The following is a 72,089-nucleotide window of genomic DNA, read 5'->3' as shown; positions in this document are numbered from 1 at the left end:
TCTAATTCCTGGGCTTTTGATCTCTTTCAAGTTTGTACAGGGTCTAGTCTTATTTGTCTACATATGGATAACCAATTTTCCTGGCACCATTTGTTTAAAAGCCTGTCACCTTTGTCAAGGATCAGATGACTATGAACTGTGTTGGATCTTTTTCTGTGTCTTCTCTTCTCTCCCATTGGTCTATGTATCTGGTTTTATGTCGGAGCCATGCAATGGTTATTTCAATAGCTTTGTAGTATAATTTAAAGTCAGGTATTGTGATGATGCCTCCAGCTTGCTTTATTGACTTAGAATTGTTTTGGCTATTCTGAATATTTTATTCTTCCAAATGGATTTCAGGACTGTTTTTTCTAGTTCTGAAAAAATGACATTTATTATTATTATTATTATTTTAAATATATATATGACAACAGAATGCTTTACAATTCATATTACATATATAGAGCACAGTTTTTCATATCTCTGGTTGTATACAAAGTATGTTCACACCAATTCATGGGTATTTTGATGGGAATTGCATCAAATTTGTATGTTGCTCATAAAACCAATTTCAAACATATACAATCATATTAGTTGTGATTTTAGTGTCCAAAAAGAGATCTACTAAACAATAATTACTGGGCTGGTTTGGTGACTTGTAGTCCTAACTACTCAGAAGGCCAAGCCAGGAGGACTGCTTGAGTCCAGGAGTTGGAGATCAGGTTAGGAAACATAGCAAAACCCCCATCTTAAAAATAATAATAATTACTGATGTCAAAACACATCTCAATCATTATGATAGTCACTAACTCTTCAGTGTTTTCCTTTAAACTCTAATATACAATTAGTGAATGTCAATTTAGGACTAATTGTGCTGTTTTATAGAGGAGAAAGTTGATTATAATGGTAAATGAAATCAGCTATCATGAACTGATTTGTGTTTATTTAATTACAATTATCATGCTGATGACTCTACATATTAAGTCTCCACCTATAGTCCCATAGGTGCTAATTTTAAAAACATGAGTTTTCATTAAAATAAGAAAATAAAACCCTCCATATGCATTTCAATAATTCAAATTGTATCATAATTTGACTATTAACACAAAGGAAAATCAATGCAACTAATTCAGATTTAAATTTAAGATTACACAGTGCAAAAGAGGGAATAGTCTTGGAAAGGAAAGTAGAAAAATGTAAGATCCCTCTTAGATGTAAGAAAAAATAAATTCAAAAATGTGATTTTTTTTTAAAGGTAGTGTTAACTTGAAGTGGAAAACAAAAAGCAAAAAACCTTTGAAGCAAAGTTAGTTGTGTTTACAAGGGCCTTTGGGTTTCTTTGATGTTTTAGTGCTTCTGGATTTTAAAATGTTGATTTGTGGAGGATGGGCACAGGGGAATTGAATCTAGGTGCTTAACCACTGGTCCACATCACCAGCCCTTTTTTACATTTTTTTTTTTATTTTGAGATAGGAAATCCATAATTACTAAAGGCCTTGCTAAATTGCTGAGGGTGACTTTGAACTCAAGATCCTCCTGCCTCAGCCTCCAGAGCCACTGGGATTACAGTGTGCATCATGAAGCCCAGCCTTAAATGTTGATTTTATAATCCTTTCTTTTTAGCTGATAAGAGAAATTATAAAATGCAGAATACTTGCAAACTACAAAATATAGGATATTTACAACTAAAGGTGCTTTGTTAAATGATCAGAGTTTAACTTTAGTTTCAAGCAGTGACTCTCAAACTGGGAGAGTGATACTATCTTATCAAGAGAAGTTTAGAAATGCCTGAGGGCATTTTATTGTTGTTTCACCATGACTGAGGAAACTACTAACATTTTTTGGCCAGGCCCATAGATAGTATATAACCTTCAGCTAGAAGGAAGAGTCCAAACCAAAGTACCAGTAGAGTTCTATCAAGAAACCCTGGTGCAAAGAAGTAATCTACCAAGGTCTCTTACTTAACTGCAAGGAAAACACAGTTGCAGTTAAGTAAGAGAACAGAGCAGGTGCCGGGTGCAGTGCTGCATGCCTGTAATCCCAGTGGCTCTGGAGGCTGAGGCAGGAGGATCCTGAGTTCAAAGCCAGCCTCAGCAAAAGTAAGGCCCTAAACAATTCAGTGAGACCCTATCTCTAAATAAAATACAAAATAGGGCTGGAGATGTGGCTCAGTGGTCTAGAGCCCTTGAGTTCAATCCCTGTTACCAAAGAAAAATAGACCACCCAGGTGACTTGTTTGTACCAGTAGGTCTACCTAAAATGAAAAGGGATTTTATGCAGTCAAATTGTTTTATTATCCATTTAAATATAATTCTTTATTTCTTTATGTTTGTCAAGAAGTAAATATATTTAAGATAAAAATGAAAAATAATAAAAGAATGACAAGTGTAGGAACCTAATGATGACTTACACTTTTTGATTACAGACTTGAGATTCATCTGAAATGACAATGCAATCCCTAGCTATTGCAACAGAAATCTTAACCTCTGAGTGAAAAAAAAGAGGGATGTTGAGATACCTTCAATCATCTTTTCTCACTTCTGCGTAAGTACCAAGAGAGGTTGGCCAAAAATATTTTAAAACCTAAAACACACTTTTAAACTTGGCTTTTCTTTAAAATAAGTGCAAATATATGATATGGCCTAGTGTTAATTTACAATCCCTACTTCCTTATGCTGCGACTGTCTTTAAATGTGCCCAGTTTGAACTGAGATGTGCCATAAGTCAGATATCAAAGACTTATTATGAAGAGTGTAGAATAACAGTTATATATTTATTTTGATTACAAGTTAAAAGGATGACATTTTGAATATATTGAATTATGTAAAATGTATTATTAAATGAAGCTCATCTGTCTTACTTTTTAAAATATGACTTCTAGAAAATTTGATTTACATGTAGAGTTAATATTATATTTCTATTGATGGTTCTAAGGGATCAGTGAGAAATAAGAGAAAGATCATGTTCAGATTCTCTATTTCATCATTTGGGTTTGATGTCATTCACTGATCCTCTTATGTATTCCAAACCATTTCAAATTTCATGTGGATTTGGGTAAGACTGAGCTTTCATACTAATCGCAGAGAACTTACTTTCCCATATATGTTTGATCAGTGTCCCCTACTGAGTATAGTCTTCATAATAGTGTTTATGATCCTGTTTCTAATTTTATACTGCATGCATCACTTAAAATGCTGAAGATTCAGGAGGGCTTGCTTTGCTTCAATGTAGGCTCTGGTAGACTATATGTTATCCCAAAAAACATATTTTCTCCCCCACTCTCCCTGTCTCCTCCAAGAGGTGCTTGTGATCTTCCAAGCACACTTTGGGAGGATGTTATCAGCCTTACTTTGTTTCAGTGAGAAGAGAACAGTTTCCAGAGTAGGCACTATCTAAAAATGGCTCCTTAGTGATGAAAGCATTTATTGCCAAGACTTTTGTTGCTTTGTCAATTGTCTATATTGGCTGTAACAGCCAGGATTTTGCTGTTTAATTATTTAAACCACATAAATGGGCAATCTTTCATATATTATCTCATTTTCTTCTTAAAAAATGAACTATACAATGTTAACTTTGACCTATATTTGTAGAGATGAAATATCTGAGACTCAGAAAAGTTAATGATTTGCCTATAGTCACACAATTAGACTTCTGACTCTTACTACAATCCTTTTGGCTATATTCTTTACTTCTGCTGTTGTTCTGGTAAAGAAGTAACTTATATTTCTGAAAACTAAATGGATCAAGCCAAACAGTGCAGGGCTGGGGATGTGGCTCAAGTGGTAGCGTGCTCGCCTGGCATGTGTGCGGCCCGGGTTCGATCCTCAGCACCACATACAAACAAAGATGTTGTGTCTGCTGAAAACTAAAAAATAAATATTAAAAAATAGCCAAACAGTGCACTGTGGAAATTGAGATGTATAGGCCACATGTCCCCAATATCTGTTCTGCATTTATTTCAACACACCAAATATTTGACCTCCATGAGAAGAACGTCAAGGTAAATTAGGCAGAACCAGAAACAGGAACTCATATACATGCCATATATTAGTGGCAATTTCAGATGTTTGAGTTTCTTTCATTGTACAGTTGAAAGTGGAATAATATTTGTCAGGGCTAGACAAACAGTAGATGCTGGCAGAAGACCTTGCCTTGTATATGACTCACTCCCATTAGTACAGTACACTTCAACATGACTTTTTAATTGTGGGGAATGCCTCAGCCCTACTGGTCATGCCCAGCCTAAAACTCCATCTTCCCTGGATCTAAGGACAAGATACTTGTTTAAATTCCACTTAAGTTATATGATCCCTTTACTTAAAGTCTAATATTTTCTGCATTTTTATTCTATTAAGTCTAAATCCTTATGCTTGATTTTCAAGGAATTTCATAATCTGACCTAAGCACACAAATATGTCATCCTTTATTGAATCCTTTCCTCTTAGCAAAATGAGGTGTCTTAACTGTCCTTTAAACATATTTCTTTCTGCTGAGTCTTTCTTATGCTGTTTAATTCACTTGCCTTTTATTCTCTTTTTAGAATCTGAATCCTATGTACTTATCCAGGTCTAACTCAAATCCCACGACTCATCTCTTACTTTTAACTCTTTAGTGTTTACAATTTGTACCAAAATACATTTTAGCATTTATTTTGTGGCAGGGTAGGGCCCTTGCCACCCTCCCACTACACTAACTCTTACCAAAGAGGAAACTGGTGTTACCAAGAAAGACCTGTTTATTTTTTAGGAGTTCCCACTCTTGAGATTATAATGAGGATCTAGAGTCACCTCCACCCTTGGAGATAGATCCAAGATTGGGGTCCTTAGGCACAGGTGTAAAGGTTGATCCATTGCCTAAACCTCTTACACTGGCACAGAAGATGATGTGTGTACACACACACACACACACACACACACACACACACACACGCCAAAACTCAGAAAGGAAGGAAGGGAGGGAGGGAGGGAGGGAGGGAGGGAGGGAGGGCAAGGAAAGAAGGAAGGAGACCCTTTGAAATCCATTGAGAAATGATATTGTCCTGGTCAACCTGAAAGAAAATGGATATTTGTTGTCATTTTCTGACTTATCATATTGTGACCAAGCATTGTGCTCTCATTTTTATTAATTTTTTACTAAGACCTTTACTAGGATTCACCTGGTTTATAACTTTCTACCTTTAAATATAACTGAATCTGCTGGGAGGTGGTGGCAGAGTCTGTAATCCCAGATATTTAGGAGGCTGAGGCTGGAGGATCGCAAGTTTGAGGTAAACTTGGGGAACTGAGCCAGACTCTGTTTCAAAATAAAAACTAAACTGGGCATGGTGGCACACACCTGTAATCCCAGTGGCTCAGAATGGTGAAACAGGAGAATTGGGAGTTCAAAGCCAAACTTAGCAACTTAACGAGGCCCTGAGTAACTCAGTGGGACCTATCCCTAAATAAAATACAAAAGAGGGCTGGGGATGTGGCTCAGTGGTTGAGTTCCCAAGAGTTCCATCTCTGATAGCAAAAAAATAATAATAATAATAATAATAATAATAATAAATGAATAAATAAAATAAAAAGGGCTGGGGATGTAGCTCAGCAGTAGAGCACCCTTGGATATTTGTACTAGGAAGTACAAAAAAAAACGAATTTTTCAATGCATATTACTTTTTGTCTAGTTTATTTCATTCAGAATCTCCCTGTTTTTGCTATTATCAATAGTTCTTTATTCTTGCTAAGTATGTTTCCAAAATTTATTATCTATTTTCCTATTGATATACATTGGGGATTTTTTTAAGGAAACCAGGTTATATTTATACAGTTGAAAATTATTAAGCAATGAAAATAAGAAGTACATTCACATTCAACAGCTTGGATAAATCTTATAAAAATACATATGGAGCTAAAAAAGCCACACACCAAAGAACACATGTGTATGATTACACTGAATAAAGTAACAAAACAGGCAAAACTAATCCTTGTTATTAGAAGTTAAAATAGTGCCTAACTCTGGGGAAGCGGAGGGAATAATTAGGGGAGCAATGAGAGAGGGCTCATGAAGGTGCATTTGATGTCCAATTTCTTGACCTGGGTTAGGGTTTAGTGGATATGTTTACTTTGTGATAATTCATTGTGCTATACGTGATTTTCTTTTGGCTGTTATATTTAATAAAAGAGAAGTTCTATTAACAGTAAAAAATCAATCTCTACATTCATGGAATAGTTAGTAATCAAATGCCTACTATATGGTTAATATGAGTATAAGGGTTCTGAGGCATGACATGTTCCCACAGTCAAACATTGGGGATTTTTTGACTATTACAAATAAAACCACCATGAATAGTTGTGCACAAGTCTCAGTGTGTATGTATGCTTTTATTTCTCTGGAGTAAATATCTCGACACATGTGATTTAATTTTTAAAGCAACTGCCAAACAGTTTTCTAACAGTTTGTGCCATTGTTTGTACTACATGTTATAGTCTGCAGTTCTAAGAGAGATACCATAGTCTTCATCTTTGTCAACATTTGTTATGATCAGTCTTAAATTTTGTCCATCCTACTGTATGTGTAATAACACTGCAGTTTTGATTTACATTTCAAATTATGTTGGATATCCTTTCATGTGCACATTCACCATATTTGTATCTACTTTGGTGAAGAAAAAAATCTTCTGCCCATCCTATCAAATTGGGTCATTTTTCTTATTAATAAGTTGCAAGAATCATTTGTATATCCTAGATATCATTCTCTTGAGAGATATATGTTTTGCCAATACTTTGTCCTAGTCTGTCAGCTTACCTTTCCATTTCCATAACAATGAATATAGAATAGACAAAGTTTGTTGTTGTTGTTGTTTTTAGTACTGGGGATTGAACTCAGGGGCATACCACCACTGAGCCACATCCCCAGTCCTATTTTGTATTTTATTTAGAGACAGGGTCTCACTGAGTTGCTTAGTGCCTCACTTTTGCTGAGGCTGGCTTTGAATTTGCAATCCCCCTGCCTCAGCCTCTTGAGCCACTGGTATTACAGGTATGTACCACCACGCCCAGCATGAGACAAAGTTTTTAAGTGTGATCTATTTCTGAGAGGAGAGAGAGAAAAAAGAGAGCAGGAGGCAGAGAGAGTCTCTGCCAAGCAGCTTTTTATATTTTCTTCCAGAAGTTGTAGAGGTTTAGCTGCTACATTTAGGTCTGTAGTCTATCCCTACCAGTAGTGTGTGAGGGCTCCCATTGATCCATATCCTTGCCTACTTATTATTATCTTTTTGATTATAACCATCTTAATAGATGTGAAGTAGTATCTCACTGAGGTTGCACATTTCCCTAATGGTGCTGGGTATCCTTTTATTTGCTTATTGGCTTTTGCTTATTTTCTTTGGAGAAATGTCTATTCTAATTTCTTGCCATTTGTCTTTTCATATTGAACAATAAGAATTGCTTATATATTCTAGGTAGTTATATTCTAACTACATGAATTATAAATATTTTCTTCTATGATTGTATTTTCACTTTCTTCGATGGTAGCCTTTAAAAGTTTTAAATTTGATGAATTTTATTACTTTATTATTTTTTTCTTTTGGTGCTTGGGCCTTTGGTGTCTTAACTACGAAGTCATTGTCTACTCCAAGATTTACTTATGCTTTCTTACATTTGGTTTTGGTTCTTACATATATATGTGTTGTCCATTTTGAGTTCTTACATTTATGTCTGTGGTCCATTTTGAGGTAATTTTTATGTGGGGTAGGGTTTAACTTAATTCTTTTGCATTAAAGACTACATCATTTTGAAATATATTTTCATTTGGAATGCAATTCTAGGATGTCAATGTTTTTTTTCTTTCAGAACTTGAAAATATCGATGTACTGTTTTCTGGTTTGCATGGTTCTTGAATGAATTTTGAGATTTTACTCTCACTCCTTTGTACATAATGGTATCTGTTTTCTGTAGATGCTTTTCAATTTTTTTCTTAGCACTGGTTTTAAGCATTTAGTGTATATTGTGTATATTGTATATTGTGTCATCTTTATCATTTTTCTTGTTCATTGAGCTTTTTGAATATGAGTGTTCATCAGATATGGAACATTTTTATTTATTATTTCTTCAAATGTGTTTTTCTCACCTCTTTTAGGAACTACCATAACACATATATTGGACTGGTTGAAGCTGTGCATACTGATGCTCTGTTCAGTTCAGTCTCTTTCTCCATGTTTCATTTTGGAGAGTCTTTATCACTGCATATTCAGTTTGCTGATATTGACTTCTTCAATGTAGAATTTGCTGTTAATCTCATTCAGTGTAATTTTCACCTTAGCCATTGTTTTTTCTGAGTTTGAATTAGATCATTTTTATATCTTCTTTTTTCTCCTTTACATGCTTATGCTTTTCCATAGCATCTTGAACATATGGTATACAACTGTATTAATGTCCTTGTATAATAACTCTATCACAGTGTAATTAATGATCATTTCTATTAATTTTCTTTTCAACATGGGTTATATTTTCCTACCTCTTTGCATGCCTCATACATTTTTATTGGATTCCAAACATTGTGAATTTACCTTGTTGAGTATTGGATATTTTGTATTCTTTTAAATATTCTTGAGCTGTGTACAGCTTTTTGCTGAACTATCTTGGAAACATATTTTGTATTCTTTTAAATATTCTTGAGCTGTGTACAGCTTTTTTCTGAACTATCTTGGAAACATTTTTATCTTTTTAAGATTCTGCTAGACAGGAGTTACCTTTAATTTTGTCTAATTTTTGCCTTTTACTGACTATGTTACTTGATGCCCTTTTATTATAGATTTTCCATTCCAGCTGGTGATTACAAAAATTGATCTCCATGCCAACAATCACCACCACCTTCCATCCTGTTCCTTTCTGAAGATTCTTTCTCTGGCCTTACATGTGTGCCCATTGTTACTTAACCACAGACTTCAGGGGAACCCTCCATAGATGTCTAGAGAGCTAGTACATGTACACACTCTCTCTCCCTCTGCAGTTCTCTACTCTCTCCTTTACTCTGATCTGTGACTTCTAGCTGCATCGGTCTCTTCAGACTTTAAAATCCATCTCTTCAACTCAGGAGATATTCTATTTGAGTTTCCCTTCTCTGAATGTGGCCTGAAAAATTCTTTCCAGGGAGTAAATTGGGATACACCTAGCACTCATCTCTCATGCTTAACTTTATCTTAGAGGTCACTCTTATGCTGCTTATTATCTAATATCTGAGAACTGTTGTTGTTTGTATTTTGTCCACTTTTTTCCAATGTTTCATATGCAAGGGTAAATCTGTTGCCCCTCTTGGAGAGATTTAGTCCTCCATAATGTTTAACACTATTCTCTGGCACATCATTTACAATAGATGAGGTTCTTCCTGGCAGCGTTAGGCCTTCTGAATGCTCCTAGGCAAGTGCCTTCACAAGTTTCCAATGTTATATGTTATTATGCTGCCAATTATTTGTTTCAGATATGTTTTTCTTGTCTCATTTAGATTGTACTCTGACATTAGGAACCCTTCATACTTACAATTTTATGTCCCCTCCACCCAAACTGGATACATTTACCTTTAACAATTACTCAACCCTTACCCCGTAAGAATTCCCTTTGAGGTATTAAAGAATAATGCACTTGAGGATTATTTATCTCCATGCCAACAATCACCACCACATTCTATCCTGTTACTTTTCGGAAGGTTTTTAACATAACCTTATATTAAACATCAATGCCACATATTTAAATGCTATGAGTAAAAGTGAATGCTGATTCATTCACTAATTGTATGTATCCTGGTAGAAAGAACTACCACTACCTTATTGTGGCCAGTTGAGAAATTTTCTTCTCATTATCCACCCGACTAGTTAATATGTCTTTAAGGCAATAAGTTTAAAAAATGCTACTGATAAATCAAAATATTGAAAACTCTACAAACTAAGCAGCTAGTTCTTCATTAACTGGAAGCACTAACTATGCATATAAAATTATATCTGATTATGAGTCAAAGTAAGTATCAAGAAGATAATATGCAATTAGATCATTTTGCTATTCTGATTTTTCCACCAATGAATTATCATTAATCTTTATTCTATAATAAGAAAAATTCTACAACATACCATATTCTATAATAAGAAAAATAAGAAAAAATTAAAACTAGTTTTTAAAGATCTGCTTAAATATTCCAGTATCATGTAACCAAACAACTACTCTCCACAACAACTATGTTTTTATTCAACACAAACATTCAGGGGTACATTCCTGGAGTTGAGGATGCATGCTGCTGAGAGGTGGACCTTAAATGCCTTGTTCCCATAGCTTATGTCCTCTCAGTACTATTTATATATGGGGGCTTAATAGTTAATATGTGTGTTTAGGTTAATAGTGTAGTATATTTATAATATCATTGGAACCATGAGTTTATCCAACAAATCATTTGTTAACTCTCTCATACATTCTAGGCATTTCCCTAGTCACTGATGTAACAGTAGCGAACAAAACAACTAATTTCCTGCTCGTGTTGGAAATTGTGTTTAAGGTTGGGTTGGAGCAGTCAAGTAGATAAACAAATGTATGGAAAGTAGTAAGAGAAGTCTAAAGTGGTAAGGCAAGTCTGAAGAGAAAGAAAGACAGGGTGATGGGCTTGATAGTCATGGCAAGAGGCTCTATTTTGTGTAGGGTGGCCAGGGAAGGCCTTTATCACATGAAATGCCACTGTTACAAAGACATGATAAAGTGAGGGGGTAGTTAGCTAGTCAGATGATTTGGGGAGTTAAGGTTGAGGCAAAGTTGCAAGTGTAAATGCTCTGAAGCAGGGGTGGGCTTGGTGTATTTAAATGGAACTAACAGAGCAAGAGAAGGGTCTTAGGAAATGGGGAGAAAAGGATGAGGGGAGTCACATTGATTAAGAGCAGTCCATAATAAGGCAGGGCAGTCCATAATAAAGTCATGGCTTTTTTTCCTTTTTTTTTTCCTGATACCAGAGATTGAACCCCCAGGGGCACTTAAACACTGAGCAACACCCACAGTCCTTTTAAAAATATTTTATTTAGAGATAGGGTCTCACTGAGTTGCTTAGGGACTCACTACATTTCTGAGACTGGCATTGAACTGAGGATCCTCCTGACAGCCTCCTGAGCTTCTGGGATTACAGATGAGTACAACCAGGCCTGGCAAAAGTCATTGCCTTTTATTTGGAAATGGGAAGCTATAGGAAGATTTTTGAACAGAGAGACACAATTAAATTTATATTTAAAAATATCAGTCTAGTTGCCATCAGGACAATAGATATTGGGGAAAATGAGGGCAGAAGCAAGGACAGAAGAAGGCTATGGAAATCATTCAGGTGACTTATGATGTGGGTTTGGCCTGTATATTGGCTTAGCAGATGCAGAGGAGTGGTCAGATTCTGGGCATGCTTCAAATGCTTACTTGGAAAGAAGGAAGTCAGAAAAATAAATAAATAAAATGCTGTATAATTTATATCAAATTCTAGAAAATGCAAAGCAATCTATAATGACAGGAGATGTTTGGAGACAGCCAGAAAAGGTGAGGGTAGGGATTACAAAGAAGGATGAAAGACTCTTTTGATTTTGGTGATAGTCTCATGGGTATATTCATGTCAAAACTTATTAAATTGTACACCTTAAACATTTGCAATTTATTGTAGGTCAAATATATCTCAATAAAATTATAAAAATAAAGACATAATATTGTCTAATGGACTGGAGTTGGAATGTGAGAGAAAAGAGATCAAAGATGCTTTGTAAGTTTTGGGCTTTGAGCACCTGGATAATGGGAATTAAATTGTCATTCTTATTTCTGAGATAGGGAAGACTGAAAGGAGCAGATTTTGAGAGAAAAATGAGTTCAGTTTTCAACATGTTGTTAGAGATGCCTACTAGATACATTTTATAACATAATAAATACATGGTAGAAAAGAAATGAAGAATGACTCAGTTTCTCTCTATGATCCACTGGTTCTCCAGAAAGCACAGAAGTACACTGGACCAACGGGGACCTCTCATGGCCCCTGTAGACAAATGTTTGTGCACACCTTTTTTTCATTGTTTTCTTTATTTAACATTATGAACATGGTGGACTACATTCTTTTCTCTAAGTTTTAAAGATTCAGTTAATTTGGGAAAACAGCTGATGGGTTCATTGTTGGAGGTTGATGAATAACTTTAGCAGAGACTATAGTAAGAAGCCCTTGGTCACAGACAAATGAGAGTGGCTCCACCAAGAATGGGAGCATTGCAGACACTCTTCCTTGGGCTGGCTAGCTTGTGCCTCTCCCCCCCCCCCTTAACTGTACATATCAGTAATTCAGCTATATTATGATTTAAATCAGATTTTGCTCCTCTTGTCAGAAAGTACAGCATTTGCTTGTTAGTTGATGGGTTGTCATGAAAAGGAGTCTACTCCTTGGGTTTGAAACTTAGCTCCATTACTCACTGGATGTGTGACTGCCTCAATTTACTCTAAAATAAGGATTGGAATAGGACCTACTACTACTGTAAGGTACTATTGTTATAAAGATTAAATGAACTGATATGTATAAAACCTTCAGAATAACAACTGGACATAAAGAAAGTGTTCAAGAAATGTTAGCTAATAGCTTCTCTGACAATCGATTTTGACAGTTGGTTCCCACTAAGTTGTGGACTTTTTCGGACCAGGACCAGATATCTTGTCTTTTGATTTTCATCCACTCCCACACCATGCTAGGGCTTTGTCCAGCATCTGGCAAGAATGGTAGCACAAAATGAAAGTTAAAAATATGCTGTTGAATTAAATGATTTCTTCCCTTATGGATAAAGATAAGAATCTCAAGATCTTAGCCCGAAGACTACTGTCCATCTCTCTGCCCTCACTTGTCCCCGCCTTAAAAAAAGCAGGCCATAGTCTCCAGTTTACACCCTCACTCACAGTTCCATTCACTTTCCCACTTTCCCCTTTCCTAATCAGAGGGATCTTGGGGTGGGGCTTCAAGGAACCTCTAGGAGTTTGAAGGGGAGGGAGCTTGGAACCATAGACTAGCTCTCACAAGTCATGGGTGGGATTTGGTAGTTCAGAAAAGGAGGTACCAGACCTGGAATGGGGGATGGGAGTGATGGTGAAGTGGAGTAGGCTAGTTCAGGATGGACCAGAAATGAGACTTGAGGAAAGCCAGAAAGGACCAGTTGGCGGAGTGGCGGGGGATGGGTGGGTGACAAATGGAATCACGCAGAGGGTGGCTTCTGAGGGCACAGAAGCAAAGGCAGGTGATTGGACGAGAAAGAGAGTCCTAGTTGCCATGGCAGCGACTAGAGGAGAAGGTCTTCAGTTGAGGAGAAGGTCTCCACTAGAGAAGGACGGGGAGCTCTGGCTCCGTGCGTTCCCCAGTAGAGCCAGTGCATCGACCCCCATATATCCCTGCTGACGTGTCAACCGGGAAAGGCTGAGGCCTTCCCGGGCACCGCCCCTCCGCGCCTCGCTACCCACCCGCCCCCTGAGCCCCAACGCCCGCAGCAGCCTACTCCACAGCGTCACCGGCTCCCCGATGTGACCACAACATGGCTGCAGCACCGGAGCTGCTCTTCTGGCTGTTCGTGCTCTGTCCGACCTGGCGAGTGCTGGGCCAACTGGACCCGAGCACCAGCCAGCGCTTCTGGAAGCACAAATTCTGTGCAGACGACGAATGCAGCAGTGAGTGCGCAGGCGGGCGGGCGGCCTGGGGTCTCCACGGTGGCTCTTCGGGGCTGCATGGGGCTCCGATCCCCCCCAGTCCCCAGCCCTGCAGGCTGGGCTAGGGGGTCGCAGGACGATGGGTGGGGCGCAGGAGTGACAAGAGCCTCGGGACCCTGAGTGTGTCCCCTCCGGCTCTGCCGGTACCCCGGCCAGCCCGCTTGGGTTGCAGGGGCTTCGACTCCCACTTGTTGCCAGCGTTTTATTTTTCTCTACTGACTGAGGCGGGGATGGGAAACAGGATTCCCCAGGGACAGCTCTCAGTTTATTGCCTTCCAGGATTCGCCTAGGATCTCAGTGGGTGATGGGGTTGCGCGCCACGCGCCTGGGGTTCCCCACGCTGTAGCAGAGCGCTTTTCTGCCCCCGCCACAGGGACCTGGGCCGGTGCAGTATCAGGGCAGATGCTCTCCAGGGCTCGGTGGCCCTAATCCCAGCGGCAGGTTGATGGTGGGGCTCCTTGGGAAAGGCTCACTGGCCCCTTTGTCCTTTTGCTGCACTGGGGATTGGGCTGGTTTTGCCTTTTAACAGGGACTAGAGTTTAGGCTTGGGAAGAGCACTGAGTCCAGGCACGCATTGTGTTCCGAGGTCTCGGCCCCGACTCTGCTTCAATCCTGTCATTTCTGTGCATAGAAGCCTCCCTTCATATTTGAGGTAGGGTAGCAGGTGGGCCAGTAATCTTTTGCTTTTGAAAGAGGCCAAGGATCTGCACTGGCCACCTGGGAACTGCAGCCTTTTCTGTGCACAGGAAGCGGACAGAATTGCTTCCCAGTCCTGGATTGGAGGTGGGCGGTGAGGATGTAGCCGTTCAGATTCAGATGAAGAGGTTTGTTGCAATAACAATAATAAATACTCCAAGATTTTTATAAGCCAATTCAGTTTTAGACTCAGTCGCTAGTGTTGTTGGAACCTCTTTCCTCTATATATTTACTGGCCCAGAATACTTCTTATGGCCTCCCGCTTGGTTTCTAGTAACCTTGTAACTTGATGACCGTGTTGTCCATAAATTGTAAGCAGTACATATTTTAAAATATTCATGCTAAAAAGGCCAAGAAGTTTACCATTGAGCTCTTTATGCCTAAATTGGTGTTACCAAAAACAAATTTTATAATTTGAATTGTTTGTTCCACTCCAATAAAGAAAAAAGATGTCTCCAATATATGTTAAGCAGTTCCTAGAGGTAACCCTAAGGCTGGAGTAAATAAACACTCAGAAAAGCAAAGCAGCTGCCATGATATTTCCTTTCAGTTTTGGGTGAACAAAATCAGGCTTCCAGCATGGTAGAATGTTTGCTATTCTTGGCTATCAAGCGCTATCCTACGTGGGCTACCTGGACAATCTCATCACTGATGCTTCCTCGGTACTAAGACATGGTGTTGGTAAGGTTCAGTGGGGTAACATAACTTGAGAAATGGCCTGTGTCCAAACAGATGTGACCAAACACAACAGGTGGGTCTGTGTTGTGTTGTAGGAAGTAGTGAGGTGTGTATGTCAGGTGTCCTTGTGTGCCTTCCAAATAAGTGCTCCAAAAAAAAAAATAACTAAATAGGTGCTCCGTAGTATGCATTATGTTGTCACCTAATATATTACTGATTTGTAAATCCTCTATGACCTAAGGGGGAACAAGAGAAACATTGCCATTTCCACTTGTGATGAGAATTCCCCACCTTAAAGTGTCTCTCACCTTCAAGTTGGCCTCTTAATTATATATGAATTAGGATGCTGACAGTTTTGAAAATAGTCCTATTTTAGCTTCAAAATAACAAGTTACCCTCTCCAAATCTGTTTGTTCCTCAGACATATATTTTTATAAAACACACATTCTTGTGTATTTTACTGCTAATTGGCCTTTAGAAAAAGTGTTATTTCCATTTCTTCTTTGTGCTTTTTACATACATCTATTGTCCATTTCATCTTAAATCAGAAACTGTGTATTTGGTCAACCAAAAGAAAAATGTTGCTTCTACCAGTTTCTAGATCAATTGTGATTCTAGTCCTGCATTTTAAGCATGAAGGTATTGCCTGACCTTTTCTCATGGTTAAACTTGTTCCTTGTCAGATAGGATACCCACTTTTGATTTTGTTTATTAAAAAAAAATACAAATGAGGATGTTTTGAAACAATCTTAATGTTGGATATAGTCAACAATATTTGCTCAGAGAAAATACATTTCCTGGTAATTTACCCAGATCCTGAACACAGAGACAGCAACTCTGCTGCAAATGAAATTGACAGTGTTTATGGCTGCATGGTAGCACTTGCAGCCACTTAAAGGTAATGTCTTTTAGCGGTTAGTTCAAGTTAATTAACCCCTTGGGGGTTCCTGGATATTCTTCCCTCTTCCCTCCCTATTACCTCTGCATGAAGCCATACTTAAGCCTGTCCGTGTCTACACTTCGATTTACATATTTGCAAAATGAAGCTTTTTATGATTATGAATCAGAAAAAAATTGAGGCCTGCAAGAACCAAGAGTTTCACTGAAACCAGCCATGATTGGTGGTAGCCACATTGCTTTTTATTTCTCAGCACAGAGAAAAATAGAGAAGCTTCCTTTTCCCTTGTCTAATTGCAGGGAATATTGTATTTTATAGCAATAAAATCTCGAAGAATTTTAGATACTTTGAGCAGGTGAATTAAAAGTGATTCCAGAGAGTACTGGAAAAACTTGATTTTTGTTCATAGTGGGATTCATATTTCCTGATGGGTCAATGTGGATTGTGAAAAATCAAATTCTAATGTTTGTTTTTCTTTTTTCAATGTTCATATACAGTGTTAATGTACCGAGGTGAAGCTCTTGAAGATTTCAGAGGCCCAGATTGTCGTTTTGTGAATTTTAAAAAAGGTGACCCTGTATATGTCTACTATAAACTGGCAGAGGTATCACCAGAACTTTGGGCCAGAAGTGTAAGTAAAAGTTTGACAGGTGTTATATTCTTACTTTTGATGGGTTTTTCAGCAGTGTAGATTTAAATGACTGATTTCTTGGGGTCTTTGTAGAGTTAACCTAACCTCTCTGCCAGGCCCTGTGCTCCTAACATGCCTTAGGCCTGGCACAGCATAGAAAGTCAGTAGACTTTCTGAAACAGAACTGAACTGGTTGTGGTTGCTACCCCTCACATCAAGTTCCAGAAGGCTCTACACATCATAAAGGTTGTCATGGTGAAAACCTGACAATTCTTAGCTTTGTTGCTTCAAAAAGGAAGGATTCAAGGACATTAGAGTTAATCCTGTAAATTAAGTCTGAGATAGTAACTCAGGCATGCATATTTAAAGTTGATTTTTTGTGTATTTTACCTAATCATTTGTGCTGTTTTTACTCTAAAAAAGCAGAATATTATGTTCATTATGTGCTTTTTTTTCTTTTTTGCAACTTCTGGGTCATCCATTTCCTGCTTTTCCTATAATCTATGCCTGAAGGTTCCCCCAGGGGTACTACTTCTAGCCAGTTGTATGGATCTTCTGATGAAAGACATGACATTGTTTATATCATGCTTTGATATTTTAAATGGGGAGATTCACTAGGAGTGACCTCATTGAGAGACTTATGAGTATTGTCCTTTTCATTTAAATGTGATATGTGGATTGTTTACTTAAAATAGTAGCAAGGGTCTTTGATGACTGTAGGAATGTTCCAGTTTAAAGACATTCCGGGTTGCATCCCTGAAAGTTCTCACCCTAAATAAAATACCACACAGCAGAAAATAAGAGTAATCCCTATGGGAAAACTAGTTTCATTTTGTTGCCATTTCTGATTCTTAGGGAATGATCTTGAAACTTGGTGCCTTTAGGTACAAACTTTATATTTAGACAGAGTCCCAGTTGCAGTACTCCATATAAAGAACCATCTATTGTTTCTTTCAAGTATACCAAATAGCATTCGTAATCTTTAAACTTGGAACTGTTTTTCCATGTACCTAAGTGGCATTTTTCATACAGTAGTCGTCTTTCCTCCCCTTCTTTGAAATTTTGGATAAATGGGCTTGATTTACATTTTCTCCTGTCACATTGTAGCCTGTTAACTATGTTCATCCCTAGGACTCTTGCCATTCTGGGTGGCAGCACTCATCCTGTCTTCCTGAGGAGCCCTGCTTTCAGCACCTGACCAGAAAGGATCTTTGCCGACTGATGAGTGTTTGGGTGGCACTTTCTTTGCATTGCTCCTGTGGCATTCATTTGTCTTCTTTGCCTTCAGTCAGGTTGTGTTTTATCTTAGCTCCCTATAAAGTGAAAAACTCCGTTAGGAAAGGACCCCTGTCTAATCCATCTTCCTTTTGAATATTTCCTTTCAGGGCAGTGGCACTTAAGTACATTTGTTCTGATAGTAGCTTATGCAGAATTTGTTCTCTTGTGGCAGTTCTTTGCTCCCCAACCACAAATCAAATCAGCAGCACCTCGGCAGGGATGATGTATGGAAGCAAAATTAGGTATAAAAATTATTTCCAGTCATGAGCCTCCATGATTCTGCATCATTTTTTTTTTCATATCACAAGAAATGGGATACCACCCAGTGTGTAATTATGGAGCTTTATATAATCTATGGTCTCAATTGACACAGATTAAGAAGAGATAAATGTGTTTCCTTTCTCCATACATCTCTGTTTTTTTTTCCTTTTTCAAATTTAACCTTAATAGAATTTTCATCAGAAGGGAAAAGTGTATTTCCCCTCAGACTCGCCTCTCATGTCATGAATGTTATACTTAGGAAATTAAAAACTCTTTAGTTTTCAAAATGATTCTCCTTTTGAGTTTTTAGTTTTCATTCTGCAATGTTGTTGATTTTCTAGAGTCTCAGACTTTATCTGCCAGTGATGAAGCTTTTAATTGCTCCGTCTTGTCTTATCTAATCTTCATGGCAGTATTCTACCACTAATACTGGCTCTCAGATGGTTTCTAGATATAACAAGAACATTCATGAATGGGGATATTTTAGAGTTAGTGATAAGATGCCTTTTTTTAATTTTCTTTTTTGGGCGTTTGATTTGCCTATCAGTTTCCTTTAATTATTGGCAAGAATCTTCTGTTCCTTTTAGTCAGTAGTTAGTAATAAGAGTGTCTTTCTCAAGGGGAACTTTATATACCTTTTGTACACTTTATGTAACTTCATATAATTTAGCTGTTGGTGCTGAAAATAAATGGGGTTCTTTTCTGCAGAGGATTTATTTTGGGTGAAACTGAAGCTTGATATGTGGTTTAGTATGCATTATATTGAATATTATTTTCTCCCCAAGTACTTGTAAAAGTATATTTGGAAAAAGCTAGGAAAGCATATACTATCAAGACATTTGCTATAGTGGTAATACATTTTAGAGATTTTGTATTGTTTTTACTTATTAATTTTCATGACTGTTGTGTATTGGTTAAGAAAGACATAAATATTGGTTTATGAGCAATGCTACAAAATGTACAGGTAAATTCTTGCTAGAGGTTATTTGGAATTGCATTTATAACCAGCTTTGATTTATATAGTTTTAACCATATAATATACAATAATCTCCTATGCAGATCTTTTATTTACTTCAGAAGTCTTAACTTTATATGCTCTGTGTTGAGAATTAAGCTAAATGTAAAAAAGAAAACTTCAGTGGTTGGAAATGTTGTTTTAACAGTTCTGTACTTAATTTTTATTTGGAATAATAATCTCAGTGTAATTGTTATAGCAACTTTCTTTCTTGGTTATACCATATACCTATCTATTATGTGTATATTTCCTACCACTTCTGAGAATCTCTTATTTATATTCCTTGTACAGAATTTATTTTATATTTGTCTCCTTTGCACTATAGGTTGGCCATATTTTTCGATATTTTCCGAAAGATATCATCAAGGTAGTTCGTGAATATACTAAAGAAGAGCTACAAATTTCAACAGTTGTAAGTTATGGATTTCTTTTTTGTTCTCAATTGTAAACTGGCTTATAAATCCACCCATTATATTCATTTAACTCCTTCTGAAAGTTTTATAATGTGTTTATAACATTTGTGTATCAGATTTTCATTTGAAATCAGACTACCTATAAAAAAAAGTTTGAAAGGCATTCAAGGGTGATTATATTATAATCTGAGAGTTTTCTAATATATTGAAACAGATATTCTTATAGAAGGCTGTTTACTCAACTATAGGGCTTTTCTCTTCTGTTTTATATGTGAAAAATAAATAATGTAATATATTTGTACTTGGCTATTAAATTTAAGAGGTAAATAATTTCATTTTACAGGCAAAAGGAGGTATTCCAAACGTGAAAACTACTCATTGGATAGTTATTAGACATTTTAAGTATATTTAGGTTAAATTAATAAACTCTAACTTTTATACTAGGCTAGAAATACGTACTTACAAAGGTTTTCTTACTCTTAGTCATATATGGGATCATAGTCATGTTATAGATTTGGAAAAGGGGACCTGAGCATTTCAGGTGATGTTCAGTCTCAGATCTTTTAAGGCCCCAACTGCTTCCTTTATACAGCATTCCTGTATTGTGCTCTGACTTAAATTGATTTTGTGACTGAAAGGATTTCGTGTTCTAGAATTCTCACTTCAGCTGATTATTTTCTAGAGTTTTAAATTGTGTAGTAATTGATGCCCACCAACATTGAAATATCTTTGGGCAGCTCTTTGTAGTGGCTGTAGAATATGCAAGCTGCTAGGCTAGGATAGTTCTTAGATTAGATGGGGTGAATGGATAAAGTCATCCTGTTTGTTGTTGCTGTTCCTAAAATTTCTTCATAATCTCAGGGGCCATAAAATCACTTCTGTTGCTTGTTGGACTTCATTGTTGGTAAAGAGAGTTAGTTCTTGGGATTTAAGCTGTGACAGCAGTTCACTGATTACAGAGAACTCATTTGTTTTGAACTCTGTCTTTTCATTATGTTTTCCATTACATGCATCCCTCATGGCTTAGAAATGCATGTGATGGGGAGAGGAAATCACTCATCCCTACTACATTGAACTGCCTCCCCCACCCCCAGAACCCCCACAGAATATTATGAAGATTTAATTACGAGATGGAAATTTTTTAAAAAAATTCCATTCATACTATGGCTCCATTTATATGTCAATTTGCTTACTAGTGGCAAGAAGGAAGACTAAATAAATATATAGATAGTCCTGAGAGAGGTCTTAGTGACTGTGAAACCCTGATGAAGAGGAAGGTGTATAACTTGTTGAATCTTGTTTTCAGTTTGTTCTTGTGGTAATAATAATGTGAGGAGCCTCCTTAATATCATTCTTTATTCCATCAAATGTACTTGTATCTCAGTAAGATACTTTAAAACTGATTCATCTTTCTCAATGCTGCAGGATCTTCCAGCTTCTCCTGAGCAAATGATTAAGAATTAAATTCCTGAAACATAGGTGTAGATTTTAGAGCTGGAGGATCCTACAAGTGATGCCTTGCCTTTCCCTACTTATGCTCAGAGCAAATTGAGAGAGACCCAAGAGTCAGGCTGTTGGAGACCAAATTGTCACCATTTTTACTCATTATGCTTTTTAAAGAATATGACCCATGTTAAAAAAAGAAAGAAAGAAAGAATAGACTTTCTAACACTGTAGTCTAGAAAAAGACAGATTTACTCAGCCATAGAAGGAGTTAGCCAATGGGGGTTGGAGGAGGGTAATCTGGTTGACCCCAAAGATTCTTTAGAACCAATCCTGAATTTGGGAGCATGGATGAGTTTGCTTTTGTGACACTTTGTTATTGACACACTAATGTTTTCCTTTTCCTTACAGGAGACAGATTTTGTCTGTTTTGATGGTGGAAGACATGATTTTGATAATTATAGTGTAGAAGAACTTCTAGGATTTTTGGAATTGTATGATTCTGCAGATGAAGATTCTGAGAAAGCTATAGAAAAAGTGGAACAATTTCCTGAAGTCTCCCAGGATGTTGAACCTGAACCTAAACCAGTAGTAGCAAACTCAGAGCAAATTGAAAGTGCATTCTCAGAAAACACTATGGATCTTGAGGAACAATTTCTGGCTCAGAAGAACCATCCTCATGCAGATAGTCAAACAGATAATGCTCAAGGTGAACAAACTTCATTTGAACCCTTTGAAGAAATACTACAAGATGAATTGAAAGTGCAAGAAAGTGAAAACAACAAAACCAGCAACAGTTCTCAGGTCTCAAACGAACAGAAGACTAATGCTTATACACTTTTGAAAAAAGAAATGACATTAGACTTGAAAACCAAATTTGGCTATACTGCTGATGCACTTGTGTCTGATTATGAGACGACCAGACTGGTGACTTCATTAGACGAAGATTTTGATGATGAGGAATTGGATGCTGATTATTATGCATTTGATAAGGAAGAAGAGGAGAATGAGGAAAGCTTTGGGGAGCTCCCATTACTAACCTTTATAAGTGAAGAAGGCATGAAATTCTCAGTGGAGTTTGGAGTGGAGAAATATTCAATACGTGAAGAGCAAAATTCAAATGAAGAAGATAAGGTTGAGGTAACTCTGCCCCCAGGCATCAAGGATGATAAAAATATACTGACAACCTTGGAGGATACTTTATATATTGGCACAGGTGGTGATGAGAAAACAGATATGATGGATTTGCGGAATTCTTATTCAGAAGAAGAAAAAGAAGATGAGGAAGCTTTAGTTCCAGACAGAAAACAGAAGAAACCACAAGCAGCAACAGATTATATTTATCCTGAAAGTGCAAAATATGGTCTTTTTGTGGAAACCTCTAAGACAGATAATGATGAAGAGCCAAAAGTGGACATCGAACTTCATATTAAAGGAAAAGAGACAGATGTTCAGGAGCCTAAGAAGCACCTGATGCAAGATGTTTCAGAATTAGAGGATGAGAAGATAGAAGGGATGATTGCATATACTTCTCCCCAAAGCAATAAGCTCAGCTCATTGCCAGCTGTTGAAAAGGGCAAGGACACATTAAAATCAGCCTTTGAAAACAACAAGAATGACCTAAAAGAAGCAGTTATCCATATCTCAAAAGAAGTGAATGAAGAACTCTCTTCACCTGGAGAGAAGATTTTGGAAGATAGCTTAGAGAATAAATCTCTACATAAAGCTGTAGGGAGTCTGATGACCCAAGAACAGAGTAAACCACCAGAATCCTTGGGTATTGCAACATTCCTGGGAGATAATCAAAATGATGCATCCAAAGATGGAATGGAGGAGCCAGGTTCAGTAAGTACACCAACCCTGCACATAGACTCAGTGGAGCAAAAACCTCAGGAAATTAAAGAGGGACTAGTTCTGAAAACTGAAAATCAATCTGGATTCTCCTCTCCAGATGGAATTGGTTTGTTAAGAGAACCGGAAGAAGAGGTCCCCAGTCCCGGAAAAAATCTTTCTTGGCAACAAGAAAGAGATGTGATTGTTACAGTTAGTCATGTAAATGAGAAGATAGGGCTTTCCAAGGACGAGGGTAAAGAGCAGTCCTCGGCTGAAGAATTGATTCAGCATAAGGCAACACAGGGGACACAGGAAATTAAAAAAACAGAGCAAACTGACGAGGTAGAAGTACCGAGTCTCCATACCAAAAGGCCAGCAGCAGTAGAGGAGGATTATTATCCCCCTGAAGAGCTACTGGAGGATGAAAATGCTGTAAGTGCAAAACAGTCAAAAGAAAAACATTCTGGGATTCAGAATGTTAACCAGCACGTTCTTGAGAAAGCAATTTTAGAGACTATCAATCTTGATCTAGAAACCAAAGAAAACAAACAAGAAACGAGTATAATTTGGGAGATTTTTAAGAAAAGTGAAACCACAGCCAAAAGGGTAGACATGATGGACAAGGAACGAGGTGATATGGAAATGGGAAAGGAGGAAAGTCCTCTGGCAGATGAGGAAGCCCAGGGACTCTTTGACGGAAGTGATGAGGAAAACACTCAGACTTCAGGGATAAGTGAAGTATTTCAGGATAAAGATTCTGACGATCTTGAAAAAGACAACCCTAAGGAACATCTGAACATTTCAGGGTCTACAGAAAAGGCTACTGGAAAAGAAATCTCAAAAGAGGACCTTGAGGACATAGGGCATATCACAGACACAGAAAGCCAGGGTCCTGCTTCTGCAGACCTTGAAGATGATATACTTCCACAGAGTCCACATATAGCCCTAAAGCCAGAGCTTAGCGATCAGGAGGAAGACTTGCCCATAATCTGCAGCTTCTTTACAGAACAAAAGTCCTTGCAACGCTTCCTGAAGTACTTTGATGGCCAAGAACTGGAAGCCATGTTGCAGGAAATGTCATTAAAGCTGAAGTCGGCACAGCAGGAGAGCCTGCCCTATAATGTGGAAAAAGTTCTAGATAAGGTCTTCCGTGCCTCTGAGTCACACATTTTGAGCGTAGCAGAGCAAATGCTTGATAATCATGTGAATGATATTAGAGACATAGGAATAAAGGAAAGTAACATATTTGAAGAGGCTGCCGTGCTGGATGATATCCAATACTTGATCTATTTTGTGAGGTACAAGCACTCCACAGTGGAGGAGACTGCTTCATTGATAACAGCGCCTCCTCTAGAGGAAATCTGGGCTAAAGCTGAAGGTAAATAACTGCCTGCGGCTTGAGCCGGAGAAAAGGAGTTGTTCCATCCAGGTGTTTTTGTGTATTATTGTAAAGTTCTGTTCAGTTTCCATGTGCCTAAAGGAGAAAGAAGGCTGACTCAGGAGCCCCATATGTTCCTTTATTCATTCTTTGGGACTAGAGCATGAAAGGACATTGCTTATTCTTTTTTTCCTTTAGGACAGTTGGGATTGGTTAGCATGTTCAAAGAGAAATTTTATAAAAAGCTAAAGAGAAAGATATAAATGAGAAACTAATGCACAAAAGTAGACCTGTTAACAGTACAGATTTTATGTTAAAATTATAAAAGGGCTTTATTAAACATAATTTCTTAATCATAAAATATCTGTACTAGATCATGTGGGTGTGGAGTGACTAGCGTAACTTTTTTTTTTTAGAATTTAATCTCTTTTTATGTGGTGCTGAGGATCGAACCCAGTGCCTCACCTGCACTAGGCAAGTGCTCTGTCACTCAACCCTAGCCCTAGAATAACTTTTAATGGATAGCTTGCCTGAATTCCCCTCCCCAGCATTTATTTTTTGTGGATACCATGCTATTTCCAGTCTCTTGGGGGAGAGGTCACTTATTCTGGTTTTACTCCACTGGGTTCTAAGGTCCTTGCATGCATATTAATCAAGGATGGAACCAGGATGACAAGCCTTATAATGTAGTGCTTGACACATAGAAGCCTTTCAATTAAATATTCGTCAAACTGACAATGAGCCAATATCCTGATGAAAGCTTTCTGTTTCCTGGTTTCATATTTGATCATCTCTATCTATTGTTTTTCAAAATGAAATATTTCAACTGAGAGTATATGATAAGAATTTCAGAAGGACATAAAGCCATTGGAAAAATTTACTTCCCAAGAATGCTATTTTTACCTGATAATTTGGGGAAGAAAACAGTTGTACATTTAATCAAAGCAGATATATTTTGGATAAGAATGCAAAGTACAAGTGAATGTTCAGGGTAGAATATGAAGCTGTAAAGAGATAATCTTTGCTCTGGATCCTATTGGTCTATGTCCTGAGCTCAGGAAGGAGATAGGTTCACCATTTGGCTCCTAGGTTACTTTGAACATATTTGAAAGGCACATTAGCAAGCTAGACTTACGGAATTCCCTTCTCTATACTGGCTCGGTGAGACCAGCACACTTGTAGATGAAAGAGTTCCTGTTATTTCTGAGCAGAATAGACATTTCACATTTTTGTTCTGGACCAGAATTCTCTTCTGCACATTTATTCATGTGGGTGTATGTTGGTTTGCCAAGGGAAGGTAAGTTATTGAAGCCTCTATCATAAATGTATTTGTTTATAAAATACTTTGGATTAAAGGCTTCTTTATAAATTTGACTGTATAGTTTAGTCATCCTTTAAATGGGATGAAAACAATTAACCCTCCCGTATCCTTGCCCAGTTGTTCTCATGGGCGCATGCCAGGACATGGAGGGCAGTGTTGAGGTTTCTGGAGCTGTGTGCTGAGGGGGAGTGCTGATCATTGGGCTTAAGTGGGGGTAGACACTGTCATCCAGCTGGCTCAATGCATTCTTCTCCCCTGTAGAGATGCAGCCACCCCATGAAGATGATTTTCCTAAAGAGAACACAAATAATCTTAATAGAAATCTTCATGAAGAGCCTCGCCTCCTGAGTCATCATTTAAATATGAACCATCCTGAAGAGCCCAGCCTCTTGAGTCAACCTGTGACTGAGGACATGGGTGTCTTAGAAGTGTCTCAGATCCCAAATACTGAGAAAGTAGACCCAGGTAAAGCTTGCCAATTTTTCTCTACAAAGTAGAGGCATTATCATAATGAAGGCTTTCAAGGATATTTGTTGCCAAAGGTACAAAATAGAGCAGAGAGTGATATAGGTACATGTGAGTTCAAAAAAAAAATCTCTTAAGTGAGAGAAAATAAAGAATAAAGATGACTAGAAATCAAAAATAGGCCAGAGACTGTAACTCACCTAAAAGCAAATGTTTAGCTATGACTAGCTTGTGTAAACCATTTACAACTAAAATATTATTCTTCAAAGGCCTTATGCTCTAAAACTGTAATTTTCCACCAGACCAACAGCACCAGAAACTCTGGGGGTGGGACCCACAATCTGTGTTTAGCAGGCCTTCCAGTAAAGTCTGGCCTGGTACAAGTTAGCTTGAGAATCACTGTTCATAGTCTCATAAATTCTGTGTTTTTTCCCTTTTCTTCTAAATGGAATGTAATATACCTCAAGTCCTGTTTTGACTTGCTTCCTTGACATGGTAATTAAACTTTTTCAAATGCAGTCAATGGTCCAGATCTTTATACTATATACTTACAGGAAACAGTACAGAACTGCAATCCATTTTAGACTGACACTTATGAATACTTCATCATAGTACACAGTATCCAGTGGGAGGTGAGAAACAATTTTTCAAAAAAATCCCCAATAATGGCATCAACAGCATTCTACTTTTGTGTTGCTCACTCTCATTTTATCAGTAAATTAGATGATGACTAATTGTTTTATTTTATCCATCCAGTATGGTGCTATGAAGCCATAATTACTGTATTTTGTATTTTTAAAGGTTCTGGTCTGTAAGCATAGCTATAGCATTATCCTGCACCAGTGCAGGGCTTAGCAGCACTGATCCTGACCCCCCACATCTGCACACAGAGTGTAGGAGAACTCATAGCAGGGGGGGATTCAGTTAATTTGAGAAGGAATAACATATCAGTTCTCCCATTTTCCAGAAGACATTTCATCCATATATGAACACTACTGACTTATGAACTGTGTTTAACTCCATAAGGTTCTGAAAATGAATAATGCATCATTAAGATTTGTTATTTTCATGCTCCAAAACTTTCAAGATTAGGGAAAACTTGGCTTACAAAATTAAGCATGAATTATTTCCCTGGCCTTTTAGGTTCCACCACAAAATGATGTCAATCACCTTTATAGGTAAAATCTTCCCAAATGTCATTTAATATGTCTCAGGTGCTGAGATGCTGAGCCAATGGGCAGACTTCACCAGCAGTCAAATTCATAGACCAATAGTGAATGGAGGGCCTGGGGTTGTAGCTCAGTAGTAGAGTGCTTGTCTAACATGTGAGGCACTGGGTTTGATTCTCAGCACTGCATACAAATAAATAAAAGTCCATCAAAAACTAAAAAAAAAATTTTTAAAGTAGGCAAAAGCTTAAAAAAATAGTGGTGAATGGAATCGGCGGACACAACATCTTTTTTTTTTTTTTTTGTATGTGGTGCTGAGGATCGAACCCTGGCCGCACGGCCAGACGAGCGCATTACCGCTTGAGCCACATCCCCAGCCCAACTGGTCCAACTTCTTAATAACTGCATGTTGGACTCCTAGCTGTTTAATCAAACATACTCCAGGCTCATGTAACTCATACTGAAATTCCACCCCTACAAGCTCTCAAGTCTAACTGGAATTTTACCTCATTCACAGAGCCTCAATGCAGGTCTGTACCCAATTCTCTTTAGTCTCTCTTGGTATTACTGTGTTCTTTTTAAATAGCTGTCATCTGTCCACTCAATAAATAGTTGTTGAGTATCTCTGCCAGGTGCCAGATGCTGTGTTAAGCCTTGGCTCATTCCACCTGTAAATCTGCAAACCAAGACTCCCTCTCTTTCAGCTTTCCTAAAATTTTTAACACAAAGTTTCACCAGCACTAAATTCATGTTTGTTGAATGTGACCCTGTCTATATATCTCTGGTTTTAAAAATTTTCCTTTAGTAAATATTGTTCTGGTAGCAGTTGTATGGCCATGGAAGTAGTGGAGAGTAGACTGGAGATTGTTCATTTTATAATTGAAGGGTCTGACAGCTCTAATTAGGATTTTGAAGTTTTTTTCTCTGTGTTAATTGTCTTTAGGAGAGCCACATATTCCAGGCACTGTGACTCATATATTTAGTGAAACACTCGATGAATATTGAAACTGAAGAGAGACAATTCTTATTCTATAGCATAAAATAAAATAGCCATTTCCCCTTTCAATTTTAGAGCTACTTATAACAGAAGGTACTCCTGTTGATGATGCTGATACAGAAGAAAAACTAAAGGAGATAAAGGTGGAAGAGCCACCAGATGCCACCCTTTTGGACAACATGCTTTCCTTGTTATATTCATACTTGCTTTATTTCACTAAGATGGTAAGTTTGACATAGTTTCTTCAATTAGAATGTTGATTATTTATTAGTTTTTAAGTGGCTTCTGGTCATGAAGTGAAGAACTTAAAATGTCTTTATGAAAATGATTCCTGACCCTTTGAGTAGATAGCTCCTAAAACAAAAGCCATAGGGGTGTGACTTAATGGCTACTTAGTTTAGCATATGAGGAAGATTTGCTGTCTAGCAAGGCTGGACATTTGTACACCTGTAAAACCTCAGAACCTTTCGTTCTTGAAACCCAGTAAGATAATGGCAGAAAGAGAGGTATTTATTTGATGGTAGAACATTATTGTCCATAAATGCATTTATTATGGTTGGAAGGGTGATCAATAAGGTCAGAAAGTAGTTGAGATGTGTTTGAAGCACAGGCAAAGGGCAAACAGGAGTGTGACATGTGGTTTGTTGTTGATTAGACAGGCTGGGGTGGAGGATGGTGGGGAAAGCTGGCAGTCAGAAGAAATGTGTTCAGAGAAATGGAAACATGAAGAAAAGGATATTTGGGGAGGCCAGGAGAATGTGAATAGTTGGTGTTGTATAAAGTGTGAAGTTGGAGGGGGATGGTCTGTTGGAGAGGCCAGCAAATCTTAAAGGAAGTCATGAGCCAAAGTAGCATTAGACCATTAATAGTGGGGATCCTTAGAAAGTTTTAAGAATGAAAGGAATTAGGTTAGATCTGTTTCTTAGAGTCACTTAAGGCTGACCTTTCTAAAGAAAATCATGATCCAAACAAGACATTTAATCTGTCTAGAAGCTTATCTAAGCATTTTAGGACTTACCTCCCCCTCATGGTATTTGTTGATGTTGGACTTTTAGAGTTTAATTATGGGAATGAGAAAGCTTTTAGAGCTTGGAGGATAAGATGGTCCTAGGGCCATTGTGACAGTAATCCTTCTCAACTGAAGTTGTTCCCTGTAGGTTGTGTTATTTCAAGACTTGTGTAAGAAAAGTGATGTTGTTGTTTTCCTTGTAAAATGTATAGATTTTGTAGCCAGGTAGATCTGGTTTCAAATCCCAAGGTTATCATTTAGAAGTTTGGGCAAATAACTAAGCTTTTGAATATCAGATTCCCCATCTGAAAAATGTAGATAATGCTTACTCCAATCATAAGAATTAAATGATTTGACAAGGTAAAGTGTCTGGTGAGGTGTCTGGCATTTTGTAGGGTTTTACCCCCACGCACCCCCTAATTCTCATGTAGGCAGTCAGAGGTGGTATAAAGACAATGAATACCTGGGGAGGAGAGACCACCAGGGTGGAAAAGATGTGATGGGGAGAAATGAATCATTTTTCAGTTGGCTCCATGTTTGTTCATGGTGGTGGCAGCCACCTGGGTAAGGAGTATGTACAAGCCAGGCAGTTAGAATAATGATATTTCCAGTGATTAAAGCCCAGTCTTCCACAGTCATAATTTGATTATCAGAATGAATCAACATCACTTGGAAAGTTTACAGCCTCACGATATGGGAAGGATTTCTTTATTCATATTTTTAGGTATGCACAGAGCCCTCCTCTAGGTCTAGGTCGGGGTACACGAATGTGGTGCAGGTATGCTCAGTGATTTTGCAGTGATAGGTAAGACATTGACGTGAGTGGCAAAGAAGAGGCACAATGTTATGAGACTGATTTGAAAGGAGCCTTCAAAAAGGCATTTTGATGTCCCAGTATGTACAGGACATTGTGCGAGGACTAAAAGAGTCTAACAGGTGTAAGGCATGATTGTGATTTTTGAAAGTCTTAAGAAAAGGACTTAACAAATATATGCAAAAATTATGAACAAGTCAATGTAAAATCTTAAACAAGTAGTATGATATCTGATAGGACTGGAGAGTAATAGGCTCTGATGTGTTTGGGAGATGTGCACCAATCAGATTCATTGATCAATGGAATCTTAGTAGAATCTTAGTGTTAGAAGAAACCTTGGAAGGCTGTTAGTCTAGTTTCTCACTCATTGGTGTAATTTTCTTTACTGTGGCCCTGACGAGTAGTTATGAGGCCTCTACACCAGTATTTCCTAGCATGAGTCACTCTCTTACAAGGCTATATGTTCTTCTGTTGTCTAGTTCATCCTTGTATTGACTCCAAATTTTCCTCCACATGATTTCCTCTATAAAATTGAATTCTTTTCTACTTAGAAATCCTTTAAATATTTGAAGTTATATCTTAATTTAAAAATTATTTTTAGTATTTTTATCATGGAAACTTTCAAATAAGAGCAGAGAGAATAGTAGGGGACTATAGGTAACCATAACATACTGTACATTTCAGAATACTAGAAGAAAAGATTGTGAAAGTTTTACCATAAATGATGTTTGAGGAGGTAGATATATTTAACCTGATTTAAACTTTACATAGTGTATACATGCATCAAAATGTCATGTTACCTACTTCAATAATTATAATGTTTATTTCTATGTACTAATTAAAAAATAAATGTAATTAGAAAAGCTTTAAAGAAAAGCATAGAGAATAGTATAATGAACCCACGGGCCATCACCCAACTTAACAGTAATTCCTTGATAGCCAATATCAGTGAGTTTTTTTTAATTTGTTCTAATTGGTTATACATGATAGCAGAATGCATTTCGATTCATTGTACATAAATGGAACAAAACTTTTCCTAGTTGTACACAACACATGTAGTAGTCCTACATGTACCTCGGGTAATGAAGTTCATCTCATTCCACCATCTTTCCTATCCCTATGCCCTCTCGCCTGTACTACCTCCCCTTTGCCCAATCAAAGTTCCTCCATTCTTTCCATGCCCCTTGCCACCCACCTCACCCCCATTATGGGTCAGCATCCACTTTCAGAGAGAACATACAGTTTTTGGTTTTTGGGATTGGCTTACTTCCCTTAGCCTGATATTCCCATTCACCCGCAGATGCCATAATTTTTTTCTCTTTTAATGCTATAAGTAACATTTCCTTTTGTATATGTACCACAGTTTCTTATCCATTCATCTGTTGAAGGGTTGTTTCCACAAAACTTCACAAATGTGGTTGTCATCCTTGCTCAGGGACCATGCTAATTTTTTCTGTATTGTCCCAATTTTAGTATATGTGCTGCCAAAGCAATCACACTCTGAGTTTTAACAAATGTAGATACCTATGTAAAAACTACCATAATCAAGATATAGAACAGTTTTTTCACTAGAAAAGGGGTTTCCTTGGGATCCTTCCCAGTGAGTTCCTTCACCACCTGTTCCAGGCAACCACTGATAACTTTTTTTTAAACTATAGATTCATTTTTCCTACAGTACTATTTCATATGTATGCCCCTATAAGTGGACTCATATCTAGGAGTGCAATTGCCTCCTACGTCTAATGTATGTCTTTATCTTATGTGATACTGTCAAGCCATGCTAATAAATGACCACAATCATTTTATACTTCCACCAGCAATTTAGGAGACTTCCACTTGACTTCATCTTCACTAGCACTTGGGCCATTCTAGTGGGTATGTCTTTGTGAGTTTATTTCCTGATAATTAATGATATTGAGTGAACTTTTTTTTTTGAGATAGGGTCTCACTAACTTGCTTAGGCTCTTGATAAGTTGCCAGCCTCAAACTTGGGATCCTCCTACCTCAACCTTCTGAGCTGCTGGGATTACAGACATGTGCCATCATGCCTGGATCAAATACTTCTTCATGAGCTTGTTGACCATACTGTTTTTGTATGTCAACTCTCTCTGGCTAGCTGGAATCCAGACTTCTCCCAGCTCAGTGCCAACTGTGGGATTGGTTAGCTTATAGTTGTTCTTGGCCCTCGCAGTACTGCTTAGAATGTATCCCCAAACTCAAGACCACCTCCATGCAGATTTCTGGAACTCTCTTTCTTTGTGGCTCCCATCTTTCTGGTAGTTTTCTCTACATGTTTTTGGCTGCTTAATCTCCTGGAACTCTGGTCTCTTTCTCCTCAGTGAGAATGTTAGGCCCCATTTGGGTTCCCCTTCCCAAACTGAGGTCTAGAGGGTGCCTCAAGGTAGAATGCTCACCTATTTGTTCTCCTTCTCTTAGGGGTGACAGTTGCATGTCCCTTGTGGCTTTCTATCTGAAAAATAGCTCTTTAAAAATATATTTTGACTGTGCATGGTGGCACATGCCTTAATATCCTAGTGGCTCAGGAAGCTGAGAGAGAATCATGAGTTCAAAGCCAGCCTTAGCAAAAGTGAGGTTCTAAGTAACTCAGTGAGACCCTGTCTCTAAATAAAATACAAAATGGGGCTGAGACTGGGGATGTGGCTCAGTGATCAAGTGCTCCTGAGTTCAATCCCTGGTACCAAAAAAAAATATATATATATATATATATATATATATATATTTCAACTTTCTGGTTGCTTTCAGTGGGAGAACAAGTCTCATATAAGTTAATTGATTTCTCCTTTTGTTGTAACTTTTTGCAATAATTGAAAAAAATATGTTTGTGGGACTTCTAGGATATATTGTAGTTTTGGTGAATAAATGACATCCCCCTGGTACAACAATTTAACCTGTTTTCTCTATTGCCTTTTTTTTTTTTTTTTGGTGGTGCTGGGATTGAACCTCGGGCTCCATGCATTCTAGGCAAGTGCAGAGCTAACAACCTCAGCTTCTCTCTGTTGCTTTATATTTCTTGGAAATTCATAGTCAGGTTTAGGTTCAATTCTTTTTCTTATGAAAACTTAATAGGAAATATTGCATTGACATATGCATATCCTCTCCTTTGATGTTGACTACTAGTCAACAGTGACGTTGGTGAGATTTGCTAATATATTATAGGTTGCAAAATAGCAATGGTCTGAGTTGCTGGATTTTTCTTTCTTCATTTAAAGGATGGGATGCCTACACAAATAAAAATTTGATTATTCTTTTTTTTTGGAGGGGGGTATTGGGAATTAAACTCAGGGGCATTTGGCTAGTGAGCCATATCCCCAGCCCTATTTTGTATTTTATTTATATACAGTGTTTCACTGAGTTGCTAAGCAATTCCCTTTTGCTGAGGCTGACTTTGAACTTGCTATCCTCCCTCCTCAGCCTCCCTAGCTACTGGGATTACAAGTGTGTGCCACGGCGCCTGGCTATGATTGATTATTCTTTACACAGTTATTTGGTTTGTATAGTTAAGGCAGGAGATAAATATTTGATTCCTTTTCTTTATTTAAACACTTTTCAGAATAGTAAGGTATTCTTCTAGCTTATCAAATGATACCCAAAGGGGCTTGAAATCTTTTTATTGTTTCATTGTTTTTATTTGTTGCCATAAAATTAATTAGTTCTTTCATATATTTAAGTTTTTGTCTTAAATAATTTTTTTAAATTATAAAAACCAGGTTATCTAAAAGAAAAGAATGATCCAGAGGGATTCTAGCCAGGTGTTAGACAATGTGATGATATAGGGCCTGTTACAAACTGGAAAATTTAAAGTATGCTCAATTTAAAGTATTTAGATTCAGGCTGGGGTTGTGGTTCAGTGGTAGAGCGCTTGCCTAGCATGCATGAGGCACAGGGTTAGGGTTAGGGTTAGGGTTAGATGGTTAGGGTTAGGGGTTCAATCCTTAGCACCATATAAAAACAAAATAATGTGTCCACCTGAAACTAAAGATACATAAATAAATTTTTAAAAAAAGTATTTAGATTCATTATACTTGAAAACACTGCAAGTGAACAAAAAATATGAGACTGTCAGTATCCTTTCTCTTGAAGAAACTATTGGAAAATATTGAGGAGGTGGATTTCTGACGAGGAGGTTGGTTTAGAATTGCCATGATTCTTTGTGACTGTTTTGTTATAAATTTAAGGTTTCCCATTTCTTCTAATTTGTCTGTTTCAGCTGTTTACTACATTGCCTGATGAGTATCAACCTGGGCCTGATTTTTATGGACTACCATGGGAGCCTGTAGTTTTCACTGTTTTCTTTGGATTGGTATCCTTTGTCATTTTCTTTTGGAGAACTGTTCTTGTTGTGAGTAAATTAACTTACTTATACCTTAGCACATAAGCACAAGGATTATTTTATATAGTCACTGCCCCCCCCACTTTTTTTCCTTTTCAGTTGCTAAAACACAAATTAGTGGTTTAAGTCAAACTAACCTTATAAAATAATTTAGTGTGGGTGCAGTTGGTAGAACTGGTAATTCTTACAGCCATCCTGATCAGTAGTTTCATACGTATCATAAGTCTTAAAAGTGGGATAAAAGATGGGATAGGTTAGATAAATATCCTTTTATGTAGTATATATGTCTAGTAATCTATATTAAAGAAATAACTATGCTTTGAAGATTTTGGTAATGTTTTTCAGTGGAACAGTGTATTAGATTGAAGACTTAGCACAACATAATTCATTTAGGGGATATTGTATGTTCGCTTGATGGAATAGTAGGCAGATTTATCTATTTCAAAGCTTTGAGGTACAGAAAATGCTCACAATTAAATGTGAAGTGGAAAAAAAAGCAGAAACTAAGATTTAAATGTTGATGAACTGTATGTTAATATAAACACATATAAACAGGGGGAAATGCTACAAAGAAATACAGTAATATGAGAAAAAGGAGATAAGATAATTTTTCCAGTCTTTTATATATATTTTTCCCAGATTTTATGATTTGATCATATGTTCAGAAAATACCTTTTTATTTGGAAGTATAGATTATGTGTTGTCCAAAAATCCATTAAATGTTTTGTTCATTAAGTCTTTTTTTTCTGAGCAGAATTAGTCTATCTCTGTGTATGTGTGTACATATATGTATAAGTGTATATATATAAGCTTATACATACATATGTTTGTACTGTAGGTCATTCTGTTTCATAGTTATTTAACATAATTGGAAGAAAATTATTTTAGGTAAATGGACTTTGCATATGAAAAGCCTAACAGTTAAAGAGGCCAAAAGCATTGGATACAAATCTTTTCAAATCTGAGTGTTCTTTTTTTGATTTCTTAATTATATCAGACATATCATTGTTAAGATAAGTTTCCTCTCCTTGTACAATTGAGTGTAAGATCTCTTAAAAAGCATTCCCTTCTTAAATAGAAGAATCGTTTGCCTGGATTCCTGTGAGGAATTTTCACAGTTCAATCTCATTGAACTTTTTCTCAGCTAAAAGGAAAAAGGAAATAGAAGGATAAAGAGAAGGGAAAAACATGAAAACCCTTTATATTTCTCTCTTGTTTCTTTCATTTCAAGAAAGAAACAGTACCTGTTTCTCTTTTCACTAGGTTATGTGGGATCTGGTTCCTAGCTGTTGCTCCTCAGTTTCAGCATTTGACTTTGGAGCTTTAGTCTCTTCCTTAGATGACCACTTTTAAGCTACTTCCCATTTTCTTCTATTGTCATTTTGAGTAAAAGGTTAGCAAGGCTATGACATTAAAGAAATGCCATTTCTTTCTGTGTTGGAGTTTTCTGAATGCAATTTCCTATTACGAAGACTCCATGGATGATCCATGGACACATCTGAGTATCCCATCACCATTTATAACATTTGAAAGGACAAGTATATGCTAAGTTACAAAGAAATTTAGTGATGTTTTTAAAAAAATTTCTGCTTAGGTTTTATTATCAGGCAGTTTATTGCTGTCTTTAGGAAATGATTGTTTTTGTCCTTTCCAGAATATGTTAATTGTCATTTCTCTTGTTGCTTGTGCATTTTCTTCTAGTAGTCTTCCCTTTCAGATTTCTTGCTATATATTTAGTGGTTTGTAGAAATAAGATGATGTAGCCTCTTAGTTTCTAAATTCAGCCAATAGCCAAATTTAAATTGGAGTTCTAAGATGTTTTCTGGTGAGTGAAAGTGGCATATCTTAGTACAAAGATTATGCCTTTAATATTGTTTCCTCAGATTCCTTTTGAATAGTCATTGTTTCTAGACTTTATCCTGGTTATTTAGAATTCTCAAAGAAATGATTTTGAGTACACACACACACACACACACACACACACATCTTTACTGTGAAATAAGGTACATATCTTAGTGTTTTTATGTCAGAGCCTATTTATGAAATATCACTACCAATTAAATTTAAAATGCTTGTTAACCTTTATTTATTTTTAATCCTATAAATTTATTATTCTGAACAAGAATGTTATTAAATTCTCACTTGGTTATGATTCTGACTGTTGTTTTAGGAATGCTGTTTCTATTGAGCAGATGTTTGACATCAAATTTAATCTTTTTTCTCTCTTCTAGGTAAAAGATAGAGTATATCAAGGTAAATTTTTAGGTTTCTTAAACTTGTATTGTATTGGTGTTTGATGTGTGTTTTATGTATGTTAGAAGTAGATACAGTGACTTTTAATGGCTATTACTTTTTTACCTCCTGAAAATTTTACTATTCCTAGGTTGCTAGCATGGATAACTGAATAGATGATGATGGTTCCAACTCTGAGATAGGAGATAAAGAGGAGGAACAAATTGTGGATAGGGAGATGATAAGTTTTAATTTGGGGCAGATTAACTTTGAATATTGATGTAATGCAGATGTATTACATTTGAAGAGTATTTCTATGCTAATGATTTAATCATGCATTAAGTAATTGAGTAGATAATTTAAAGAATGTTAATGTGAATCAGTATGCTTTCATTTCTGTTTTTCTTTGCAAAGAATTAAATGATTCCATTTTCTGAAAAGAAAGTGTTTTGAGAAGGGAGGAATATCAAGCTACAACACTTTACTGTATTTCCCATCTGTGAAATAATCTTAAATTGAAATATCATTTTGGATGGGAGGGGTACCTGGGATTGAACTCTGGGGCACTCTACTGAGCCACATCCCCAACCCCCTATATTTAGAGACCAAGTCTCACTTTGTGGCTTAGTGTCTCGCTCTTGCTGAGGCTGGCTTTGAACTTGGGATCCTTCTAGCTCAGCCTCCTGAGCCACTGGGATTACAGGTGTGCACCACCGTGCCCAGCAAAATATCATTGTTCTTATATTTTTCTTAAATTTTAATAATTTTATACTCTAATTGCTAATAAGCATAGATTGCTTTTTAAAAGCATAATAGTTATGCTAAGAAGTATTTCCTCATAGTACCATATAACATGTCTTTGCTTTTAGTAAATTGAGTAATTGGATTTCATTTAGTGATTGTAATAATCTTGTGTATTTACCCCTTTTAGTCACTGAACAGCAAATTGCCCAAAAGATAATCAATTTCATGAAAGAAGATGAAGAACTGATACAGAAATTTTCAAAGTATGAAGAGAAGGTATAATTATTTTTTTGTTTCTTTCTCCCTTGGTTCTAGCTTGAATCATTTCTACCTGTTTTCATTTAAAAATCATATTTTAAAGTTTTTACTTCATTATTTCCTACAAATCATCCAAATTCTAAGCAGCCATATGTATTAAGTACTGCTTTCTTCTGGAAAGGGTCACTTGTCTGGAAGTAACTTGTATAGTAGCACTATAATTTGTGTATCTTAATTCTGAATGCTTTATTTACATAGATAAAGGAATCAGAGAAACAGATCCAAGAAACCATGAAACAAAATATGATTCTTTCTGATGAAGCAACTAAATATAAGGTAAAAATCCCTTCTTTGGGGGGAATTACATTCTAAACTCAAAAGTAAATGTAATGAGTGAGTAATCTTGACACCTTTTTTCCCAGGATAAAATAAAGCTTCTTGAAAAAGCTAAAGAATTTCTGGATGAGAGAGCTAAAAGTCTTCATGTTATGTTAGAATCTGAAAGAGAACAGAATGCTAAGAATCACGACTTGGTAAGAGTTTTGCTGCTAAGTGTTGCTTTAATTTGGCTTTTGAAATATTTTGTAAAATTGGTTAAGTTGAACTTAGTCCAGCTGTTAACTAAAGTAAGATTAGGAGTCAAGGAAGTTGAACCCACATCTGTTCCCATTTTGTGGAACTTTTAAGTACTGATACAACAAATTATTTTTATGGGCCTAGGAAATATTTTTATTCTCAACCTTGGATAATTTTCATATTGCTTTGCTCTGCCCTTGGAAACATGCAGATCAACTAAAAAACTATTGTCCAATTGAACAGTATTTGTTTACTTTTTACTTGAAAGAGTAATGAATTAATCAATTTTCTGTACTTAAAAAAATTTTACTTACATATTTCATTTTCAATTTCTATAAGTTTCTGTAATTACATAAAAGTTGCAAAAGATAGTAGAGAGTGTGTTCTGAAATATCCTACCCCCAAGTAAGCTTGATCACCTAGCTGAGGTAGTATTTATCAGATTTCGTCACTGTAAAAATTCTTTCCAATCCTTTTCATATTATATTCTTTGGAAGTTACCATGCACAGCCCACAGTTAAAGTATGAAGAGTTACGAGCTCAGGATGCAGCTCATGGTAGAGCACTTGCCTAGCATGCATGAGGCCCAGGATTCAATCCCAGGCATTGCAAACAAAGATTGGGGAGTTATGTCCACTTCCTTAAGGAGCGAATATCTTTATAAATTTTTGGGAATTCTTCTGTATGTGAGATTAGTCTATTCTCCCTTAAATTTTATCATTTTTTACTTCAGATAAGAAAATTTTAAAAATGATCTTGGGAAATTTTTTTCTCTATCACTAGAAAAAAAATTACTAATTTGAACTGGTTTATTTGAAACAGTAATTAATTAATTTTCTATGCTTTAAAACATTTTATTATTGCATTATGATTTTCTATACTTTGACCTTTTTTTCTGGTTATCTCATAAACAGTAAGGTTGTGGATGCCATGAAATATTTATGACTTCATTTTCCCTCATCTCTTTCAGTTCTTGATTTTTTGCTTAGTTCAAAGCTGGATCCCCTGCATTACTGAAATGTAATGGGATGGCTTGACAAATATTTTGTTGTGTTTATCTTTTTTAGTATATATATATGTGTGTACACACACACACACATACACACACACGCACACACGCGCACACACACACACACACACACACATATCACTATTTCTACTGAAATCCTAATGCATATTTTGTGTTCTGTTTTCACCTGGCAGATAATTGAAAATAAGAAATCTATAGAGAAGCTTGAAGATGTCATTTCAGTGAATACTTCTGAATTTTCAGAGGTAAAGCTGCCAACTCTTGCTAATGGGATAGTTGGCATAATGGGATATTAATACTACATCTTAGTTTTGTTGCGGACCAAAAATTTGAAGTGTGCTAAAATGTGCAAAAAATGAGAACCATATGATGTCTGGTTTGGGAAAGTATAACTTTGTTTTTTCTTTGGAATTAATTCACTAACTCTAGTGTTTTGCATTAGCTTCAAATTGTCTTTAATGAAGCTAAGCTTCGTGAAGAGAAGGTGAAGTTGGAATGCTGTCAGCTTCAGAAAGAAAATACCATACTTAAGACGACGAAAGAGCAGGTAAAGAAAATTTGATGTCATACATAATGTAAACTAGAGAAGTGAATATCATTATCTTGTATCTTTCTTGGATCTGTTTCTGAGGTAAGGAATATTCATGTAGGACCTTTTCTAGATATGCAAAGTTTAAACATGCTCCCTAAATTGAGTGCATATATATGTTCTCCATCTGTTTTGGATTTTTGGATTATTGCTTTTCTTATCAAATGTCAATCAGTTATTAACTTGCATAGCCTCAAAGAAACTTTTTAAACCAGAAAATTAAGTATTTTATGATCCTCTTTTGAGTAGTTACTGATTCACTGGCCAAGGGAAGATTACATGATAAGGAGTCTAAATTTAGGAGACAGTCATATGTGCCCAGTCATTCCTGCTGGAGGTAAATTATTTGAATTGGCAGCAATTTTCTGGGGAATGCAATAAACAGGGTCAACTTCCTGAGAACTCTGATGTTCTTACTGCAGCTGTGAGAGTTGGGGCCACTCTGCCCTCTTCCTTAACCAAGGTCTCAACCCCCTCAATTGAGGCAGGCCACCAAGGAGTATGGTTCTCTATTTCTTTGTCTAAGTCTTGTAGTCCTGATGTATCCAGTGCAGAAACCCCTCCCTAACCCACAGGAATTCATGTGTTTTGACTTTTCAGTTGCAGCAGGAAGTCAAAGACTGGTGTACATCACACGCTGAGCTCAGTGAACACATCAAATCATTTGAGAAGTCCCAGAAAGATTTACTTGTATTTCTTAATCACAAAGATGATACTATTAATGTAAGTTTATACTCCAAATACATGTTTCATCTCATGATTTCTCCTGAAATCTTCTGAATTAAAATCGAGAGTCTTCCAACCTTTTTCTTCTTTTCTAGGCTTTGACTAATTATATCACACAGTTGAATCGGGTACAATGTGAATCTGAATCTGAGGATCAAAATAGAGAAGATGAGTCAGATGAATTAACCAACGGAGAGGTAGCAGGTAAGATCAGTCTCAGGGAGGTTGAATCCTTTTTTTGCTTTCCTGTCTTTAATTAAATATTTATACAGATGCCACTTTTCAGCTGGCTGATTTTCTTCTTAAGCTTCAGGGTTGTTGACACATATCACTGGATCTATAGATATGTCTGTTGCATTGGCAGAGGTGGGTTGCTGGGGTATAATGTAGCAATAGGCATGTGAAGAACACTGACCTTTTCTATCCCATTGAAAACTAGTAAGTACACTGCAGCTACAATAGTCACATCCTGTACAATACTTAGAGTATTGAACATTGTACAGTAAGAGAAATTTATTTCTTATGCAGATGATAGTTGATTTTGATACTCATCATCTCTATGGCTCTGTGGTTTTAAGGTCCACAGTCAGTCTTAAGAGTCCAGAGGTAGTTGGAACCATAAACTAAGGCTGTGAGAACAGAGGCTAGAGACTATCAGAAAGTTAGAGAGAGGGAGTGTAACAGTGTTTACTGATGAGGAAAATATTTCCAGATGTTTTCTCCCAAGTTGGATATTGCTTACATAGCAAGTATTTCAAACCACACCTGGTAGTAGATTCAGGGAGAAAATAGAGGATTGAATCTTTCTAAATAAGACACTTACTTGCCCAGGTGAAGATAGATCTGAGAGAGAAGAATAGCTTTTATTTTACAAGAATAGCATAGATAACATTTTAGTTGTGCAAACTAGAAATTCACCTTTTTTTGTTTTGTTTTTAAGACAGACACAGTACTTTTATTTATTTTTATGCTGAGGATCAAACTCAGTGCCTCACACATGCTAGGTGAGCACTCTACCACTGAGCCACAACCCCAGCCTGAAATTCACCTCCCTCTCTCCTTTTTTTTTTAAATCTAAGCTTGCAATTCTCTTAAAAGTCATTAGTCTAATCAGTTTAGTTATTTAATTGATTTTTTTTCTTCTGGTGTTTGAACACAATCATTATTTAGTTTGGGGAAGTTAGGAGAATATAGAGTTAAAAGTAAGGAAAGAAAAAGCTAAAGTCTTTTGTTTTTTAGGTGATCGGAACGAGAAGATCAAAGATCAAATTAAGCAGATGATGGATGTCTCTCGGGTATAGTTCTTTGTAAGAGTCCCATAGTGCCTGTGAATTCTTCCTGTGCCTCACTTTTAAAAATACCTCTCTTTTCTGCAATTTTTAGACACAAACTACAATATCAGTAGTTGAAGAGGATCTAAAACTTTTACAACTTATGCTAAGAGCCTCGATGTCCACAAAATGTAATCTAGAAGGTGGGTTCTTTTTGAGAAGAAATTGCCATGTTGGAAAGACATAAAATTTTATTGGAAAGATAAAGAATGGCTTCTTGCTTTCATGCTTCTTACTTTTCTTGGCACTACTCCCTCAAACAAGTTCTTAAGTCCTTGTACACATATAGAGATAAGCTGTTTTATCCTTTACAGACCAAATAAAGAAATTAGAAGGTGACTGCAATTCACTACAGTCTTCTAAAGTTGGACTGGAAGAGGAATGCAAAACTCTAAGGCAGAAAGTGGAGATTTTAAATGAACTCTACCAGAAAAATGAGATGGCACTACAAAAGTAAGATTTTCATTGTTTGTTATTGTTATCACTGTGTGAACTAATAGATAATTTTATGTTTTCTTAAGATTATTTACAATTTCTTCTAGTTGTAATAAGTAGAGATTTGTCTTTTTTCCTTTGTGTTTTGTTTCCTATAAGTTGCATTTTTCTTTCCATCGTCAGTCTTAAGAGTCCTGAGGTAGTTGGAACCATAAACTAAGGCTGTGAGGACATCGTAATCAATTGTCAAATTCATATGAAGGCTGGAAGTGGTAAAATGGTATTAACAGTCACTGATGTGGAAATACCTCTCAAAGTTCTAGACCCTTTCTATGATCTCCCTATTTATTTTAATTACCTTTCATTGTGATCAGTTATGTAATTCTAATGTTTTGAACTTGTATCTCTAACTCTGGACCTTTAAAAATACTGAGTGATTTGGAATGACATGTTTTAGTAGAATAAAAACTTCAAAAAGGGATAATATTTACTTATTGATGGTACAAGTTTTGGACTTGAATATCTCAGATGTTCACACAAAATTGAACTGTGGCAAGGACCTTAGGAGTTATGATTACAGAAGTACTTGTTTGTAGAATATATTTATATATTAATCTTCTTAGTGTGGAGCTAGTTATTTTTTGAAAGTTCATTTGAAGTTTTTAATCCACAAAAATACTTGGATTCTCTAAAAATAGGTTGTGTCAGATTTTATTTGTTTGTACCTGATTTTACTCTTTGGTATATATATATATATATATATATATATTGTAAAGCAAAGACAGACCTTCTTACAGACGTAACTATTTTTAGGTATTTTGACTTCTGTTGCCTAATTAATGCATTAAATATTGAAACCTTTCCATTAACTTTTCTAAAATTCTGTGATCTCCAAGCGACCTTTTTAGAATCTCAAATTTTTGTTCAGGCCAGTTCTAAATTCCTGGCCTGTTTCAAAGAAACATTTCTCATTTTATCACTTTTTTTTAAAAAGAACACTTGTTTTCTCTGTCCCTACTAGTAATCTGAATGACCTAAATGGCAATTAATTTTTTTGTAATGCAGTTAAATTGTAGCACTATTTTTCTCAACTCCTCCAAAATTCATTCAGTCATCATCGGTTGTTTTTACTCTTTTTACTCATCCCCAGGTACTATGTTAGTTCATGCCTGTGTCATCTTTTCTGTTTCTAACCTAGATCATCTGTCTTCATTCTCCATTTTTTATATTTGTATATAACTTATTTCAAATTCTTAGTAGTTTTCTCTATAGCCGCTTGAGTGGACTTTCTAAAATATAAGTCTGTCCATGTCAATATGTGCGTGTGGTTTATGAAGAATTTGCTTTCTATTTGATGACCTGTTCTTTTTTTCTTCCTTGTATCTTTTTAATAGTTTAAATATTTTTAATTATTTTCCTCATCCCCTGTATAAGCTTGATGTAATCATAAATTATAATGGAATTATAATTATATAATTATAATTTTATTCATCTTCTCATAATTTAAAGGCCATGGTATATATTCTGGATTTAATAAAAACCTGACATAGATTAATAGGTTTATTATTTTTTTTATGGGCTTTAAGTAGCTCCTGAATCAGATAACTGTTGTGGCATTGTATGTTAGTACTTCATATACTGTGAACTCCACAAGATATTCATTCAATTTATACACATATTTAAAGTTTCTGTAGTTCTGCATTCTACACTGTTGGTTTCTTATTTGAAATTATTTTCATTCTATTTGAACATTGTCCTTTAATGATAGATTTGATTAGTGTATCAAAGGTAGTACAAGGATAAACAGAGAATAGTATTTTATTCACTAAATATTGCTACCTTTATAATCTGTATTAGGTTGACATGAACTTCATGATTAGAGTTAAAACCAGTTTCCATTTTTAAAGGATCTTTCTTTTGGCTACTGAATTTTGACTGTTACTTAGTTTTAGCAATTTAAAAATATCCAATTAATTACCATCTGTTTTAAATTTTTTCTTTAAGGAGTCCATTATCATTGTTGTTTGGTCTTATCCCTCCCCTAGTTTCTGTAGTCCTTTCTCTTTTTTTAACAGTTGTATTGGGAAGTGCCTAGGTGTAGTTTTCCCCACCCCACCCACTTTTCCTCTTGCAGTTATGTTGCTTGGGATGAATTTTCGAGTCTTTTTCTAAATGTTGATTTTACCTCATTCTCTCTTCTGATTATAATAATACATATTAGAATTTGATTTCCCCTGCCTCCTACATTCTGGATTTACTTCTTCTGGATATTTTCTTCTGACCTGTCTTAAAAGTGCTAGGATTTATTTTACTTCCCAAATCTGCTGCTAAAATCATTCATTGAGTTTAGGATTTTAAAAAATTCAGGGTTTAAAATATTATTTTAGTTGCAGGTGGACACAATATATTATTTTTTATAGGATTTTTTTAAGAGAGAGAGAAAGAGAATTTTAATATTTATTTTTTAGTTTTTGGCAGACACAACATCTTTGTTTGCATGGGGTGCTGAGGATTGAACCTGGGCCGCACGCATGCCAGGCGAGCACGCTACCTCTTGAGCCACATCCCCAGCCCGACACAATATTTTATTTATTTTATGTGGTGTTGAGGACTGATCCCAGTGCCCCACACATGTGGGGCCTGTGCTTCACCACTGAGCCACAACCCCAGTCCTATTTCAGTACTACAGCTCAAACCCAGGACCTTGAGCCATGTGCTCTACTATTGAGCTACCTCCCCAGACTCCTTGCTCTTTCTCATAAGGGACTAGGGTCTTACTGCTTTCCAAGCTATCTTTAATCTCATAATTCTGCCTCTGCCTCCTGAGTATCTTCGACTGTAGGTAGGTCACCACACCCAACTATTTATTGGTTTTATAGTTTCTAATCCTTTGACAAAATTCATAATCTTTTTTTTTCCTCTTTTGTGGTGCTGGGGTTTGAACCCAGATCCTTGTGCATGCAAGGCAGCACTCTACCAACTAAACTATATTCCCAGCCCTGAAATTCATATTCTTGACTTTACTTTTTTGACTATATAAAGCGCAGTGATTTTAAAACATGTGCGGATAACCCCATTAGCTGGTTTCTTTTTCTGTGGCATTTTTTCTCACAGAATTTTGTCTTATGGAGTGCCTGGTCAGTTTTGATTGGCCAACATTGTTGTGATAATTATAGATGAAATTTGAGGACTAAGACGAAGTTACCTTCTTATAGAAAAGTGTTGAGGTTACTTGAGTAAGTTTGTCACTTTAAACTTAGTCAGCAATTAAGATAATTCAAAAATGACTTGTCTTTTCAATGTTTCAGTATTGTTCCTTTTGGATTTTTTGCCTGTTCATCACTTAAGTGTGCAGTACTTTCTAATCTAAACTCAAAGACTAGGGCTTTTATTAAGGGTCCCTTTATTGGTAGCCTCTTTTTTCCTCTAAGCCCAGGAATTTAATGAAGGCTTGGTTCAGACTCATATCTTTGTGTTATCTTTAATAGGAGAAAAGTACCTTAAAGTGCCAGCCTTACTTGTAATTCTGAGATTCCTTTTTCTAATGGATCTTGGCCACATACATATATCTTCACTGACTTTTTAGCTTGGATCCCTTCAAACACAATTTTATATTCTTATAAAGATGTTTTGATTGTTCTTAGTGCTCTCAGACTAACTCTTTGATAATTGGAAACAAAATTCTCTCTTTTCTTCAAGATTCAGTTTTCTCCATATTCCTTCTTAAGCCAGTGGGGAAAATTATTATATTCCTTTAGGCATCATTTATACCTGAAACAGTGAGCTCTTTTATTCTTTAGCATCTTACAAGGTAACTAGTATATTATAGCCACTCATAAAATACTTGCTGAAGAATTAAATGAGAAGCTATATAAGAATATATAATCCCCTTTTTCTATTTGGTATCAGTAATCCTTTTTTACTGTAGTTCTGATTTATGGAAAACTGTTTCAAGTTAATTATCTTTTGAATTGGAACTATGGCTAAAGTAGTACAAGGATAGCAGAAAATAGTATTTTTTAAATCATTAAATGTGGCTACCTTTGTGTCAGTAGATGAACATCTTGAGTTTCATGATCAGAGTTAAAACTTGTCAGTAGATAATACTCTGATAGTGGGTCAGTTTAGCTTCTTTTTCTGGTTGATAGACATTATCAAAACTCAGATTTGTCTTTTTGCTTAATTTACAATTCTTTTGAAATAGATATCTAAAGTGTGAAAAATGTTCTGTGGTTAATTGCATAGCTAAAAGATATATTCTAGAAGATTTTTTCTTTGACTGACTATATGTTTATTATGGTACCAGTCTTGGATTGAGAAAAGAGTTCCTCCATGACAAAGATATACTTAGTGTCCTACCCATGGCAGAAACGAGAAAAGAATTATCCCCTGCTTTATCCTAATATGTTTAATTATGTTAGGTTGATCAGTCCTGATCTTCCACATTGAAGTAAAGTGAGTTTTTATTATCTTACACACAGGAGACTTGCCCTTGGGGCACATGTTGTTTTCACATTTATTTTATTTACTGGTAAGTAGAGAATTAAGAGGAGAAGTTAGAAAATGTAAGTGATTTGCCAGAGTTTGATTTATGAAATTGCAGGTTTGAATTCCTATTTTATGTGCCTAAGCATTTTATAGAATTGTGGGAAGTGATATTCACAAAGAGAAACTTTTGATTTGATAACTGGTTTTATTTTAGGAAACAGAGTCAAGAAGAATGTGAGAGACTAGAAAAAGAGCAGCAGCTGTCAGCTGCAGATGAAAAGGTGGTTTCCGCTGTACAGGAAGTTAAAAATTACAAGTGAGTTCAGTTTCTAAAGGAGGGTGTCAGTGTCTAATGAATTAGTGTTAGCTTTCTTTTTAATCTTTTTTTTTTACATTATGTAGATAGAAGAAAATAGCATGGAAGTATAAATAACGAGAGGATATGAACACATTCAATTCACACAGGAGAAAAAATAAATTTCAACTTAACAAATGAAAAATGTTAACAAAAATTTACTTGTACCCAGTGGGCAAGACCATAGGGAACTTGGTCAATGCAAACAGTTCTGGGGGTTTTGTATGTTGTAGTAATTCTTTAAGAAATCAGTTTGCTGTGTGTTATATCAAGACCCACAAAAGTGTGGCATTTGATAGACCTTGGAAATCTTCTATGGATATAATTTGAAAAAAAGAAAAAGTTTTAAGGAGGAAGATATTTCTAGCAGAATTACTTGAGAACACACTGATGAACAGTTAAGGAAATTATAATTTATCAATTCAGAATCTCTAGCAATTAAATGATAAAGAAGTTATTAGTATTAGGTTTTTATTTTATTTATTTATTTTTGGTGCTTTACTACTAAGCTACATCCTTAGACCTTTTTTTTTTACTTTGAGACACAGGGTCTCAGTTGCATAGGTTCCCACTTAATTGCTGAGACTGACCTCGAACTTGTGATCCTCCTGCCTCAGCTTCCCAATCATTGGGACTACTGGCATGTGGCATTGCACCTGGCCTGTAGTATTAGTTTTGATCACACTGGATTCATATAACTATAGAAACGTTTTTCTTATGTATGATAAAAGTCTTTAAAAGTATAGCTGATGGAATAAAGGGGAAATGGTCAGAATGTTTCAAATTTTATTCAATTGTTGTAATTCTTAGGCAGAGAATTGAAGAGATGGAAGAAGAATTACAGAAAACCGAGCGCTCATTTAAAAACCAGGTAGTAATTAATACTGTCCTGTAGTTGCAGAATTCTTTGATATCTAATACAGACAATTATAGGCTATAATAATGAATTCCTAAAAACATTTTTTTAATGTGTTGTCTTTTTCAGATTGCGATGCATGAGAAGAAAGCTCATGATAATTGGGTAAGATTTTTTTCCCCTTTTCTTTTTTTTTTGCATAGCCTACCGCAACTGAATTTGAATATTTTCTCTTTGATAGCTCAAAGCTCGTTCTGCAGAAAGAGCTATAGCTGAAGAGAAAAGGGAAGCTGCTAATTTGAGACAGAAGTATGTGATTTTTGGTATCTTACTGTATGTTTTATAGTGTTTTAAGGTTATGCTAGATATTATCTATGATTGCTGTTTCATAATTCAGCCCATTCTTTCTCAATATTCAAGACTACTGGAAATGACCCAAAAGATGGCAATGCGGCAAGATGAACCTGTGATTGTAAAACCAATGCCAGGGAGACCAAATTTACAAAATCCTCCTCGGAGAGGTAGGGGGCACTTTGTAAAAGGAGCTATTTTATTTCTTGGTGCAGAATGTATGTAAATTACTTTTTATTTCTGTGTGTAATGGTTATGAAATAATCTGAATGATTTGCTAAAGCGGGAGGTGTGGGGGTTGGTGTCAGGGAGAAGGCTGCCTTAAAGTAGTAACACGGCATTGTTGTCTTTAGGTCCACTGAACCATAATGGCTCTTTTGGTCCATCCCCCGTGAGTGGTGGAGACTGTTCCCCTTCACTGACAGCAGAGCCAGCTGGGAGACCTCCTTCTGCTACTATTAATCAAAGAGATATGCCTAGAAATGGATTTGGTGAGCATTTACATGTTTTGCTTTATAGTAAACTACTTCAAGGTTTTGTTTTTTTTTCCCTTTTGAATATTCTAATGAAAACATAGAATTTGGGCCTGTACAATATATAGAAGATAATTTCTTACTTTATCTTAATGAATGTTTTCTGTAAAATCTGTTCTAGAATAGAAAACATTTTTTTTTCCTCGAGGTCCCTGTATTGTTTTTTTCTTTTAAATTTTACACTGTGAAGTGTAAACCTTTATCTTTAAATTAAATCTCTATGGTGTTCCTTTTCCAAATATTATAAAAGTAGCCTTAAACTTTATGTAGCATACATATTTCCAATATGAAATACTGAGTCTTATTTCCAATTCTAAATAGGACTGTAGTCTTGGTAAGATTGGAAGTCAGGTTATACAGACTAAAGAAAAGCCAACTTACACATACTTCAAGTCTGTAGCTTAAAGTTTAGGACCAGTACGTATTAATTTGCTGTTCTATCAACCCAAGGCAGTTCTTTATTTTACTTAAGTCTCTTCATAAATTGTGATTTATGTATTGGGCAACCCATTTTTTAAAAATATTTTTAATTGTAGATGGTGTGGTGCTGAGAATCAAACCCAGTGCCTCACACATGCTAGGCAAACACTCTGCAACTGAGCTACAACCCCAACCCCTGAGCAACCCATTTTTAATGTTGCTTTCTAGTTATTGTTGAACCCTGACCTGTCCACCAGTGGTTTATTTCTTCTGAAAAATACATACAAGGGCTCTGATCTTTTTTTCCAAGGGTCAATGGATGGACCTTTACCTAGTACTCAATGGTCTTCTGAGGCATCTGGGAAACCCGTTGCCTCTGGTAAAGAGACCAAGTAATTTCAAAGAATCTGTAATTGTGGATGCAGGATTTTTATTCTCTTCATGTTAGAATAAGTCTAAATCCATTCTTTGATCTCTAACAGACCCAGGATGTGGTCCAGCTCACATGAACAGCAGCTCCAAAAGTTCTTCTCCAGCTAAGGTGACGGATGAGGGCAAGGTAAGTTCTGTAGTTACTGTGAATCACGTGATCGTGCAGGAACATGTTGCTTTCCTACAGTACTTGCTCTTTGCTTTATCCTTCTTTGTGTTCTATTTGTACTATCCCATTTGTTTTTTAAAAAGCAAACTGTTCCCCAAGAACCTGAGACCCCCTCAGTTTCTACCATTACTTCTTTAACTGAGCATCCAGTTGGAGTAAGTACTTAGAGGTTGAGAACTGAATTGGGTTTTATTCTGTGCATTTCTGGGAAGGATATTCAGAGGATGACACTGATCTTGTTTGCTTTAAACTGCATGCAATATTGAGCTTACTTTTCTCCTTGGAAATGTGGCTTAAGTGTGTACAACTATAATGAACTACAGAATGTGAAAAGTTATCACTCTAACTTTATATGGTGTTTTGTGTTGAATGTTGTAAGGCAAAGTAAATTCATTATAAATTATATAATTCATCATTTTTATTTTTGTTTGGAAGAATGCTATTTAAGAATTCCTCCATTTGTGCAAACCCTATTTTGAGTGATTTGAATTAGATTGGTATCAGATTTTCTGAAAGTGAAATACTCTTTCAGTGCAACAATGATAATCTGAAATGACCTCTTGAGCCAGTCCCAAGTAATGGTCTCATTTGTTCACATAAGTGCATTCTCTTGTAACTGTGTTGCTATTATATCTGGTAGGTCTTCTGCAGCTCTATAATAAAATAAATTTTTAATTGTTTAGTTTCAAACTCACTACTCATAGGAAATGATAAATCAATATCTCAAATGGTGTACAGTAAAATGAAAGTAAATATTAAAGCCTTGTCTTCCTAATTTGTGTATATAGCATTGTGTTGGAAAATACTTCTCTAGTTCAGTGTATACATATTCCAGGAATATACATTTCTGTAGAAATCTAAGGGCAGCTTAGATAAGACCACCAAACCCCTTTGTAGTAGAAGATTTAAAAGAGAGCAAACACCCGTTGTTATAGAGGAGTAGAGGTGGGAAAAGCATGGCTTGGAGGCAAACCTGGGATTGAGACCCTTTAATATGCAGTGTGGCCTTCAACAAATTATCATAATCCATTTGCTTTTGTTCCCTCTTATTTAAAACAAGACAGTCTACTTAAAGATCTCAGAGGTTGAATAATTATGAAAGACTTACTGAAGATACTCTGAATAGTAGCTATTATTACATGGGTACAGAATGTATTTTTCATTTTATTCTGTTCATTCTTAATATGGAAGTAATGAGCTACTGTGATGAAAGGGAAGTGATGGGGAGGGGGGGTCTCCCTTTGAAATAGGTTGTAGTGAATACAGCATGACATACTGGTCAGAAATCACCTCTGTTAATAACCTCTGCCAATCCTCTTGCCTTTCCCTTTCCTGTGCAGATATAATCACTAACAAACTGCTCCCTCTTGTGGAATCCTTCTAACTTCTGTAAGCTGTCAGTGGGAATACACAGGAGGGGTGGGTAGAGTTTTGTTGCACTGATGGTATTCTCTGGACAGGTGCCTGTTTTGGGTTTTAGCTTTTATCGGTGTTGGTACTTTGTCTTAATACATAGGAATTTTAAAACTTTTAACTGCTTTCAAATCTTAAATTGCAGGTTAATATGGCTATGAAAGGGCCCCCTCCTTTCTCAGGGGTACCCTTCATGGGCCCCCCTATGGAACCCCCAATGGGACGGCCTCCACCACCTCCCTTTTGGTATGGACCGCCATTTCAGCTCGGTGGGCCTTTTGGGCCTCAGCCAATTCCTCCACCATTTGGTATGATGATCTGAACAGTAGTGATTGACTTATAAATCACATTCATCTTTCATTTCTATTGCTTGCTAAAACAGTTGGTTGCTATCTCAGGTCTTAAAAATGAAAGGATACAACTGAGTACATTTTAACTTTTCCTCCAGTTTTCTGGGATATATGGGACACTACATAATCTTATACTGAGATAGGCAATAGCTATCTCATAGACAAGGATAAGGGGGTATATAGAGAAAAGCCACAAATATTACTTCTGCAGATGTTTGTTGAAAATATGTTGATATGCACTGCAATAGATGGAAAGGTGGATGAGACACATGCCATAACTTAAAATTTTGTCACAGATATGAAAATCCTATAACATAAAGTTTGTAATCACCCATAATGGAAGCATAAGCAGTAGGTTATAGAATATAGAAAAGGAAAAGTCAAACCCTCCTTACCTTGAGAAAAGTCAGAGGGAAGTGTTAAAGAGGAGGATTTAACAGTGACCTAATAAATGTTGCTGATTTAATTAGGTGGCTGTGGAAGGCCTTTTCCAGGGGGGCATGCACCTTGATTCTGATGGCATGTGTAAAGTCCATGCTGAAATACTTCATGAATTTTTAATGGATACAATAATAAATAGTGGGATTTCCTTTTATCAAAATTTCTTTGATGTAGTAAAGTTCTTATTTCATAATCTATCATCTTGTCATGGTAATATAGTACTTCCAAATATAAATGGAGCTCTTTTGAGATAGAAATAATTCTGCAATTATATAGTAGGGAAAGAAAAAAGATAAGCCTGGAGCTAGGTAGAGCCATGTTTAAATCCTTAATATGTTGCTTCATGGCTGGTTGGCCAGGCTATAACCTAAACTTGTTCCATTTCAGTTTGCCTCATCTGGCAAGTCAGGATGTTCACCAGTTGATGTTCTAGGCTTGGGAGAAATTAAAGACTATATTAACATACTTGAAATCACCCAAGTTCAGAAATTTCTGGGTATTTACATCACTTCCTTTTTATTTTCCAGGTCCTTGTATGCGTCCACCAATAGGCTTCAGAGAATATGCACCAGGTGTTCCACCTGGACAATGGGATTTGCCTTTTGACCCTCGTGATTTTTTTCCAGGACCTGCACCATTTAGACCTTTAGGCTCATTTGGCCCAAGAGAGTACTTCATTCCTGGTGCCCCATTACCACCTCCAACTCATGGTCCCCAAGACTATGGGCCACCACCTGCTGCAAAAGACTTAATGTCTTCAGGCTTTAAAGATGAACCTCCACCTACACCCGATTCTCAGAGTAGTGAGGGCTGTTCACAGGCCTTAAAACAGGGCCCATAAAATTAACCTCTGACACTTAGTCAGAAAGTGGACTATGAACTATTCATTGTGTTGAAGGATTATTGGCTTGAAAATATAAAAGTTTATTTTAAATGCCTTATGTTTTTAGAATGAAGCTGCCTTGGCGCAGTATACATTTGGAGCCAAAATATTTTCCCCCTAAATATCCCCCACTTAAACTAGAGTATCCTTCCAACTTTAAAACGTGCAATAAGGAATACCTTTGTTTTAGTTAATGTAGCATATACAATTGCTAAATGATTTAGAATGTCATAATTATGGACATTTCCTGTGGAAATGCTTTAAGAACATGTATTTCCATTATCCTATTTTTAGTGTATTCCAGTTGATAACAGAGAAATGGTGTTTTATAACCTTGATTTTTCTCTTTAAATATCTGGTCACAGAGACTGTTACGCTAAAAATGTTTACTCAAAGATCATAAACTTCATTTTCCTTCTTGCTGAAGTTCTTTGTTGTAATAGTTCATAAAAAATTGTTTATTAATATTTCCCAAGTGTCTGTTGATTCATTGGATCGTCATGAGACTTTGTGCCATTGGGGAAGCATGTAAACTCACTCTCAGAACTGAAGATGGTGACTTGGCAGCATATTTCCTGTTGCTCACTGTTAAGGAGGCTGGACCTTGGTCAACTGTGGACTTACACAGAGGAATTTCTTTTACTTGTGAGAAGTCTTGTGGCTCTATTTTTGTAGCACATTCATGTACTTTTTTCTAACCACTGTTCATGTGAGAATGGTTTTCTGAAAATGAGTTTACATTAGTAGCAAGAGTTGTTTGACCTGAAGTTCTACTGCTTTTGCCATTATTGCATTATAACAGTAAAATATAGGGTGGTATGTTGTGTCTATAAAAAGTAAGGAAATTAACCAACAATAAAAATTAATTTAAAAAAAAATAATAAGGAAATTTCTTTAAAAAAATGTACACACACACTCTTCTCTTTCCCATACCTTGCCACTGATTTTCAAGGAATATGATAAAAAAATTAGAAAAGTATAATCCTCTGAGAAAGAATGAATGAAACTCTAAGGCTTATAATGTCTTTAATCAGCAACTATGGGCTGAATTAAATTCTTTTTTTTAACAGATACTCAAATATATTTTATTTAAAAATCAATTAAAGCAAGTCCTGAATCTGTAACTACTGTCTTTAAAACAATGTTCCTAACAACTAGCTCTCCAGAGCTGTAATTTTAATTACAGCAATTTTAACAGTACATTTTAAGAGGTTTAAGATTTAAATAAAATTATAAAAGCCTAGTACTTATGTTTACTGCTAGACCATATTCTTCTATTCTTTACTAGAAAGTAATAGGATTGTTGAAACCTAGAACATATCATTGTTCTTTTTATGTCCCCTAAGTATTCTCAAAATAGGGGCAAAAGCTTCAGTGTGAAACAAAATCTCTGTGAAACAAAATCTCTAAACTTCTGAAGATGACTCAGAATCAAAAAGAATGAGTCCGTTAGGAAGAATTCAATCTACATAGCCTCCATTTAATATCAGAAGCAGCAGCTGTGTGTAAGAGGAAAACCATATAATAGCTTATGCCATTTTTAACCATGTAAAATAAAATTTAAGTCACAAACACCAATTTTGAATGTATCTTTCAACCTCTACAGGACACAAGGCAATGCTGAAGTTACTATAACTTCTAATTTTAAAATAGCATTTAAATAAAGGTGATATCAGCTAGGAAGATAGATTTTCAAGGAAAGGCAGATTTATTTTTTTATTCAAAGCAACAGTAGTTTTCCTTCTAAAGCCTGTTTTGTATTTATTCTATTAGTAAGCTATAATGCATTCTACGTAGTTTATCTGAGCAGTTCTGAACCCACCCATAGTTGCCTCTCCTTACATCCATCTGATTGTACCACTTCTGTAGCAAAGCCCAAGGTAGCTGCCCATATACTGGTTGTGAGAGAATACTGTCCCTTGATTCAATTATACTTTTGTATCTCAAAAGTTTTAGAAGTCCTCTCCAGCAAATTGTGTTTGAGTTTAGTTACTAAAATCATTTCATTTGTGAAGCAGTAGTGTTTCAACCTGAAAGTATTACTGCTATAGTTGTAATTATTGTCCAGTGACTCATCCCCTCCCACACTAGAAAGTAAATTTAAACAACTAATTTGTGAGATACAGATTGTTTTGTGTTAATTGCTTCAAGATAAAACCACCTTTTTTGGCGGGGGAGGTTTGGTCATTCAGGTCTGAATTAAAGCTAAGCTAATGACAATGTTCAATTTAAGTTTGTTTAATGCTGATGAAAGACATTCATACAAAGCATCCTCTTTTTTTTTTTTTTTCATATAACCCCATTCTTTGGTGGCAGCTGGGGTTGTGGCTCAGTGGTAGAGTACTTGCCTAGCACAGGCAAGGCCCTGGGTTTAATCCTCAGCATCACATAAATAAATAGAGGTTAAAAAAAGCATTCTTATGTGAAGGATGCTAAATGTTTCTTCATATAAATTATCACTTTGAGGGGCTGGGGTTGCCTGTGAGGCACTGGGTTTGATCCTCAGCACCACATATAAATATAAAGGTACTGTGTCCATCTACAACCAAAAAAAAGGTTTGTTTTTTTTTAAATTATCACTTTGATATACATGTTTTATAGTCTATGAAAAAACAGAAAGAACAATGTATCAGTTTTGCTACATTTTAATAGTAGATTTTAAGGGAGCAACTTCAACATCAGTAACATCAAACAAAAAGGTACTGAGTACTCCACAGGGTACAGAGTGCTGCCAAGCACCTTGGAAAGTTTACATGACATGGAGAAGATGAGGCCCTTCTCTTGAGAAGTTTACAGTCTGGAAATTTTGACTACTCAGAGTTTCAGTTGAGTGAACATTTTATTAAGGCAAATTCTTCATTTCCTAGAACTACTGTAAACTGAACTATTTTTGCACTTGTGAAATTAACCCAATCCAGATGAAAGAAAAGACTAAATTTGGTTGAGAATTCTTTCAGCCTCATATAGTTTTATTAACATTCATCTAGTAAACAAAATTGACCTAACAGACAACTGAAAAATTAAAGACTAGATCTCTTGAAGTGCAAGGGCTAAAATAACTGTTATTCATTTTAAAAAGCAAACAGATGGTATGATTAGGGTTTACACTAGTTTAAAAATAGGCCAAGTATTGCATTCCCTTCATGCATTGTTCATTTAAAATAGTGAATATTAAAATACATGGGTTCTACATGTAACCCACAAAAAAGCTCCTTACAAAACTTTTATGTTCTCTGTATCAAATATCCACCTTGTGTACTATGAAAGATTTATTTATGTCTCATCATTAAGTTAAAAGTAATGTAAATGGTGAAATTACAATAGGCTAATGATCTGCATATTTTCATATGAATGTCAATATATCTAAATAGGAAATAAATGGCAGTTGTATCTACCTATATTTAAAAAAAAATAGAATATCTTTCCAGATTTTGCATACCCATCACTTTATAAAGACAAGGTATGCAGGTTTTAAGGTTTCACTATCAGTTGTCAGAAAACAGCAGTTGTTCCTGCAGTATCTCATTAGCATCTGACTCAATTATATTTAGATGACATGATTTAAACCCACCCAAAATTTTGTAATTATTCTGAGAGAGATGGTTTTAATGTTAACCCTAGAATCATTAATGTTAACCCTAGAAACAATAGCAATGTGATGTAGAACAACTAATCAACATGACTAAAAATATGCTTACTTTCAGAAAAACAATCTGGTCATCTGGAAAAAAATCACAGCTACAATCTGGGGGGCACTCCCCTATAAGATATTGATCTGGTCAAGGCACACTATTTCTAAGTAGAACTATCAGATAAGGGTGAATTTAGTCCAGCTCTAAGGAACAGCCTATAAGACAGACCATAACTGATCCAATTTCCTTTCAAAGCAATCTGGAACTATCCTACCCAATTCAATTCAAAAGTTTGAAGTTAATTCAAATCAAAAGACCATATTGGAGCAAAAGTGAGCAAATGTGTAAACTCTAGCACATTCTTATTGCTGTATTTTAAAGTTTGAAGATGAGCATACCTACTACAGCAGTATTGTTCCAGGAAGCAGGGTAGGAACAGTGGTAAATTAGGAAAAAGACTATTAATTGCAGAATTAATAGAAAGGTAAAAACATGTTTCAAAATCTACAATAAACCTTGTATCCAAAGGAGTCATAACAATGAGGTGCTGGACTTTAGTTCTGTGGTACAGCTTTGCAATGGACTCACTGGCCTATAGGTACGGCTCACTTCCTGCCTCCTGAAGGATGAATATGCTACCCAGAGCTATGATGGTTTCTACTGAGTGGTATAATTCACAGAAATTCCACATTACTCATGTCAGAATCATTCCTTGTGCAAAGTTTGATGTAGATGAAGATAAAGTGGTTTCTTGGTCAATAACTGAAATTTCTTTCTTTTAAAGTCAATGGGTTTCTTGTATCTGTAACCACAATAGAAAGATGATTGTTTAAAATACTTTGATGATTGATTTACTCCAATGTTACATTCTAGATAAGAGGGACTAAGAAGAAACATGAACTAGTAACCATTAGTACAGTATGAATCCTATATGTATGTCACTTACAGTTCTATTACAATTGGCCCAGGTTTAATCTCATCCATCTCCATGAAAGCAAAACACTTGGTGCTGGTAAACCTTTTTTTAGGCTTGTAGTGTTTGAATTCAAAGAAGATAGCTGCACCTAAGGAATTAAAACAAACCACATAAGCCAGAGACTACACATTTCTTATGTGTCACCAGAAGCCTATGATTTTACAAAGTAACATGTGTCAAACAGTCTGATGACACAACTGTTGATAACTCACTGTGGCTGTCACTCCAAGCTCTTCTACCATGTCTGAGTGACATTTCTCCATATCATTTAATTCTACAAAGTACAACAAAATTGTATAGCAAGAATGTAAGTTATGTACACAGGTAGAATCATAAACTACCAAAGAATATAAAATATTAAATACCACAAGAAAAACAGAAGTTACTTAAGTATCAGCAGTACCTATAGAAATGGTTTCAATAAGCACCTATATTACAATAGAAATTTAAAAGAGTTCCTTTGATATTTTATTTCTCTCCCTCCTGAAACCACCATGCCCAGATTGTCCTTTCCATATTCTTACAAACTAACTGCCAGTTATAGTATCTTTTTACCCAATGCATCTTATTGAAAGAAAAAAAATAATTCCTTAACTGTTAGAAAGTAATCATTAGGTTCCTAAAAGGACTTAAGGTAATTATTAGAGAACCTGCTTTCCTTAACTCTGTATTATGAGAAATACTTCCCTGTCAAATAATATTTAACCACATTATTACGCAACTAGATAATGCAACTGCTAATTCTCATATTTAAAAAAAAAATTGTTTATTTGACTTTAAGTCAATATTCATAACTATGTGAAATAAGATCTTGTTTTAAGTACACTATCAACACAAACCCAGATAAGTACTTTCCTTAAGAAGTCCTTAAGAAGTCAGTAACTGACAATTACAAACCTTTGGTTAATTTTTCAATATGCTTCTGGAGCTCAATGTCCACATTAAAATGAACATATTTATCTTATCTTCTTGAAGCCACAGGAGTATCTTGCACAGGAGTTAAATCTATGCCATTCAGATCTGGAGAAACAAATAAGTTTCTGCTTATGAGCATTCACATATACAGACGGAAAATCTAGAAACTGCAAAGGTTACAGTTCCTAAAGAGGCATGGAAAGAGCTGAGAAGAGATTCTCAGGCTAAGAAATTCCTATTTGGTGTGAGCAAGTATGTGAGAGTTGTTGAAGTTCATGGGGTATGTGGAGAGAAATGAATATAGACTGGATAGGAGTCCTCATGAAGGGGACAAGGAAGCCTTTACATGGCCAAGTGGACAAAACTTGATCTTCATAGTGAAGTGGTAAAAAGAACAAACATGTTTTCCTTAGGGAATAGCCCACTATATTTTTCTATGCAAAAAAAAAAAAAAATCTGGAGTATATAATTTGCCACAATGGAGCTCTGCCACCAATTTCTAACTTTGATCAAGTATATGGCTTATTTAGAAAAGCCTTTAAACCTAACCTTATCATAATTTCCCTGTTAAGAACCAAAAATGGATGAGAACAGCCAACAAAAACCCTTTTGTTAATGAATAATTTTTCATATATATATTATCTAAATTCTGGTTATACTGTTTACAACATACCCTGAATTTACAACAACCAGATGGTACGTTATATATAGTTTTAATTTTCTGGGTTTTAAAATCTCAGTTTAATGAAATTCAACATGGACTCATTTAATAACTCCTCAGTGTTTATGTGTTATTCATTTATGTGTCTCAAAAAGCTCAAAAACAATTTAGTACATTTAATAGTTAAAAAATATTTACATAAAAATATTTCAGTTTAACATATGCAAAGGTAACTTAACATTTACAACATCATTAAATATTTTTGTGTTTTAAGTATACTTTCTGAATGAGTATGCAGTTTTACAAATGGTCTATCAAACAATGTAAATATTTTCGAGTATACTATATATTTGATAAGTGGTAACATCGGAATTTAAAAGTGTACCAGTATTAGTGCTGTGGATTATGTTCTTTAAATAAATCTTTTTCTTTGTGGTCATATTTTTCTTTTAATTAGCACTAATTAACCCATGGATCTGACTTTATTTCTGCAATTGATAAAAGTTCCTCCATTTAATTTCAGCACCCATCTGTTCCTTTGGTGCAAAACTACAGATTAAAATAAGCCATTTGTACTAATTATAGTTATTTCTGTAAAATGGTATAATTTATTCCTTAATCACATCTTCATCCCACGGGATTGCTTTCAGGGCATGGATGTTATGGACGCACCCTACTTCCCTGTCCCCTGATTTTCATCTGCCTCTGTAGGACTCACCTATGTAGATACCTCAGTAGCACAGGAAGAAGAGGGGCTGAAGCAGGAGAGATGGGAAAACAGGACATGGGGCTTTGTGTAGAAAACTACACACCCATGGAAGGTGAGGAGTGCTATGGTTAATCTACATCCTGAAGGCTGTAGCTGCTGTTAAACATACACTGTGTATGTTTAGTCCGCACATTAGCTGGAATCTGAAGAGCAAAAATCTGTACAAACTCAAAAGCAAGTAGGAAATATATTTTGTAAGTCTTTCAGAACTATGTTCTGTTATGATCTCTTCTAGGATTTTGCCTCATTATAGAATGCATTAAAGTAAGTTGTCACATATAAAACACCATCCCCTGTCAAAAACTTCGTCCCATATGAGAAAAAGCATAATGCAATTTGCCAGTTATTTACCCTTTACACTAACTGTAATATAGGGATCAATGCACTGTCCAGCGTCTTTCAGACCAATTTTCTCAATCCTGATAGTGAGTAATGTCATTCCCGGTTCTGATGGCAACCTTGGTAATAAAGTACCCGGCAACAGAGAAACCTCAATAAAAGTTAGCTCCACCAATAATTCAGAGTAAATACTTTGACAAACAGAAGATATAGCCTACCTCTTAAGAACTAGCTAGGCATTATGTATTTTTATTTCCAAAATTCATGAACATCTGATTTATACTTTTTTAGAAAAATATTTAATTTTACACATAATATATCTGCATTTCCCAACCATACAATCACCTTTAAGCAGAAATAATTTCTATAATAATAGTGTATAGTATGTATAATAAAAGTTTGTTAAAAACATCACTTGAGGAAGCCCAATTATTCATAATAGTATAATATGCTCACATAATATTTATATTCCATATGTACTTCTATATTATACTCAGCATCTTAATATGAAGTGGTAGAACAAAGACAAGAAAAGCTTTTAAAATACTTGTTATTCTGTTCTAAAGTCTGAGACATTTAATATCAGAGTTGATCAATACATTCTTTCCTTTAGTTACTCCTAATAAAGAATAATTTACAATTTCATATTTATGTTTTAATTTAACTATATAGTCTAACTTCTATTCTTCATTCTATTTTGTATGATTTATTCTCAGAAATTAGTACTATACAGACTGCCATATAAAAGGGCCATTTGTATAACTGAACATTTTCCCCAAAACCAACTAAAATTTTTAAAACTAAAAACCCACCCAGAACAACATGACAACATTCACCCACCAAGAACATATGAAGAAAGAAATCAACTGTTCAGTATGTTCCCTTTTTCGAAACTATCAATAGAGGACAGATGCAAATAAGCTGATTTTAATCAAGTATGTATACAGAACCTCAAAATACATTTAACAAAAGATTTTGGTTAATGTTTTTCAAGTTTCTATTCATCAATGTGTTATGCTACTTTTAATGATGAGTTATTTGAAATAAATGAAGCAATCAACACACTATATTTGAAAATACACATTTGATTGATGGCAAATGTGGCTTGAGGAAATTTTGGGAGGTGATGGGAATGTTCTGAACTTGTATAGTGATGACAGATGCAAAACTCTATAGAGGTGTCAAAAATCAATGAATTTTATTCTTACAGAAGGGAAATGTTATGATATACAAATTATACCTCAACAATGCTGTTAAAAATGTATTACTTTCTAATTTAAACAAATATGAAGACCATACAGACAAATGCAAGAATGGGAAGGCCTGGAGGCTGCATTCCACTGTTGCATTAACAAAACTAAATGAGCTCAGGCTGATAGCATTAAATATATACATAATACCTTTTATGCATCTTCTTTGATTGACAAATGAGGGTACTTTTCCAAGAGGGGCTTGTACCTGGACATCTGGGATGAACTTCAGAGAGCTAAGAAACACCTCTGAAATTTTATGAAAAATGTGAATATGTATACATTTATATTTATATACATACATATTCACATGTATGTATATTATATATGAATTTTTCTGCAGAAAAGTTTATTCTATTATGTAGTACATGGCTGTATAAATATGCTACAGTTTATGTACAAATTCTTGTGTTGATAGATATTTGAATTACTTCAACTGTTTGGATATAGTTAACAAGGCTATTATAAATACTCTTCTGAACATCTTCTGGTGCCCATAAGCACCCATTTCTGAAACAGAGGAATCACTAAGTCACCTGGCATGTTACCTCCATACCTACTATGTAACAACAATCCATTTCCCAAGGTGGTTGTGCCAATTTTTATTCCTAGCCCAAGTGCAGTAGTGTTCCCATTGCTCCACTTCCTCATTAGGTACTGTTTTCTCAGATTCTTCATGTTAGCCAATTTTGGTATAAAGAGATCAATCATTTTAATTTGCATTCCTCTGAAGATTAATAAGGTTGAGCACCTTTTTGAATAAATCAAATAAATGATTTCCTCTTTTCTGAAGTGTGTTCAAATATTTTGCTCGATTTTTTATTGAGATGTCTATCTTATTCAGCTGTAGGAGGTCTCTATTTTTTTGCTAGACAAATGTTTTACAAATAGCTTCTTAGTAGTTTTCTTTTATAAAGACTTTTTGTTGAAGTAGAGCATATACATTTTAAAATGTACAAATTGTTAGCACAGTTTGCTGAACTTTCACAAAGTGAATACACCTGTATAACTAGCATCAGATCTAGGAAAGATATGATCAGCCTCCTGGGAGTGTCCTTCCCCACACCCTATCCAATTCACTCTTCCAAAAGATAGCAACGGTTGCTAACTTCTAACACCAAGTATTAGTTTTGAATGTTAAGAATGACTTTTGTCTGCCATGGTGTCTTCTGATTATGATAAATACTTACTGCTAGTAATATCAAATTTCTTAATATCTTCCTCTACAATCAGTGCTTTTTATGTTATATTTAAGAAAACTTACCCCACTCCAAAATCATAAAGGTATTATCTTGAAAGCATTTTATTGTTTTGCCATTCACACTTAATTCTATATGTCACACAGAATTATTGTCTATGGTGTATAGTAGGAGCTTTAATTTCATTCAATTTCACATAAATACTCAATTGTCTCAGCACTACTTATTAAAAAGACTGACATTTTCCACCACTGATCTGCAGTCCCACCTCAATCATAAATCATGTGGCAATCACTTTCTGAGTTTTCTGTCTTACCGAACTGTTTATCCTCTTATCACTAATACAGTATCTTAATTCTATAGCTGTATAAAAGGTCCAGGAACTGCAATAAAAATTCAGATGAATTTCAGAAAGAGTCTATCTTTATAAATTACTTCTTCTAATTTATGAGCTAGTATATGTCTTTACATTTTAAAAATCATAACATTTATTTAATAGAAGTTTATTTGACCTAAAAGCCTTCAGAAATAAAGACCTACAGATCCAGGGAAAACTCCTGTTTTTATGTTTATGTTCCATGAAGAATGGATGGCCATGTAGAAATGACTGGAAAGGGGGTGTGAGCTAATGGTAAAAGGCTGCCAGGGTCCTAGCAAGCCCTGTCTGGTCAGATTCTTCTTGGCCTCTCTGTATAGCCTTCTTTCCTTCTGGACCTAAGGCAGGTCCTGTCTGGAATGAGGGTTTTTAAGGGAGGGGGGGAAGGGAGGGTAAGGGGACAGGAAGGGAATAGCAGGGAGGGTAGAGGAGAGAGAGAGAGAGAGAGAGAGAGAGAGAGAGAGAGAGAGAGAGAGAGAGAGAGCGCTTTCTAGGTTTTATGAGAGAAGGCTTTGGGAGAGAAGGGTGAAGGACAGGAGAGCAGGAGGAGGGCAGAGGCTTTGCTTCTGAGGTTGCTTTCGGGATTCCGATCTCCTTCAGTTAGAAGTTCTCAGCAAGCCAAAACCCCACCCTTTGGGCTATCATATTTTTCCCCCTCTCCCTCCCTCCTCCTCCCTTTCTCCTTTTAAGAAGGGAATGTGTAGATCTTTCCATCTTCTAAGATCTTCTTTGATTTCTCTGTTTAGGGTTTTGTAGTTTTCATTGTATAGATCTTTGACTTCTTTCGTTGATTCTCAAGTATCTTATTTTTTTTTTTTTGAGGTTACTGTAAATGGGGCAGTTTTCCTCATTTCCTTCTCAGAGGCTTTGTCACTGATATACAGTAATGCCTTTGATTTATGGGTGTTGATTTATATCCTGCTCCTTTGCCGAATTCATTTACTATTTCTGGAAAGATCTACCTTGCTCTTGGGATAGGCAGAATTAATATTATCAAAATGACCATACTACCAAAAGCACTATATAGATTTAATGCAATTCCAATCAAAATCTCAATGGCATTCCTCATAAAAATAGAAAAAGCAATCATAAAATTCATCTGGAAAAATAAGAGACCAAGAATAGCTAAAGAAATCCTTAGCAAGAAGAGTGAAGCAGGGAGTATCGCTATATGAGACCTTAAACTATACTACAGAGCAATAGTAACAAAAACAGCATGGTATTGGCACTAAAACAGACTGGTAGACCAATGTTACAGAATTGAGGACACAGAGACTAACCCACAAAATTACAATCATCTTATTTTAGACAAAGGTGCCAAAAACATGCACTGGAAAAAAGATAGCATTTTCAACAAATGGTGCTGGGAAAACTGGAAATCCATATGCAACAAAATGAAATTAAACTCATAACTCTCACCATGCACAAAACTTAACTTAAAATGGATCAAGGACGTAGGAATTAAGCCAGAGACTCTGTGTCTAACAGAAGAAAAAGGTAGGCCCTAATCTTCATCATATGGGTTAGGCCCCAACTTCCTTAATAAGACTCCTATGGCACAAGAATTAAAACCAGGAATCAATAAATGGGATGGATTCAAACGAAAAAGTTTTTTCTCAGCAAAAGAAACAATCCGTGAGGTGAACAGAGAGCCTACATCCTGGGAGAAAATCTTTACCCTTCACACATCAGATAGAGCACTAATCTCTAGGGTATATAAAGAACTCAAAAAGCTAAGCACTGAAAAAACAAGTAACCCAATCAAAAAATGGGCCAAGGACTTGAACAAACACTTCTCAGAAGAGGATATACAATCAATCAACAAATATATGAAAAAATTTTCAACATTTCTAGCAATCAGAGAAATGCAAATCAAAACTAAGATACAACTCTAATCAGAATGGCAGCTATTATGAAGACAAACAACAATAAGTGTTGGCAAGGATGTGGGGAAAAAGGCATACTCATACGTTGCTGGTGGGACTGCAAATTGGTGTAGCCAATCTGGAAAGAAGTATGGAGATTCTTTGGAAATCTGGGAATGGAACCACCATTTGACTGAGCTATTGCTCTCCTTGGACTATACTCAAAGGACTTAAAAACAACATACTACAGGGACACAGCCACATCAATGTTTATAGCAGCACAATTCACAATAGCTAAACTGTGGAGCCAACCTACATGCCCTTCAGTGGATGAATGGATTTTTAAAAATGTGGCATATATACACAATGAACTTTTTTAAAAGAGAATAAAATCATGGCATTTGCAGGTAAATGGATGGCATTGGAGAAGATAATGCTAAGTGAAGTTAGCCAATCCCCAAAAAACAAATGCCAAATGTTTTCTCTGATATAAGGAGGCTCACTCATAATAGGGTAGGGAGGAGGAACATGGGATGAATAGATGGATTCTAGATAGGGAAGGGGGGAGTGAGGGAAAGGGAGGAGGCAGGGGATTAGCCTCCTAATGAATGTGGAATGAATGTGATGGACATCATTATCCAAAGTACATGTCTGAAGACACAAATTGGCTGTCAACCTACTATATATACAAACAGAGATATGAAAAATTGTGGTATATATGTGTAATAAGAATTGTAATGCAAAAAAAAACAAGTACATGTATAACGTGAATTGGCATGAACATGCTTTATACAAAGATATAAAAAATTGTGCTCTATATGTGTAATAAGAATTGTAATACACTCCATTGTCGTGTATTTTAAAAAAATAAAATCAATAAAAGAAAAAGAAGGGAATGGGGAATGGGTAGGGAAAAACTGTGGAATGAACCCAAACTAACTTTCCAATGCACATATGTGAATATACTATAATGAAACTCATCATTTTGAATATCTATAAGATACTAATTCTTAAAAATGTAAATAAATAGATCAGTAAAGTGGATCAAAGGGAACAGTGGGAGGGAGGATGGGGAGGGTGAAGGGACTGAATTGGAGCAAATTATATTCCATGCATTTATAATTAGTCCAAATGAATCTAATGTCAAGAATAACTATTATGAACAAATGAAAAAAAGAATAATGACTTCACTGTTTTTATAAAATGCATTCTCATAAACAATTCAATCAAGAGAAATGAAAAAAGTAAAAGAGAACGTACAATTAAACATCTCACCAACCATAACAATTATTAAGTCACTCTTCCATCTTTTTCCCTAATTTCAAGATTACTTTAGTTTCCTTTTCCTTTTGATATTCTTTTCTTTCTTTCAACAAAGGTTTATTTTCTACATAAAATTCTTATATTTTGTTGAATTTATAATAAGGTCCTTGATATTATTTAATACTACTATAAGTATTATAATATTCATTTTCTAAGCAACTATTACTTGTTTGAGATAGAATTGATTTGTCTGTACAGATTTTATATCCAGAAACCGCATTATCTTATTAATGAGTTATGAATAGGTTTTTTTTGCATATTCTCTATATATTCATAAATATGCAAATAAAGAACATCCCCCCTTTTATATTTCATTTTTCTTATCCTAGTGCAGTAGCTAGGGCTTCCAAAACAATTCTGATGAAAAGAAGTAATAGACACTCTTGTTTTGTTCAAATTCATCATTAAATGATTTTGGGCTGTAAATGTCATGTAGCCATGTTTTATCAAGTTAAGGATGTTTTTCTGTTCTTTGCCAAGAATTGTTTAAAATCAAGGCTGTATTTCAAACTTAACTGGGAACTTTTCCTGCATTGTTGACAACATTATGAAATCTTTCCCCTTAATCTGCTAATGTGAACTACCTTGATAAATTCTGCTAATAATATATTTTGAAAAAATCACTCATTAGTTCATGGAGATTTTCTGAATTATTTTCTACAGCATCCTATGTATCATAGTTTATTCAGTCAATCTTCATATGGCAGTTACATTATTTCTAACTTTTTATCATTATAAAAAACACCTCAACAGAGAATCTGGTATATATGCAAGTGTTTCCCCCTCTTTTTCCTGTATTTTCCGGGTGCATCTTCAGAGTAAATTCTCAGGAATGGGATTGCTAAGGAAAAAATATGTACTTATATATTCTTAGAGAATGCTCAATTTCCCTCCAAAGGAACTGTACCATTTTTCTATTTCCACCAGTGATTAATAAGTACCTATTTCCCCTAAGACTCACCAACAGTAGCTTTAATTTATGTTTTTTATTAAAAATAAAGTTGAGTATCTTTTTATATGTTTAACGGGTATTTTTAAATGTGTGTGTGTGTGTGTGTATGTGTGTGTGTGTGCACACACACGTGCACACTCGCTCATGTTGTCTGTTCCTCTCATGTATTCCGCTTTGGTTATTACAATTAAAATTTTTCTTTATATATTAAGAATGTTGGGTTGGGATGTAGCTCAGTGGCAAAGTGTCTGCCTTGCATTTGCAAAATCCTGGATTCGACCCCTAGTTCCAAAAAAGACAAAAAAAGAACCCACCCTACCCCACCCCCCAAAACCCCCAAGAATGTTACCTCTTTTATGTCTTACCTCTTTACTACCCTTTTTTTGACAGTCAAAAGACGATTGCTTTACAGCTTTCAAAGTCTTTTTGATGTTAAGATTATTTGTTTCCAAGTTGATATTAAACTTGTTGTTACTTGGGGGTGAGTCAATTTTATAACCTGTCATCATCTAGATCTTTCAGTTGAAATGGTAGGGCTGATGCTACATTCCTTACCAACAATCTTTTTGCCTGAGACTACACAGTAAGGTTTAATGTAATCATTATGCTTCGAATAATTTAATATGGAGGCAGTGATTGCAAGTCTGAATTTCTTGTTTAATTCAAGGTAGAATGTCAAATATTGTGCTCCATGATGAAGGAAGCTGACTATAATTAAGATCATAGATTACATAGAAAGGTGCCTATTTAAGGTGTTTCAGAATGGTCTATGATGTGCTCTCTCTCTCTGCATGGTCAACATTCTACATACTCAGTGAGTCCTAAATCTGGCTAGATTTATTGAACTCCCTCAGCCCTTCATTTTGCCAACCTATGACATTGGTGCACATCTCTAATCATAATCATGTGCTTTTGGCTCTGTCTTGCTGACTACACAATAAGCATACTGAAAGATGTGGGAACTGTTCCTTTTGTAGTATGCACAAGGAATAAACAGATCTTTGTTGAAGAAATATTTTATTGAATGAATGACTGAATTTCCAGTTCTAGTGGTTATCATGCTCTAGTAAACAAATGGCTAGAGAATCTATATCAATGAGTGAAGAAATAATAAACATAAAAGAAGATCAAATACTAAAATAATACCATACCATCTATAGCTCCCAGGTTAGATGAAAAAGGTTGCATGTTTTTGCATCAAAGATAAAACCATGATAGTTGTAAATTGAGCCAATGCATTAGAAGGAAGATTTCTAAGTGAAGAATTAACATATCCAATTTCATAGTGTAATATGAGAACAAGTCAAGTAAATTCATAAAATCTGAAGACTAACAAGGATAAGAAAGAAATCACTACACACAATCCAGTGTAAACTGTGCTATTCCAGCTAGATCATCTGCTCACAGATCTAGAGCAAAGATCAGAAGAAATGTTCTTCCACATGCAATTGCTATGTAAATAAGAAATAGCTAACACTTGTGAGCATTTTTGATGTGCCACGTACTGTCCTAATATCATTTTCGAAGCAAAACTCAAACACAGTTTGTTGTAATTAGTAACCCTAATATTACCAGTAGATGTATGACTACTTGGATTGAATGTTTGTATGTGAAGACCAGATTTCATGTATTTTTGAAAATATCATTTCAATCCATTATTTAAAATAGTAAACTATTATACTTTTTATTCACCGTATGGTCTATTCATGCATCATCTCTATATACGTAGACCCAGGGTACACCTATTTTTATCCCCGAACTCTGAATGATAGGGTTTCAAAACATGCTCCCAGAAATGGTGGAAGAAATATGCATGTCACCTGCTCCATGTATTCTTTTCATCACATCATCTTCTGGACACAAAATGCAAAACTCACACTTATCTTATATTTCTACTAAAGCCTAATTTTAATGACGGCATGAATTACTAAAATCATCTACATCTGCATTGCCTATTGTTTTCAAATTTCAATCCTATGGTGAGTATACACTTGTTTCTTCCTAGAATAGTGTATTCACCCATCTCCCTGTTGAAAATATCCCTGATCTCATCACTCATTTTATACGTTGCCCGATCTCCTAACATCCCTATGGATATCTATTTCCCCAAGTGCCTTGTTGTGACTGACTCTTCTTGTGTGCTGACATTCCCATTTACACTCCAATGGAAATTCATTGGATTGCAAAAAGGGCCTTTAGTCCAAATCCAAAACTCACTCTTCTTCCTTACCCTAGTCTGGAATCCTGCCTACTCTCTCTATTTCACTGGAAGTTCTCTTTTACATTCAGTAGTCCCAGGTACAAGATCTTATGCCATTGTATATGGATTTACAGGATTCATCTCTGCAGAACATAATTAAAAACTATGTATCCAAATCAAGGGCCCAACACCCTTTTGTGCTTCAGATCTTACCTACTTTTCTATTTTTATACTTACATTTCACCTTACATTCTTACAAATATCCTAGTTGCCCAATACCCGTATTCATCCAGCAGAATGACTCCTAACCCAAATCGAACATGATATGACCCTTAACCATACTCTGTTCCCTCAATCTATTTTCACATAACAGCAGGTCCTGAGTTGATCTTGCCACACGGGTATGTAGGGAATCCTACAGCTGCTGAGAAGCTCAAAGGTAGATGCCGAAATGCTTCCTGGAGCAAATGTAGGCAGCTAGGTAGGACCTGTGAGGTCTCTTCCATGGCCAACAACCCAGTCAGGATGAAGGGATGTGGCTGAATCAGCCTCTCTTTTCTCAATGCAGGGAAGATGGACACAATCAGGCCTGTGTGGATTGCTGATCCCAGGCTCCTAGGATATATAGAGCTTTATGTCTTGTGAAAATGTCACAGGAAGGTGGGGCAGCCTCCATCTCATGGGACCCTTGGAAACAATTGTTAGGACAAAGTGGTTGCCAAGGCAGTGACCTCATTCACTTCCCTGAAGAAGTGACCTCACCTCACTTCCTTGGTGATGGAACTCTCTGAACTTGGGATCCAGAAGGCAAGGCACCCAGAGGCAGTTCCAGTCTCAGTGGGCTCACTTGTTTGTCTGTACCAAGGCCAGAGTCATCCTTTCTTGGCACCTAGTGATGTGTGGAGAGCCAAATGCCTTAAATGGTCTGAACAGGGACCTTTCCTGAGAAAGAAGTGTTGGCTCATTGCTGGCTCTTGACAACTACACAGAGATGGCCAAGGAGACCAGAGCTAAGAAAGGGCAGGCCACAGCTGGGGAACATATTTTCACCCACCACTCAGAGGACAGAGTGGATAGATGCAGACCAAATACAGGGGCAGTTTGTGTGTCTTAGTGGGTGTGTGTTGCAATTTGTCATTTTGTCTCATGTTCTGAGAACATGAAGGAAAAAAGTTTTTCTGTTGTTGTTGTTGTTGTTGTTGTTGGTTTAAAATGGGCTGTAGACTAGTGAGTCTTTCTATGTCAGTGGATCCCACTGGGTTTGTGTTTACAGAGAGTAGAGAGAAGAATGCAGCCATGAATGTGTCCTTTCTAGTGGAAATCTTTGCAGGACTTCTCATGGCCAATTAATGAATGGACTGCTGCTTGCCTTGCAGATGGGCAACACCTACCAAGATCCTAAGTTCCTGTATTCTTCCTGAATTTTGACCACTCTCTGAAGGGGTTTGTGGTTTTGTGTCCAAGATGTGTACCACCTTCAAGCTGTGTGACCTGCCCATGGACTGGATTGCTGAAGGGAATGCCAAGCATCTCAGAAAACTCAAAAATTAGCATGACTGGTAAGGATCTCTCTGGAGAATCCCTGCTTGGATAGATGGCAACCCAAGTTGCATGATTAGGAGCTGTCAGTGCCACAGTGTTCAATTAAAGCCAAGTTTTTCTCCAGGCTTCTTTCTTCCCTATTGTTCTGTTCCCCTGAATGTCAGGGAGGTGTTTGCCTTGGGGCATTCCTTTGGGAATCCTCAAGAAAACAGTTTCAAATGGAAATGAAGAGGCCTAATCTGTGCCTTTGAGGTAAAGTGCTTTGTAAAAGCTGTGTCTGAATCAGACTCTTGGTGAGGGACAAGAAGCATGTACTATTTTTTGAAGGGTTGTAGTTAAGTTCCCCATTATTAGTCAGTTATATTATTCTATGTGAATAAAACACAATTATTTTGAATTTCTGTAAACAGGAAGATAATATATTTAATCTTAGAATATTGATCAGATCTTGAGAAAAGTTTATTTACTATAACAAAATATTTGCTTGGTTAAGCATACAGAAAATATGTCATTAGTATTTCTTTTCTGTAGGCTCCTGAATCGTGAAATTTGTACTGGTATTTGTATTTAAAGATTTTTAAGAGGTAGAAAAAATATTTATGTGTTCCAGAACCTCTATAGTAGATGCAATCTTTATGACATTTATTCATCAATGTATTATGCAATAAAAAATAAATGGGATATGCAGTTTGGATTATTCATAGACAATTCACCTAACATGGATGCTTTTGTACAGATTTCTTACCATTGCCAATATTTATCCATGATTTTTATTGCTATTATATCTCTAAGTTTTCTCCCCATTTCCATTACTATCACCATTAGTTGGTCTCTTAAAATATTTTTTTAAGATAGTATTAGTAATCAAACCCAGGGACACTCTTACAGTGCACTACACCCTAAGTTCTTTTTAGATTTTGTTTTGAGACAGAAGCTGACTCAGTATCTGAGACTGGTCTTGAACGTGCTGTACTCCTGCCTCAGACTCCTGAGTCACTGAGATGACAGGTATGCACCATAATGTTTGGCTTTAATACTTTAACTTGTAAAACAGAGTCTACTTTAAAACCTTTGAAATATGATAATCAGATACAGTAACTATTTCACTGTGAACCTCCAAAGGCTTCCTATTTCACA

At 35.9% G+C, this 72,089-nt stretch overlaps 1 protein-coding gene and 1 non-coding gene across 2 annotated transcripts; one reads left to right on the top strand and one right to left on the bottom strand.

Moving 5' to 3' along the window:
• The first annotated feature begins 13,519 nt into the window (after positions 1-13,519).
• LOC143409880 (transport and Golgi organization protein 1 homolog) lies at positions 13,520-53,549 on the top strand. Its single transcript, XM_076870447.2, has 28 exons — positions 13,520-13,652; positions 16,461-16,594; positions 19,474-19,560; positions 21,416-24,215; positions 25,798-26,001; positions 28,243-28,391; positions 34,219-34,350; positions 36,573-36,594; positions 37,505-37,593; positions 37,834-37,911; positions 37,998-38,108; positions 39,355-39,426; positions 39,624-39,728; positions 40,371-40,493; positions 40,592-40,700; positions 41,736-41,791; positions 41,880-41,970; positions 42,142-42,280; positions 46,965-47,066; positions 47,916-47,976; positions 48,091-48,126; positions 48,203-48,270; positions 48,382-48,482; positions 48,666-48,803; positions 49,576-49,644; positions 49,748-49,824; positions 51,425-51,587; positions 52,598-53,549. Exons 1-28 carry the CDS (start codon positions 13,520-13,522, stop codon positions 52,909-52,911), a joined length of 5,763 nt encoding a protein of 1,920 aa, XP_076726562.1. The 3' UTR covers positions 52,912-53,549.
• On the bottom strand, positions 31,381-31,487 carry LOC143411040 (U6 spliceosomal RNA). Its single transcript, XR_013092768.1, has one exon. It is a non-coding gene; the product is annotated as a U6 spliceosomal RNA (small nuclear RNA).
• Positions 53,550-72,089: the final 18,540 nt, after the last annotated feature.

The sequence above is a fragment of the Callospermophilus lateralis genome, chromosome 11 (assembly GCF_048772815.1).
Source record: "Callospermophilus lateralis isolate mCalLat2 chromosome 11, mCalLat2.hap1, whole genome shotgun sequence".
Lineage (NCBI taxonomy): Eukaryota > Metazoa > Chordata > Mammalia > Rodentia > Sciuridae > Callospermophilus > Callospermophilus lateralis.
This window is presented reverse-complemented; position numbering and strand designations above follow the sequence as displayed.

Excerpts from the sequence above, each read along its gene's own strand:
- LOC143409880 (XM_076870447.2), top strand. The coding sequence starts at position 13,520 with ATGGCTGCAGCACCGGAGCTGCTCTTCTGGCTGTTCGTGCTCTGTCCG. Across the intron at positions 37,594-37,833 it reads TTTCAAAGTATGAAGAGAAG|ATAAAGGAATCAGAGAAACA; the intron begins GTATAATTATTT and ends TTATTTACATAG. Across the intron at positions 48,804-49,575 it reads TATGCCTAGAAATGGATTTG|GGTCAATGGATGGACCTTTA; the intron begins GTGAGCATTTAC and ends TTTTTTTCCAAG.